This window comes from Hibiscus syriacus, unplaced genomic scaffold, assembly GCF_006381635.1.
Source record: "Hibiscus syriacus cultivar Baekdansim isolate YM2019G1 unplaced genomic scaffold, ASM638163v2 tig00110576_pilon, whole genome shotgun sequence".
In the NCBI taxonomy this organism is placed as follows: domain Eukaryota; kingdom Viridiplantae; phylum Streptophyta; class Magnoliopsida; order Malvales; family Malvaceae; genus Hibiscus; species Hibiscus syriacus.
The window spans coordinates 214,843-286,624 of NW_024062787.1; the positions used below are offsets into that span (position 1 = coordinate 214,843).

Here is a 71,782-nt window from a genome sequence, read left to right on the forward strand (position 1 = left end):
TATGGTGAGGTTTCAATTTGAATATTGATCTTTTAATATTATCGATCATACCATTTAATTATTTAATTGATATCAGTCAAGACACTTTATGTTAACATTTGATGAAAGAATTGACGTGACAATTAATAAAATTAGTATAATTATTCTTTTGTCATCAATATTTATACATTATATCAATTTAATTTAATAAATTTAACCTTCTAAGCATATGATGACATGTGTCAACATCTCAACATCTGATTAGATTTTTTTATAACTTTAATTTGTAATTAAATAATGTGTTCTTCTTCCAATTAGATGGTGACACATGTAACCATTTGGTTAGAGAAAAATAAGATAAAAAATGTGTGTGGGAGAAAATCAAACCTAATTAGAGAATTTAGAAATACCCAAACCACTAAAACAAATATAATGATTGAATTATAGTTTGATATATATATATATATATATATATATATATATATATATATATATATATATATATAGGGCTAGGATCCACTTACACTGTGTAAAATTCTTTTAGTTCTACACCTCTTTAGGATCACTGGATTGATGAAAATAAAAAATTGAGATATTCCAATGAAATGTTATCGTTTTTTACTACTAATCTCAGTCTTTAATTTCGTTCATTCAATTATTCTAAAAAGATATAAAACTAAAAGAGTTTTATACAATATTATTGAATCATGCCCCATGCTAAAATTAAGTTTAATTTTTTATATTTTTATATTTTTACACCAAAGATGTTTAATGGATGAAGGGAAGTGTGATGTTGTATTTCCTGCTAACACAGGGAACAAAAATATGTTAAAACTCTAAAAATATAAATAAAAAGCTAAAACAAATGAGAATTACTACTAAGAATGAAAAAAAAAAATAGAAAGCTAAAAAGTACCCAAAATTGTAAAACGACTTAAAAGAAATTCTTTCGAGGTGTTTTTAATGTGTAAAAATCAAAAAGAAAAGTTATGAGATTTCTCCTCAAATATAGTAGGTATAGTCTAAAAAATGTAAGCTTCGAATTCATTCACCCCCTCTAAACTCGAACAATAAACAGATGTAAACTAAACTCATAAAATAAGAATTTAATAATTTTTAAGGTAAATTCACATTTAATATCTAAACTATCAATTTTGGTCCATTTTAGTACCTAAACTTTTAATTTTTTTTAAAATCATACTTAAAATTTAATTTTTATTTCATTTTAGTATCTCTGTTGAAAATTTAACGTTAATTTTGGGGGAGAATTGAAAGTTTAGGTACAGAAACAGACCAAAACTAATAGATTAAATACTAAATGCATTAAGTTTTTAATGGCGGGGTACTAAAATGAAACAAAAACTAAACGTCATGTATGATTTAAAAAAAATAAGTGTAGGTACTAGAATAAATAAAAACTGATAGTTTAAGTACTAAATGCTTAGTATACCCTAAATCCTATAATGAAAAGGTAAGTCCATCAGGCTTATGATCTTAAATTTAAACTTTCATACTTACATCGGTAACTGAATACAAATACCAGACTTTTCACGTTCATAAATTGGTTAATTAAATTAAAGCCGAATAATCAGAATGGATTAAGAAGCCGAGCTGCTTGCGTCTATGAAAACGCCTGCGTATACGTTCGGTAGACGGTGACGTGCCGTTTCAAATCTGCTACTAGTTCATTGTACAGTCCACCACGCATTGTAAGACAGTCCAAGAAAGAGACATAAGAAAAATATACTTGGTTGAAATACAATTGATGAACTAAAATGTAGCTGATAAAAAATAAACACGTTCTAAACCGCGTTGATGAAAAGAAAACAACGGATTAAAAAGCAAGCCGATTTTACTAGCATCTTTGTGTTTACCCCTACCGAAGAGACCTGGCACATTTTATACTCCATATGGCACAAAAATATGTATGCATGCATGTAGGGATGGATATGACACAGAAATATGTACGCATGCATGTAGGGATGGACTAGAGGAAACCGGATGGGAGCAATCACCTTCTAAAATTGTCAAATTTTCTTATATTTAATTTTTTTTTTTGCAATTTTTATTCAAATATGTTTTTGTCTTTCAAATTTTATGAATTTGTCTCCTTAAAATTTTATAAATATCTGACATAAAATCGTGTGTATGTACATCAGGCATATGTCGGGAAACAGCCATGTGCCAATGTTCTTTGAAAGCTACTGCTAGATCAAGCATTGTTCCAATACAGAGAAAAAAACCATTAAAGCAATGGATACAGCATTTTACTTTTAGCAAAAGGTATCCATGCAACGGGTAAAGAAAAAACCATAAAATGCATATCAGTGATACATACAAACAAAATTTTCAAGACAATTAGGAAAAAATAGAGAAGAAAACCAATTGCTGTGCTTTCTATGAAGCAAATGAACTAGCAATATACTAGAAATATCTGCAATTGAAATCAACACAGGTAAAAGGTGAAAGAACATAGACATACATACAGATCCTTGCCAAATCAGCTCATATCCCGGAGTCTTTTTATCAATGCATCCAACGATTTTTTCTTTGAACTCTGCTTGACACCCCTGCTCCCAAAGGTTCCGAATAGCCGATCCGAAGGATCCCTTAACTTCTCTGAGATTGTCACAACTTTCCTGTAGTCCAGGGCATTATAATTCCTCTCTCTAATTACTAGATTCAGAAAATTCTCTGGATGACTGCTCAAAAGCAAATTGATCAACTGCCTCAACTCAACAAGTGCATTTTTCAACTGATTTGCATCGCCCTCGGAAAAAAAAGGAGCCAGGTTATCTGCAAATGATTCTAACAAGCGAATATCTACATCAATCCCTATAATAGCATTTACATTAAACCTTTTAACGAAATCTCCAAGTAAAGTATCAACAATCTTCTCCGATATGTGAGAAAGAACATCTTGCAAAACTCTTTTAAGAACTTGAGGTGGTAATATCTGTTGTGCAGTAGAAACTAGAGTTTCCAAATATATTAGGACCTCATTCACATATTCATTACCACCTTGTGAAGGTTCATCTGTCATCCAGTTCACATTCTCGATCAATGTCATGAAACCATCAACCTTTGTCTTGAGCATCCCAGACAGCATTTCTTCTGCAGCATCGCGGGCTTTGTTAAGAGGAAACTGCCTCCTACCCCTTTCTGCCATTCTCAAAGGAATGCCTGAAAGTTGTGCAGCATGACGAAAGAAGAAATCACAAGCGCGCTCCAATACAGCCATATTTGCTGCAACCTGCATTGCCTGAGCAACCCCATGGACAGATGAACTAATAAGCTTCAAAAGTGCCTCATCCAAACCTCACTCAAAGCCTGTCTAAATACTTCTTAACAACATCGTAGAAATCCAAATGCCCACCATAAGACATAAAACTAACAGAATCTTCAATAAAAGATCTCACAATTCGACAACAATCAGGTGCAGTAGATGAAAATGGTGCGACATAAGGAAATGCAGGAATAATATCTGACGTTTGTATCTGGAAAGAAAGAACATTCATCGAATACTCATACTCCTTCTTCATCAACATCTGCTCAAATTTATCAGCAGCAAGTGCTTCTGCAATCTGCATCCGGCAGTCAGACAACAACAATTCATGGTACTTATCCCTATGCTTTCTTAAAACATCAAGCAATGCACCCACAGCGTAGCCATACCTTCGCAAAGTAACTACCAACAAACTCACATAATCCTTAATCAGTAACAAGTGATTAGCAGTCTGCATCCTTGAAAACTGATCCTCTAAAACAGCGCACATTTTACTAACTGCAGTTTCCCACAAATTCTCAACTTCCATTTTCGAAATTAAACCCCCTCCTGTCCTTAAGATTCGATCTTCTACAATAAAAAACCCCGCAATTTGGGCAAAAAATGTTTGATGGGATTCGAGAAAGGGAGTCATAGAAGATACTTGAAAATCTGACGTTAGTTGAAGCTTCCTGTTCTCGAAGTAATACTGCTTAAATCGATCTTCGAGTCCTAAAGTTTGATGAATATGATAAGCTCTATAAAGAGGAGTCAAATCAAAACCTAACAACCCGTTATTGCCGTAATTATAACCATCGTTTTCGTCTCCTCCAAGTCCACCTTCATCATCATAATCTTCTTCTAAAGCATAAACGCAATCTCTCAAGCTGAGTCGACTCTGTTCCTCGGCCTGCCTTTGCTTAATTCTCAGATCCTCTTCACGTTGCCTAGAAGCTGAGGCTTGTCCGATTGCTAATTGCCCTAAATTGCGACTAACCACGCGAATTTCCACGAGCCAATCGCCGAACTCTTTGCTGATTTTCCTCTCGATATGAGATCGAATTTCTGGAATCTTGCTCTCTAGCATCCTTTTTAAAGTAGTCGATGGTGTTTTATCTTGGAAATCGTTTTCAATCGAGTCTAAGCATTTCAAGGCCATGTAGAAACTGCCGTTTGAGAGGTGATGATTAGCTCTTGAGCAAAGTTCCATTAGCTTAATACACAAAGAAACCGATTGTAAAGCGGAGTCCACGTTGTTGGAAATATTTTGAGCTTCAACGAAGGAATCAAGGGAAGAAAGGAGAGGACCAGAAACGGATTGGAGTCTCGAGTTGGAATCGTAGAGAGAAGATTTGAGAGAATCCACGTCGGAGAGAAGAGATCGAAGATCATCTACGGCAAGAATGAAATCTTGGTAGTGAGCTTTGCAAACTTCTTCGATTTCCGATTCTTTCGAACGAGAAAAGTGACGGAGGTGGTGGACCAGTGTTTCAGGCCTACCAGAAGCGAACGCTTTGCGGACGAAAGGGCCGAGGTCATCGCCGTTACAGATGGCGGAAGAAAGGAGGAGCTGTTCCTGCTTTTCGCCGGAGTCTCCAGATTCGACGGAGCCCGGTGCCACTTTGCGGCGTGACCTCATTGACTGCATTTCTTTTAACGGTAACGGAGATGGCGCCGTGATGATAAAAAGAGAGAGGCGTCTGTTCGGCTGGAGTTGTGAATAGAGGGGGTTTCGGACACAGAAAAACGGTGATGTGTCTATTTGTTTAGTTATTTTTGACGGTATTGACACTAGGATGTCTGATGCTAATATATGGGCTTGTTTGTAATTTCCGATTTAAAAATCGGAAAGGATTGAGAATTATATAGACCGTGACATTTCCCATTCGACGGCTTGGCGGCTTCAAAGGAAGACATGGGCGTTTGATAGTAAGAATGTGAGATTCCGAATGAAATTTATAATTCCTTTGGTTAGTTAAGAATTTCATTTTCGGTAATGTAAGATTATTAATAGTGAATTTTTTAGGGTCTATTATCGAGAATTTTATTATCTCTCTTTTCTTAGGTATTATTGGATTACCGGTATTTTGGACTAAAATGCCCTTAAATTTTTTTCCCAAAAATATACTTCTTCTGTCATTGAATAATAAAAATTCTACGAAGGTTAAATTACAAAATTATCCTTAAACTATTTTAGATTTATAAAAAAATCTATAATTAAAATTTTATGCCACTCTACTTTCTTTCTTCTAGCCCTTATCTCACTCCAAAACCATCCAGTATCGACCAGTTTCCCCAGCAAACAGCCCCTGTGACTCACTCCACGGCTTCAAAATTTTGCTCAGAACCCAACTGAGATTGGTCACTTTCCCAACTTTTCAAGCATCACCCCTTAAGGCATACTCTCGAATCCAAGCCACCCATAAAGACCGTTCTCTAGCAAGTATCTTCCTTAATAAAGTCAACAAATAAGCCTTGTTCCAACACTTTAAACTCTTAATGCCCAGACCCCCTCAGACTTAGGGGTAGAGACAATATTCCAGCTCACCTTAGCCCCCTTCGCAAAGACATCCTTGCCCTTCCAAAGGAACATAGCACAAAGTTGCTCCACTTAATAATCACAACAGTAGGAAAAGCGAGTTGTCTACACCAAAAGTTTGTCACATTAAACAACACATCTCTAATAAGCTACAACCCGTCAGTATAACTAAGGAACCTATTTGACCCCAACCCCAACTTTGTTTTTACCTTCTCCACAAGGTTTTTACAGTCCTTAACAGACAACTTCCTATGGGTAAGAGGCGCCCCTAAATACCTCACATTTAATTTTCCCAACTTAAATCCAGTCACAACCTGAATAATTCTAAATTGATCATCAGGAACACTTGCAGTAAATAATTCAAACATGGAATCATTTAGCCTTAATCTTGAAAACTCATAAAATTTTTCAAGCACACAATGAACCCCCACAATAGACTCAAAGTTGCCCTTACATAATATTAAGATATTATCTGCAAAACAAAAATGAGTCAATCCTACTCTTTTGCACTTAGGGTGGTAGCTAAAAACCCCTTTACCGATAACTTCATTAAATAGACCGGTCAAAACTCCCATAACAAGCATAAACAAGTAGGGAGACAAGGGATCCCCCTACCTAACTCCCCTCTTACTTTTGAAGTACCCTACCAGGCTTCCATTTAGGGAAATGAAAAACTTAGAGTTAGTGATACAAGCCTTAATCCAGTCCCTAAACTATACATGTAACTTAAGAGCCTCAAGAGTAGCTAAAGCAAAGTCCCAAGTAATGAAGTAAAAGGTTTTTGGAAAATCCACCTTAATAGCACATTTTTGGAGAAATAACACTTATTCTATAACCTCTCACTACCTCCTAAGTAAGAAGAGTGTTATCCACTATACTCCTACCATTCACAAAAGTTGATTGGTTGAGAGAAACTAAACCAACAAAGTAATCAGCTAGCTTATTCACTAAAATTTTTGTAATAGTCTTATAAACTACAGAACAACATGAATTATGCTTGTAGTCCTTAGCCCTGTATGAATTAGGAAGTTTTGGAATCAAGGTAATAGTTGTTGCATTAAAGGCTGACAACAGTCTAGCAGTGGCAAAGAAATGCTCAATATCTATAACAAAATCAACTTCCACAATATCCCAAGTTATTTTAAAGAAACCATTGGTATACCCATTAGGCCTTGGTGCCTTGTCTTTGCTTTGACTAAATATGGCACTCTTAATTTCCTCCTCAACGACATTCTTAACAAGAGCCATTTTCCCCTCAATAGGTAGAACCACTATAACAACCCCTTAAACTATCAACACTACATCCTCTAATACTCTCATAATTGCTCCCAATCTATTCTGAAAAAAAACCTAATGAACTCAGCAGAAATAGAGTCAAAAGTTTCTAATCTCTTATCATTATCATCAAACAAAACTCTCATAGTATCTTTCTTCCTCTTCATAGCCACCTGAGAGTGAAAAAAACCTAGTACATTGATCACCTTCCTACAACCAATACACTCTAGATTTTTTCATATAGAACTAGTATTCAACCAACTCAAGGTCATCCAACTCTTTCTCTAATTGCTTCTCCATCTCCATTTTTCCATACTAGGTTTAGTCAAAGTCAAAATCTAATGCTTGGCCAACTATTCCCTTTTAACAGCAACCCTATTGGAAATCTTAGAAAAATACTCTTTATTTAACTCTTTCAACCTAAACTTAAGTCTAGTTTTCCAAATAATACATGCATAGGATCACCAACAACATGTTCACTCAAAGAATCCCTAACTATATTTCTAAACTCAGGATGAAGAGTCCAAAGGTTGAAAAACTTAAAAGGTTTTAGCCTAGACTCCAGACTACCCTTGTCACACTACACAACAGCCAGACAATGGTCAAAATCCCCAGGGGCTTTGAACTCCACACAATATTCAGAAAAATTATCACATCAACAATCATTCATAAGAACTCTATCCAGTTTCATGGCAAAGAAACTAGCCTCCTATTTGTTTGACCAGGTGAAGAGTGGACCAAAATAAGGGTGATCCACTAACCCTAACCTTCCTATGCAACTCTAAAAGTCTTCAATATCATTAGTAAAATGAACCCCAACCTTCCCATGATTAGAGTCTTCTTCAATATTAATAGTGATATTGAAGTCCCCACCAATCGCCCACGGAAAATCCCTAATTCTATCTATAATATCCTGCAACTGCTGCCAAAGATCATTTCTAACACATCAATCATTACTGCCATAAACAACAATGACCACAATATCTTTACCCCCTAAACTTCCCTTGATAGAAATAGTCTGATTGTGAAGAATATAAAAGTTTAAACCCTTCTTCCAACAGACCCAAATTCTACCATTCTCCACATAGTCATAGTTCCAACAGTACTCCCACACATCAGCAAATTTAGAAACAATATCAGTGGCATTACTAATTCTAACTCTAGTTTCAAGCAAACAAAAGACTTCTACATTAAGTTTTTCAGCTCTAGGCATTACTCTACTCTGATTTTGGGGTGATTAAAACCCCTTACATTCAAAAAATATTATAGTCATAAGGAACTGTGTATAGACATACCTCTTACTAAACTTGCAGCAACACCACTGACCCTTTTGCTCTTATACACCATGTCATTCTTCTTCGCCTTCATATCTTGCAAAATAGCAGCCACACCTTGTGAAGCCAATCGAGGCTTACGCCCCCCAACTTTACCCTCTTCCAAAGTAAAGTTAAGAATCTCAAATCTATTAAAGGAACCAACAAATACAACCTTGTTCTTTTCCCCTTTATTTCCTCTACCAGCCTTCTTCAACAAATGTTCAACATATCTCTCAACACTCCCAGAGACCTCACTACTCACCACACACCCTTGTGCAACCACCCCTCTTACCTCATCTTGAGAAATAATATCTTTATGTGGAATACCCTTAGTAGACTCATCAACCTTAGCCAAATCCACAGAGTCGTCTTTAGTAGATTCTTCAACCCCAACCATCTTCTTCTCCTTAACTCTCAACTCCTGTTGTCCAGGCTTAGCCTCAACACATGATTTATCAGAATGCCCAAAAACTTTACAGTGAGGGAAGGACGGAGGAAATTATGGCACTACCATCTTCACCTCCCCTACAGAATCATCCCTCAATTTAATAAAGATCAATCCTAGAACCCTATATCCAACACCCACATCTAGACAGACCTTGGCATACTCTAAATGTTCCTTAGATGTTGTAATGGAATCCATATACAATGGGATCCTCAACGCACTTGCAACGTAACTGATCCCCTTTTATGAGTACAATTCCAATGAAAATGTTAAAAAATTGCATCCATATGGTCATTTTTGCCAAATCCAAACTATGTTTCGTCAAGTTCGACTCTCACTTCCTCAAAATCAGTGGCTTGTGTTGAATGTGCCAGTGACCGTTCTCCAAAACCTAGTCCCTCGTGGTAGCATTCGCAAAAGAAAACACATACAAGTTAGTTTCTGCAAGACTAACCTTCATCGTCGAGTGCTTGCCCCACATCAGCTCTACGATTTTCTGCATAACACCAAAGTTCGGAGCAAAATCGATGAACTGCCCAACCATAGTGAGTTTCCACTCCGAGATTCCCTCATCGAAAATACCAGAAGGAGGACTCACAATCAGAGAACCATCGCGAAGCTCAAGGCGGAAGAAATCCAATGAATATTCCTCCGCCCCCGAGAACAACTTCTTTCACTCCATGAAAACGCCAATCAAAACCCAAAACCTAGCCAAAAATCAATCAAACCCACCCATTAATGGCCAAACCCTAAAACCCCCACCAAAATCCCCAAAACAATAGGTCGATCATCGGAGAGAGAAAATGATTTAAGTGTAGAACTGCCTTAAGGAATGAGTATATAAAGTGTCTTGGTATCCTTCGAAACTGCAGCTGTAGAATGCCGATAAATCAGTCCCGTTTCGAACTGCGACGGCCTGCCCTTGATCATGCTAAGGAATTGTTATTTTTCAAGTTTCGAGTTCGGAAAAATTCATTTACAGATTGTATGTGTTATTAATAGCCTAAGAAAACATTTGAATAAATATTATCTTTTAATTATCTAAAACCATTCAAAAGAGAGAAATTTATAAAATATTATTAGTCAAAAACTATTGTTCATGTTCATAAATTTGAAATATCGTATTAAATATTATCTAGGATCTTAATTTTATCCTTTTTTTAATAACATGCTTTTAATTCTATCGAGAGCTCTGACTAATTCATAAAATGAAAATCATAAGCAAATTATGAGATAAAACTCCGACCAAAATTAATATCTTAACCCTATAATCTACGAAATAACTTTCAACAGATTATACGTTACATGGCTTTTTTTTTATCAATATCCTTGAACTCTTAATTTAGAATCACACACGTATAATTAAGGAATAAGTTGCAATATGCAAATGAGAGGTCAATATATAAACATGGCTTTCTCTGTCACGATCCAATGAAACATCAACCACTTACGACCAAAAGTCAAATCCTACTTTTATACTTAACCCTATTTAGGGTTTTGTTATTTTTTTCCATGACTTCTTCATTCATTTGATTTCCTTCCCATTTTCAGTGGACTTCAGAATGGGGTTTTACACTTGAGTTAGATTTATTCTCCATTTTTAACTTTTCCCCAAGTTGAATCTTTCGGTTTCAAATTTTACACTTGAGGATGCAAAATCCTTACGAATGCCCCTTCTTTGGTGTCTCACAAATAATTTATTGGCACATGGATTAGTCATTAATTCTCCTAAAAATATTTTCTTACGGATAATTCACCCACTCACGTTACTTGACAATTAAAAGGATTTAGTGAAAAAATCCTTCTACTAATAAACTCGTCTCTAACCCCAAAAATATAGAAAGAACAAGAAGTCTTCTTATCAAGAATTCCACATCTTAATTTGATCCAAAATAAAGTATAATGAACAAGAAAAGAAAATGTCATTAACAACCTCCAAATCTAGTATTGTTGTCCAGTAATGATGTTATTTAAGTTTTTTTTAAATATATTTATTTTAACATTACATGTTCTATTTAAAATTATACAATATTAATATGGAAAACATGAGATGATTAAACCTATGAAAATGAAGAAGACAAGTTTAAGTTTTGTTTAGCACCAAATTTACTGGAAAAATAAACAACCGATAAAAATTTATAATGTCAGAGTCTACTTTTAATTGAATATGTTTTTTTCCTTTATTTTGATGTTAGAGATGAATTAATTAGAAGATAGAATCTTGTTATTTGCAAGCCCGATTCATAATTTTTATAGAAGATGGGGGAGAAGAAGGTATGAGAACTGTGGAGTGCTAAAGAAGAAGACTTCTTGTTCTTTCCTTATTTTGGAGTTAGGGATGAGTTTATTAGCAGCAAGAATCTTTTCACTAAATCCTTTTAATTGATGTTTAACGTGAGTGAGTGAATTATAAGTAAAAATATATCAAGGGAATAAATAGACTAATACATGTGTCAATAAATTATTTGTGGGACACCAAAAGGTGCACCAAGGAGGGATAGAAAATTTTTATTCAAATCCTTACACCCTCTTAATTGATTCCTAGACACTACCATTAATGGATTAGGGTCCGGGGCCAATTCCCCGAGGAACAAGCAAATTTCAAGTTCTTCAACTAGCCCCAACTTGCCTTTCTAGCAACTATCTACAATCAATATTACATGGTTTATGTACTCTGGAAGAAGTTTGGGAGTGGTCAAAAGAACGACAAAATAATGATTCAAGATACAAACAGAAATGCAATAACTTTGTTAGGGGGGAAAAAGCATAATATAATCATCTACCAACCCTTTACGAATGCATTTAATTAACTCTCCATGTATCAATTTCGTCATTATCGTAGTCAGTAAACCACACCTTACCTTCCTCAGGAAGCTTTGATCTTGCAGTAGTTGGACGAGGAGATGATGTTTGAATGAATATTGGTAAAAATGTTTCCACAAGAATACAACCAGTGAAAATGTATTCACTCTGCCCGGTTAAATGCCAAGAGAGATGGTGGGTATATCCTAGTTTGAGAACAATGCACCCTCACAATGCATGAGGCTGTGGATCATGGGGGAAAAGATCGACAAGAAATCGATGAATCATCTCGAAACTGGTGAATGTGATAACAGCTGCAGGTGTGGTCCGGATAAGATTTATCGCGCACCCGCGGTAGAATCCGGGAACACCTTCTTGCTGAAATATTTTCTTAATGCAATCAACGACACCGGAATAACGTTTCACGGAGTGATTTCCCTCTTCCTGAAGCCTTGAGCGTACCACCTGTATTGTAAGAGAATAAATGCAAGCGTGCTAGACTAATCAGCTTACAATGTTAAACTGCCGCTATGTATAAAGAAACGTGTATAAATGCATCTCTTAGAGACATAGGCTATGGCAAATTAAAGAATGAACACATACATCATACCTCATGTGGGTAAGTCAATGTGGATGCAAATATTTTGGAAACTGACGTTGCAACAGCAACATCGCGTGCACTGAGTTTATCCGTTGTGGTTTTCTCTGCTAAGGCCTCATAAAGTTAAAAACTTTTCACCGAGTATAAGCAACTTAAATTGTGTAGATAGATTATTAACCTTGATCAGCCAAATAGAATTTTATTTTCTCAAATAACGGGAAAAAAATGGCAACGTTACTGATACCAGCTAATGCAGGGATAAGACCACTGTTCATCATGCAAAAATTAGACACCGATGGATCATTTCTCAAATCAAAACATGCAAAAAAACAACTTAAGAGCACAGAAAACAGAAAAATTTATCAATTCCTTATGAATGGTGACACAAGACCTGTATAGACCCCGAACACCCTCTTCATGAGCTATTCTTCTCAAAGCAGAAAGCGTACTCTTATATGGAACCACTTCCGTTCTCATTCCTTGAGTCTATTGGGGAAAAAAGGAACATCAATGCACAAAATGAAATAGTTCAAAGCTATTATCTATAATAGCAACATAATACAGTTGAAATAATAATAATAATAATAGTAGTAGTAGTACAAAGAACCAAGCATACTTGATTTTTTATGTATAGATAGATATAGATAATAAAAAGGAATTACTCCGAAATAACATGCAACCTATAAAGCCAAGTCAAGTAGCCTAAATAACACAAACCGGTCATTGAGCCCTCGATGAAGGCAGTCACTTTCTTTAGTGTGCTTAAACCATATATGGTCTCTCTTCTATTATTATTTTTATTCAAAGATTCTTGTGTTCATCCTAAAGGATCATTATTTCACTTTGGAACGGGCCTCCTGATTCCTCCACACTTTCAGGGTTTTTACTTTGTAGGCAGTGGGGAGACATACTTATAAAGAGCAACAAAAGGATTAGAGGTTAAAGTTTCCATATCCTATAGCAAACAATAGTTGGAAACTTGGAATGAAATAAAAGGCAAGATAACTTAGAAATCCAATATAAGTGAAGATTGCTGCATAGAGCATGGCACGAGTTAGTATTTTCATTTCATCATATGCCATTACATAGTGTGTGTATAACTTCATCATAAGCCATTATGTAATGCGTGTGTGTGTGTGCATAAAGTTGAGACACGCACTTGAAGTCTTATCTTCACTACCCAAAGTGGATTTGTGGAAATGGTTGTAGCAGCTCCAGCACCAGCTGCAGCTAGCATGTTAGCACCTACTGTAAGATGGTGATTCTCATCTAAACATGCACACAGAAGAAGTCGATCAGAAATTGATAAGAAAAATTGCAAGATAAGCATAGAGAAAAATAAGGTAAAAAGGAAGAAATAAATGGTCTATGATAAGACTGAATTGTGAATCCATAGGCTAGCGACTAACCATCAGAACAAAGAAAGTATTTGAGTTGCTCATACATTGGAAAATATACCTGCAAAAAGAACGGAATCCCTCAATTCAAGCAAGCAGTGCAGAAATAGATAGAAGATGTGAATCCCAATAACTGAGGCATGTTAAACACTTCTGCATCTAGGCTAATAATTTGATCTGGAATAAAGAAAAGAACCACAGAAATCTAAAGAAATAGGTGGTTTTCATATTTGAATTACTTCAACAATAAAATCCTCAAAAAGTAAACCTAAACTTCTCCAGAATAGTGTTATGCATGATTGGGACAGGAAACAGCAAGTATAATTACTATCATGTTGCATGATCAAAATAACATATTTAGAAGGCATAATTTTATCATTTCAATACTTAACAGATTTACATCTACGATGGATATTTCAATCTCAAAACTCTTTCTCTATTAGGCTATCTTTGTGTATTTTGTGAAATTAAGCAATGCTTTGCTAAAAAGCATTGGAACGGATAAAAAAATAGAAACAGAGAATAAAAAGCTTACTGCCCAATTAGGAATTAAAGCGAGTACAGTAGGAGCAAGCCCACGGTACATACCACGAAGACCTTCCTTCTGAACTATTTGTTCCAAGCTATCAACTATAAGACTACCTGATTAAATAATTAAAAAAACACACAAAAAGAAGTCAGACATCAGAAGCCTTAAACATTATTGTATTCTTTTCTCTGTTTCTCCCACTCTCTGAAACTGAATGAAAGCAATTCAGTATTACATACGTTTAACGGTTGAGTTGCCGAGATTTGGAAGCCCATGAACCTGGAATCTAGTCTTTATAATATCTAAAGGACACACGAATGTCGCAGCAATAGCACCTACACGTGAGCAAAAGAAAACTCCAAAACTCAGATACAGAGTATCGTCTTGGAGGAAAATATATAGAAGTATTTTACATACCGGCGGCGGCACCAGCGGCGGCATTGCAAAGGAGATCCCTACGATTCGGGGCATGTGAATCATTGGTCATTTGTAGAACTTTTTATATGAATCTGTAAACAAGCGAAGGTTTTAGCCAAAAAAGAAAAGGAGTCCTCTCTCGGGAGGGATATCGCCGAGAACCAGAGTCGCATTGCCAGAGGATATAGATCTTTTGGAAACGAGTCGGCGTCGGCTTGCGAATGACCGAGTCAAATCGTCAAAGTTATGTTAAGTCGTTCAAAAATTCGTTAGGTTTTTGTTTGGCTATTATCGTCCTCTCGTCTCTCACCCAGAGATCAGCCATACATGGGTCCCCACTCCCAAGTGAAGTAGAAAGTCCAATCCAGAGAAAATTAATAATCTTTACTGCAAAGCAAAGTTTGCACGAAGCCGCCTGCGTGGTTGTTGCGATTTGACAATAATTTTGACCGTGTAAATTGCTTTAATTTGCCAAATAATTGTTGCATTTTGGAAAACTATCAATATTCTTGTTATGTGTTTTCTCTTCATTTTCCTACCTGGAAGACTGCTTTGGAAGAAAAATGTTTAAGGATCAATATTGAAAAGACAGAATATTTATGTTCAAACTTCAATGGGAACCAAAACGATGAAGATGTAGAAGTATGCATAGAAGGACACGTTCTTCCCTCAAAGGATTGTTTCAAGTACTTAGGGTCTATGATACATAAAGTTGGGGTGTAGATGATGACGTTACACACCGTATAAAGGCGGGATGGCTAAAGTGGAGAGCCGCTACTGGAGTTTTGTGTGACAAGAAGGTGCCTCTAAAACTTAAGGGAAAATTTTATAGAATGACAATAAGACCAGCGCTGTTGTATGGATCAGAATGTTGGGCAACCAAGAAGGATCACGTAAGGAGGATAGAGGCCGCAGAAATGAGAATGCTTCGATGGACATGTGGTAGGACTCTGTGGGATATGACGAGAAACTCTGCTATTAGGATGTCCTTAGGGGTGGTGTCTGTTTCCGAAAATTGAGGGAGGGAAGACTACGGTGGTTTGGGCATGTCCTTAGGCGACTACCGTCGGATGCGGTCAGGAGGGTAGAGTCGATTACAGTCGACGGTGCCAGAAGGAAAGGACGACCAAGGCGGAAGTGGGAAGACTGCTTGAGATCTGATTTGATGGATTTAGGCCTTACCGAAGACATGACCTATGATAGGAAATTATGGAGGCTTAAGACTAGGGTAGTCGAGTAGTGTGGGTCACATCTATAGGGTGTATCATCTTTGTCTTCTTTTAAATGCATTTGTAGTAATTTCCATGACTTTTACTTTTTATACTTTTCTGTTATTGGTATTTATGAAAGATTAGAACTGGGCTTGCTATAATTGTATTCTGTGTATCATTCTCGTCATGTTTCCTCTGTTAAATTTAGCCGGTCTTATGTTTCTGTCTATATGCAGAGATTCTTTCGCAGGGATTATTTTGCAGGGATTACTCCCCATTACAGAAGCACATATGATATTAATGACTGCATATGAATACTGTTTAGCTATGTATTTATGTAATTATTTATACATGCATTGCATTTTATCTATATTTTTAATTTTCTGACTGCCGGAGGTCTTTCACGGAAGCTATTCTCAACCTGGCGTTGGGGGCAGCCTACTACCCTACCTCCCCCTTACCCCATACATATGGGAATTGGGTTTTGTTGTTGTTGTTGTTGTCTTCATTTTCCTACCATCCTTTGCGTATTCTAAATTGAATGTTTTTGACGCAAAAGCATTTTTATAAGCAGTCCTAACGAGACCGAAACATGACTCGTTCCACGAATAAATAAAATTCGTGATGAATGTAGGACTTCTTGAACTAAAGCTTTTGTAATACAAATTTGAGTCTGTTTGTTTTTTGTAATTGGTTTTCTGAAAATTGAAATATGAAAAATGAATTACATTTTTTAAAACGTTTTTTGAAAAATATTTTTCATAAAATAAATTACATTTTTCTGAAAAACATTTTCTAGAAATTATTTTACGATTGAAGACACTGAATTTCAACCGATTGTTATTATATAATAAATATATTTGTTTATTAATTTGGGGTTATATTTGTTACATTTACAGCCCAACAAATATTCACAAACCCTATTGGTCCACTTGTGTCTGACCTAATAAGAAGGCAAATTAGGGTTTTGGGTGTTCCAGTACCGTTTTTGTGGTCAACCGAACATCTCCATCAGCGCAACAAGTTGACCGAGGACTCCTCATGCTACACTCCTCACCAACTGCTCAACGACGCCCGATTCTCTCGGCCACAAGCATCGGTCGTGGGTTCCAAGCAACCAACAAGCATTCAAACAACAAATTTCAGTTTGAGTAGGATTCTATGACTAAAAATAGGATATGTGTAGGCTATAAATACAATGTAATCCATACTGTGTGGGACACGATCGATATACGAAAATCACACGAGATTACCAGAGAGCTTTACGCACAAAATACTCAAAATACGAGGTAAATTGGAGCTGTTGTAATCGATTCAAAAGGAAATAAAAAGGTAGTTTTTGCTCACCTTGTTGTTCGTTTTCACTTTTGCATGTATTTCTTTTGAGATTTGGCTCGGAAAAACCCCAAATACGCTAAAAAACCGATGAACAGAGGTGGGGTTTCGAAGTTTTCAAACCCAGATCTACACCTCGAGGTTTGTTTTTTGAAGAAAATAATTTGGTTTTCGAAACGAGGGAGTCTAGAGCTTTTTAAAAACTATGCCTTTTTCGTGTTTCGCCGCCGATGAACGGCGGCGGCGAGGCGACGCAGGGTGGCCGGGATCTGGATTTTTGGGCCTGTTCTTCAGAAATGAAGAACAGGCGAGAGCTTTTTTCTGAAATGGGGGGCCTCGCGCAAGAAAAGAAAGAAATGAAGCATTTTTTTTTAAAAAATTAAGTTTTATACAACCCATCATGCAACCAGTTAAGGCCGACCAGACCCGAGCGGATCCTTAGGGGATCCGCGTGTTTTTAAAACAAGAATGGAGCAATTCTATTCTTGGTCCCTCGTGGCTTTAATCCTTTTACTTTGACCCTAAATCCTAATTTAGGCCCTAATTCTCTCTTAATTTGGTCATTTAATTCGTTTTTCCTTTCAATTCGGTCCCCCCACGTTTGACTGTAAATCCCGAACTCTCTTTAAATTAGCCCACAAATTTCTTTCTTTTTGCATTTTAGTCCTTGTTATATGTATTTAACTATACTGCTTATTATTTATTATTGTTTTTTATTTCTTTTTATCCTTTCCGTTTTTTTATTATACTTTTTAGTATCTTATTATACTTTTTTATATAAATATATTGTTTATTTATTTATTATTATTATTTATTATCATTAACATGTATATATATTTTATTTAGTTTCGTCTTTATTATTATTGTCTATGTACATATTTAGTTATATTTTTTATTTTGTATATATATATTTTAGTTTTTCAATTTATTACCATTATATCATATACTTATTTCTTTTTTTTCTCTTGCTGTATTGTTACTCATTTTGTGTTTATTGTTTATTTATGTTTTATTATTATTATTATCAGTATATATTTTATTTCATTTTATTTTGTGATCTTTTTATTGTATTGATTTATTGATTTATTCATTTTTATCCTTCTTTATCTCATTTTCTTTATCTTCACTTTTTCATTTCTAACACTTTTCTTGATGCTTTAAGGGTACGTTTTCAAAAACGGTTAAAGGTAAGTAATTCGGATCGTCATTTTACCTTTTCATTTAAGATTACAATTTTCTTAACTAAAGACAACTGAAAATTATATAGTACCGAAAGGGCAGTTCAAGGGTGCTAACCCTTCCTTGACTGTAATCGACTCCCGAATCCGACACATCTTTGGAAAGACGCGGACCAGGTAAGAAATAAGGTATCCGGTCAACCCATTTTTTATAAAATAAATTATCGATGGCGACTCCTAACCCATTTTCCTAAGTCGAAGCCCAATTCCGGGGCCCAACCGAAAGGCGGTTCCGACAGCTTGGCGACCCTGCTGGGGACACAGGTAAGTGAGTCAAGCTAAGGTAATTTCCAGTTGTCTTTTTAACGAAAAGGCTAAGTTTAAATTTTTAGGTAATATTTCGATCCTTTTTTACTTACTTTTGATTATATTTTCGAGTAAATAGTTGTACTAATCATTTTCTCATGATTTCAGCCTTCAAAGGTTTGTTCACTTAAGGCTCTAAACCCGAGCTCCAAACCCATTTTAAGTGGGGGTGAAAGCGACGCCTTCGTATGAATTTATTCATCGTATGGGCCTAGCAAGTAGCCTTCGGGATTCATATACCTTATGCCTTCGTGTGAATTTATTCTCCGTATGGGCATAAGGGAATGTGTCCTCTCGAGTTTAACTTAGTCCACACAAGCATGTGATGGGTTTAGGACTAAGGGTCTGGTAAGCCCAAGGGGCACCGGCAAGGAGAACTCGGGTACCGTTTTTTAGAACCTAAACTGGGAAGCTATGGAGAAATAGAGCCTACCCCGAAACCACATTTCAAACCCTAGGACATTTTTACCCTAACCATGTTTTTGTTCCTTCTTACTCTTCTTATTTTTCTTTCGTCATTTCATATTTATTTATATGTTTTCATTTTACTAACGTTTTTACCTTTGTGTTTGTTTTCTAGCATTTGCATCATTACAAGAGACTATTGATCCCTAAAAAGTATTTGTTATACACAAAATAATTCGAATTAATGGACAAAGGTGTTGTAATGCAAGAGATTAAAAACCCTGATATACGACTATGGTCCGAGAAGACCCAAAAAGAAAAGGGAGACAATCTTCAAGGAATCTATGTGTTAGAGCTGGTTAATTATGCCTCTATCAGCCTAAAACAAAACAATGTTCAAGAGCTTCGAGACATCTGGGACAGTTGGAAGAATGATCGGAAACGGAAGTTCAGCCAACGGTACGGTGACATTGCACTTTTGCTTCATGTTAAGACTGATGAGCCATTGATCAGAGCCATGGTTCAATTCTGGAACCTGGGATATAGTTGCTTCACTTTTAACCGGGAGAACATGGTACCCACCATCGATGATACACTACACTGCTGCACTGTGAAAACATCAAACTAAAGCGAGTCTACATTAAACACATCAAAAGTCAACCTTTCAAGAACGCACTGGCCAAAGTTGCAGGAGTAGACGAGAAATGGGTAATTGATCGGACTCAGCGCAGAGGCAATGGGGAAGGAATTGAATGAATCCACATAAAGCAACTAATGAAGAACCACCATGATGAGTGGAAGACTATAGACCTTTTTGCACTAGGTCTGTACGGTTTGGTTATTTTTCCAAAGGTTTAGGGGTACATTGACGCATCCGTGGTGGAACTATTTGGACAGCTTCCGAGACAAGTCAACCTAGCGCCAACCATCTTAGCCGAGACCTTTCGTTCTCTTAATCATTGCAGAAGAGCTGGTGGAGGAAGATTCATTGGGTGTGTTCAACTCCTTCAGGTATGGATTCACATATATTTCTGGAAGACCAACGGGGTTGCCTACCGCCGATTTAGCATTACCTATTCACTTTTGGGAGAGTTCATCACCATGAAATGGCATGAAGGCGCTTCAAAAGAGAAATGGATGAAAGCCTTCATTCATCTTCAGGACCGAGATATTGCCTGGAGAGCCCCCTGGTTGTTCCTCAGTGATGTTCTTTTCCGATGTGGTGACTCTGACACTATGACCTTACTTGGACTTTGGGGTGCAGTTGGGTATGCTCCATTGTTAGCACTTAGACAGTATGGGGCACGTTAGTTTATCCCAGCAACATGCGGACTGGCTAGATCAGAGTTTGAGTATCATGGTGACAGTTATAAGAAGATGATAAAGGAAGCATCTGATTCATGAAAGAAAGTATTACGGATGAATGTTATAGCAGCCAAGAACATGCTTACTCCGGACTATGTGGAGTGGCGAAGATTGAGGAAAAATGACAACATTCTGGTGCCAGATTATGAGGACACCCGGACCATGGAAGAACATCTCAAGCCCATCTCTTCTGGATTCGAGATAGCCAAGAAAGAGTTTGAAGCTGTGAATAATGAGCTGAGGCAGATGATAAAGGAACTTGAAGCTAAGCGCTATTAGTGGAAGCTAGATGCCGACTCTCAGAAAGATCGAGCAGACAAACTGGAAAGAGAACATAAAAGAGTCTGTTTTGAGCTCGAAGACTTGAGAAAGGGGTATAAAGATACAGTCAAGGATAACTCCAAGTTGAAAGTGTCCTCTGATTACTGGAAAGATGAAGCTCACAGCCTAAAAATGAAGTTCAAGGGGCCTGATGAAAGAGCTTGGAAGGAATAGCTGAAAACTGCTCAAAGGCGCTTGGTAGACAGTCAATATCAGAACCAACGCTTGAGAATCCGAATGGATGATTTAGAGAAACAACATGAAAAGGATGGCAAGACAATAGCTGAATTAGAAGCTATTGTAGATGGGTTCAAGAGGCAAGCGAACGAGCTTCAGATAGTGTCTTTCGATGGAGGATTACAGTGGCGTTTCCGTTGGGAGAAGCACAACAAAGGGTAAGGGCCAGGGACGCAACCATTTGAGATTTCCTGGAACAAGTACAGAAGGCGGCTCGTCATCTTCACGGCCTGACAAGAGAAGCAGGAGTGGTTCGACAAGGCATTCAACCAGTGACAGATGAAGGCACAAGACTTGTCAACCTATTAGAAGCTGTTAGGGGTCTAGAGGATTTAGTTCGGATGTACCTTTAATTTGTTTTTATGCCTCTTAAAAGATAAAACATTTTTGTTTGAATAATGATTATTTATAATAATGGACACTTTTCTGGATCAATGCCTCCAAATTGCATACATCATACATTGCATATTTTGCATTTTATATTCCATGTAGTTTTTTATTTTATATTTTCCATGTTTTTACATTCGTATTAACTAACAGAACATGTCTCAGACACAAAGCTTACCACCGCAAGCACTAGATTCGCATCACCCGCACAATACCCGAGCAAAAAAGAGACAAATGGAGGCCAGAATGGAGAAGATCGAAGAGAACATGACAAAACTGCAGAAGGAATTGAAAGACAAAATGGCTCAGAACAGTCAAAATACCATAGAGTCCATCAAGAAAAGCCAGGAATCATTAGTTGACCAAATCGTGGCTAAGTTGTCGGGTTTACAACCACAAGCAAGTACACCCGGAGCAGGTGCTTCTAAGGGGGTAACCATTTCTCCGACCCCATAAGTGGTTATCTCATCCGGGATCTTACCCGGACTGCAAGGTGACTCATCTGCCACCAAAAGAAAAGCTGTTGCAAATTTACAGACTTCTGCAACAAATCCTGACAATCATCCAGACGACTGCCCTATCCCAGATTTTGACGAGGATGATAAAGCAAAAAAGATGGAAGAAAAGATCAGGATGTTAGAAGACCAAATAAAGATAGTCCAAGGGGACCATGATTATTATGTGGTGGATGCAATGGAACTGAGATTGGTTCCCGATTTATTGCTCCCACCAAAATTCAAAGTCCCGAAGTTTGAGAAGTTTGATGGGAACAGCTGCCCTTCAGCCCATATCACTATGTTTTGTCGGAAGATGACATGATATGGGGGAAATGACCAACTCCTGATCCATTGCTTTCAAGAGAGCATGTCCGGTTCAGCTATCTGGTGATACAACCAGCTTAGCCGAACTCATATCAAGACGTGAAAAGACCTAGTCAAGTCTTTCTTAGAACAGTACAAATATATCAATGATATGAGACCAGACCGAGTTATGTTGCAGAGCCTGGAAAAGAAGCATAACGAGAGTTTCCGACAGTACGCACAGAGATGGAGGGATTTATCTGTGCAAGTTCATCCACCCTTGGATGAAAATGAAACTAGAAAGTTGTTTGTACAGACCCTGAAGACACCTTACTTCGGGCATTTGGTAGCAATCACGTCGGGAAGTTTCTCAGATTTAGTTATGGCCGGTGAAATGATCAAACTGGCCATAAAGCAAGGAAAGATTGAGGGAGGTGACTTCAGTAAAAAGCCTCCCGTGAAGAACAAGGACCGCTAGATCAACAATGTCAACACCTACAACGCTAGCAAAGGTGTTACGATCTCAGGTTCAAAAACAATTGCAGCTGTACCATCCGGTGCTTCTAACCAAACTTAGAGAGAATCAATGAGAGAAAGGGAAAGGGAGCAATTCGATCCCCTTCCCATGACCTATAAAGAGTTATATCAACAACTCTTCGACACTCACGCAGTATCGCCCTACCCAATGGATCCGATAAAGCCCCCATATCTGAAGTGGTATGACGAAAACACCCATTGTGAATATCATGGAGGTGTGCAAGGGCATTCAATCGAAAAATGTCTCGCATTCAAGAGGCTTGTACAACGAATGCGGAACAAGAATTGGATCCATTTCAACTCCGGAGCACCGAACGTCGCCTAGAATCCCTTGCCTAATCATCCGGAGGCAGGAATCAATGCAATCACCGAACAGTAGGAGAGTTAAAACCTATGTTTCAGAAGTTAAAGCTCCTTTGGCTTAGATATGGAGCCAAATAGTAAAGTTGGGGCTTCTTACACCCCATTCACGGGTAACAAGGATAAGAGATGGTAACTATTGTTGTTACCACAAGGAAGAGGGGTATAATGTGCAAGAATGCCCAGAGTTCATATAATTAGCCCACCTCATGATGGACCGGAAAGAGCTGGAATTTTACAAGGAAATTCAAGATTCTTCGGAACAAGATGTTTGCGCTACCGAAGAATCATCTGACAAGAGGTATGTCAGGGGTGATCCTTTGATAATTACCCCTAGAGCGAAGATGACAACAACAACACAAGCCAGGGTGGTGATCACAGCACCTCGACATTTTCAATACAAGGACAATCGACAAGTGTCATGGAAGTACGAATGCCAAGTGAGTACTTCTAAAGGATGTGATGGCAAAGTGGGAAAAAGACCACTTGAGCCATTCAAAGAAGATGTGTTAGTTGTCAACGAACCCATAAAGGAGGAAGAAGCTAAAGAGTTCCTTAAGATCTTGAAGCACAGCGAGTACAACATTGTAGAACAGCTCCACAACTTACCAACGCGTACTTCAATGCTAGCACTATTTTTAAACTCGAAGGCACACCGAGAAACATTATTGAAAGTCCTTAATCAAACGTTCGTGCCATAAGACATACCAGTCAGTAAGATGGATCGACTGGTGAACAATATTCAAGCCGATAATCTCATCTCGTTTTCAGATGATGAGATTACATCCGGAGGAAGAGGTCGAACTAAGGCATTACACATTACTACCTACTACAAGGGGCATGCCTTACCGAGTGTGTTGATCGACAACGGCTCGGCCCTGAACGTAATGCCTTTGGTGACATTGAAGAGACTGCCAATAGATACCTCTCATATGATAGCCTGTCAGAACGTGGTCCGAGAATTTGACGGGACCAAAAGAGAGGTTATTGGCAAGATCGAGGTCCATTGACCATTGGATCTGCCGCCTATGATGTCGAGTTCCTTGTGATGGATATCATGTCATCCTATATCTGTCTTTTAGGAAGGCCATGGATTCATCAAGCAGGTGTAGTACCCTCCACGCTGCACCAAAAAGTTAAATTTGTTATAGACGGGACCCTAGTAATTATCAATACTGAAGAAGATATCGTGGCAAGTGTGACCACGGAGGCCCCATACATCGAAGTAGATGAGGAAGCGGTGGAGTGCTCATTTCGCTTCTTAGAATTCGTGAATGCCACATTCGTGGAAGAGGGAAGAAGGATTCCTAAACCCCGACTCTCCCAGTACACCAAGATGAAAATCAAGCAAACCTTGGGATGAGGTGCCAAGATCGAAAGAGGGTTTAGAAAATTGCTACAAGAAAAGATCAACCCAATCCTTCCTGTTTTGAAGTTAGGTCAGTTTGGGCTCGGTTTTCAGCCCAGTTACCACAAAAAGAGGAAGGAAGTCCAGAAGAACCAAGAAAGAAGACTAGCCAGGTTAACTGGAGGTGAACTTCAACGGGAACCTATGGCATTCCCGCCTCTTTACCGCACATTCAAGTCGGGTGACTATGTGTTCGAGACCACCTCATCCTATTCAGAAACGGCTCTGGAAGATCTGAACATTAATGCCGTGACCACAGAAGATGTTGACAACGAAGATAGATCTGGGATATGCCCCCTGCCATCTGGGTTCGTGCCTAGCAGTTGGTCGGTGGAAGAACTACATGTGTTTTACAAGAACCTTTCAGAGTAATATTCGAACTATCCCTATTTGCCTATACCTGGGGCAATAGGTGATCTTTTGTAAGGGTGAATAAACATTTGGCTAAATTTAATAAAAGATGCATTTTTTTATTATGTCCATGGCAAACAAATTTTCTTTCACTTCTTTCTGAATTCATTGTCTATTTTCTTCATTTCAGCACTTCATTTCCATTTTTCTTTCGAATTTGATTCTTGACTGTTTCGTGTGGGATATTTCCTCTCTCACACACATATTTTCTTTGTTCCTTCAGGACCCCAGATAACGATAATGTGGGCATTGATGATTTTGATCCGAAAGTAGATTTTGAATCAGCCATTTATCTCGGGGAATTTAATGAGTGCGACACTGAAGAGGAGTGCAACTTGCCTACCGAATTGTTGATAATAGTAGCAAGAGAAGAGAAGCAAATGCTACCACATGAGGAGGTGATCGAAATCTTGAATCTGGGAACTGAAGATGACAGAAAGGAGGTTAAAATCGGCACAACTCTCTCGGCTGAAGCAAGACAAAACCTTATAGTCTTACTTCAGAAGTATAAAGATGTGTTCGCCTGGTCATATCAAGACATGCCGGGACTAGACACAGATATGGTAGTTCATAAACTGCCAATTAAACCATAATGCAAACCCGTGCAACAGAAACTGAGAAGGATGTGACCTGAGATGCTCCTTAAAATTAAAGAAGAAGTCAAGAAGCAATTCGATGCTGGTTTCCTTCAAGTGGCCAAGTATCCAGAGTGGGTGGCCAACATAGTGCCAGTTTCGAAGAAAGACGGGAAAGTTCGTATGTGCGTCGATTACCGGGACCTTAACAAGGCGAGCCCTAAAGATAAAATTTCTCTACCTCACATTGACACGTTGGTAGACAATACAGCCGGGAACGCTTTCTTTTCATTCATGGATGGATTCTCGGGATATAACCAGATCAAGATGCATCTTGAAGACATGGAGAAAACCACGTTCGTCACAATGTGGGGAACCTTCTGCTACAAGGTGATGCCATTCGGACTGAAGAATATTGGGCAACATATCAGAGAGCTATGGTGACCCTGTTCCATGACATGATGCACAAAGAAATTGAAGTTTATGTCGATGACATGATTGCCAAGGCGCAAACCGAGAATGAACATGTCAAGAATTTGAGGAAGCTCTTCCAGAGATTGAGAAAGTTCCAACTAAGATTGAACCCTAGTAAGTGCACATTCGGGGTAACATCTTGGAAACTATTAGGCTTCGTGGTCAGCAGAAAAGGCATCGAAGTTGATCCCGATAAAGTTAAAGCTATCCAAAATCTGCCTCCCCCACGAACACAGAAAGAGGTTTGAGGTTTTCTAGGTAGATTGAATTACATAGCACGGTTCATATCCCAGTTAACCGACAAGTGTGATCCAATCTTCCGTCTTCTCCGAAATAACAACGCTGGAGCGTGAGATGAAAAATGTCAGATTGCATTCGAGAAAGTAAAAGAGTATTTGTCTCACACTCCTGTCCTGATGTCACCTATCCTGGGCAAACCTCTGTTCTTGTATCTCTCCATATTCGAGAACTCAATGGGGTGTGTTTTAGGTCAACATGATGAATCCGGGAAGAAGGAAAGAGCCATTTACTATTTAAGCAAGAAGTTTACCGATTGCGAGGTCAGATATTCTCCTATCGAGAAGGTTTGATGTGCTTTAGTCTGGGCTACAAAAAGACTCCGAAAATACATGTTGTATCATACCACTTGGCTGATTTCCAAGTTAGATCCCCTTAAGTACATGATAGGTGTACATGCTCTATCTGGAAGGTTAGCCCGATGGCAGATGTTCTTGTCTGAATTTGACATCGAGTACGTGAGCCAGAAAGAAGTCAAAGGGAGTGCCATATCGAAGTTCTTGGCAAGTTGAACCGATGAGAGTTACGAGCCTTTGGACTTTGACTTCATAGACGAAGAATTGATGGCTATATCCTTAGAAGAAGCAAGTACTTCAACGAACAGTTCCTGGAGAATGCATTTCGATGGTGCATCAAATTCATTAGGACATGGCGTCGGGGCAATCCTGATCTCTCCAGAAGGAAATCACTACCCATTTACCAGTAGACTGAGCTTCGATTGCACCAATAACATGGAAGAGTATGAAGCCTGTGTCTTGGGAATCCGAGCAGCACTGGGGCAAAACATAAAGACCTTGCGGATATACGGAGATTCAACGTTAGTAATCTATCAGCTTCGCGGAGAATGAGAAACCAAGGATACAAAGCTGATGGAATATCGGAAGATAATACTGGATCTGCTTGAAGAATTTGATGAAGTCACCTTCCACTACGTGCCTAGAGAAGAAAATCAAATGGTTGACGCTTTAGCTACCTTGGCAGCCACATTCAAGGCTGGCGGGGAGTCTGAAATGATGTCAATTAACATGCAGTCGTATGAGTACCCGGCTCATTGTTACCAAATTGAAGAATTGAAAGACACCGAACCTTGGTACTACGATATTCTGCAGTATATTAAGCATCGAAATTATCCAGAAGAAGCCACCGAAACCGATAAGAGAACCCTTAGAAGGATGACAGTTGGATACGTCCTTGACGGAGAGGTCTTATACAAGAAGAGCCATAATCAAGTCCTGTTAAGATGCGTCGATGCTAAAGAGGCAAAAATGATAGTGGAAGAAGTACATGATGGAGTTTGTGGAGCACATGCAAATGGACATATGATGTCAAGACAAATAATAAGATGCGGATACTTTTGGTCCACACTCGAAAGTGATTGCATCAACTATGCCAGAAGATGTCATAAATGTCAAATTTACGGAGATAAAATTAATGTTCCACCTCATCCACTTCATGTAATGACGTCGCCCTGGCCTTTCTCAGTATGTACATATTTAGTTATATTTTTTATTTTGTATATATATATTTTAGTTTTTCAATTTATTACCATTATATCATATACTTATTTCCTTTTTTTTCTCTTTCTGTATTATTACTCATTTTGTGTTTATTGTCTATCTATGTTTTATTATTATTATTATAAGTATATATTTTATATATTTTATTTCATTTTATTCTGTGATCTTTTTATTGTATTGATTTATTGATTTTTATCATTCTTTATCTCATTTTCTTTATCTTCACTTTTTCATTTCTAACACTTTTCTTGATGCTTTAAGGGTACGTTTTCAAAAACGGTTAAAGGTAAGTAATTCAGATCGTCATTTTACCTTTTCATTTAAGATTATAATTTTCTTAACTAAAGACAACTGGAAATTATATAGTAACGAAAGGGCAATTCAGGGGTGCTAACCATTCCTTGACTGTAATCGACTCCCGAATCCGACACATCTTTGGAAAGACGCGGACCAGGTAAGAAATAAGGTATCCGATCAACCCATTTTTTATAAAATAAATGATCGGTGGCGACTCCTAACCCATTTTCCTAAGTCGAAGCCCAATTCCGGGGCTCAACTGAAAGACGGTTCCGATAGTGATCATCTCCGGTATGAGAGTATTCGAAAATATAATTTTATAATTTATAAAAACAACTATCAACTGATCAAAAACGAGTGAAATTTGGGGCATTAATCAAACCAAAAGACATGGTCATGAACTCATAATGATCATAGCAGGTTTTGAATGTAATCTTTAGAACATATTTCACCTTAAACCGATAACATCTTGATCTTAAATCTATCTTTGAGGACAATGTCGTACCTAATTAGTAAAAGAAATCATCAATTCGCAATAAAAGATATTGTTTTTATTCAATTGACAATAATCAATACACAATTCTAAAAGTTTAGAATACTAAAAAGAACCAAAATTGATAGTTTAAGTATTAAACACATAATTTATTCAAATATAAAAGGAAATAGAGAATTCTAAACGAGTTTATTCATAGACAAACAAACCCAATACAAGTCTATTCATGTTCATTTATTCATGAAATGAACATAATTTTTTTATTCATAATCGTTTATTAATTATATGAACAATTCACCGAATGCTTTGTTCATTTACACCTTAATTACTTTGCTAGTAGCCCAATAGGGGGTTAAAAAAACATAATAGAAGAACAATTATAATTAGGGATGGGCATGGTCGAGTTTTGACCAACCCGATCCGACCCGAAATTTTTTACATCTTTCACCTAACTTGATCAGAAAAATATATAACCTCCACCCTCCCTGAACCCGACCCAATTTTTTGAGATAAAATCCGAACCTAATCCGACTCGACCCGAAATAATAATAAAATATTATTTTTATTCAATAAAAACAATAATTTAATTGAAAAAAATAATAAATAGAGATATTATTATAATTATTCTCAAGTATATAAGATAAAATTATATATTCTTTCAGGGTCGGATTTTTTTCACCTAAACCCGAATCTGACCCGACCTAAACTTTTTTTTAAAAACACCCAACCCGATCGGGACGGGTCGGAACCTATCGGGTTCGAGTCCCATGCCCATCCCTAATTATAATAAACTCCTTGGAGAAATATGCATATCCTTTTTATAACATCTAATAGACCAATACATCAACTTAATGTTTTTACTTCTAGCACCCAAAACTTCACTGAAAAACAGAGTAAGGATCGGAGAAAACAATAAAAACAAGGATGATAAACGAGGTTCTTCATAACAAACATATCAAACAGGTGATTAGAGGAAAAGCTGAACCGATCTTCACTCTTCTTCCTCACCCTCGTTCTCAGCAATATTGAAGTACCGTAGTTCGTAGACATTACGATCCTTGTTAGAAGCAATCACTCGAAGCCAATCACGGACATTGTGCTTCTTCAAGTACTTCTTTGTCAAGTACTTAAGATACCTAAAGTTGAAGAAACCGTCAGCTAAAATGCATGAATATTCAATATCAAGACAAAAACAACAAAAGAAGGCAAAAACTAGAATGAATTTTAAGGTCTCAGACATCCAAGGAAGGATTAAAGCAGCATAAGCTCTCAAGCCTGGCGAAGGCGAAAGCTCTCAGGCGGCCACTGCGAATGTTTTGAGAAACAAGCCTTAAGAATTGTCATCACTGACCTTAAAATTAGAAGTTGCAAATGTTCTACCATAACATGAAGCAGATAAACCTAACAAAATTCAATTCAGGATATATGGCAAACAAAAAAAAATACTATTTCTCAAAATATTCAGTTCAATTGGGCTTAATGTTCAAGACAATGCAACCTTAAACAAAAGACAAATGAATGAACAGTACCGCTTGGAGAAGTTGGAGTCGGAGGAAACAGTGATTTTGCTCTTCTCGCGGGTGACAGTGACGGAGTCGCCAAGAGCACCTGCTTTGCCGCCGACCTTGATCCTTTCCTGGAGGAACTTTTCCAGTGAGGAGATATCCATGATCTTATCTTCGACCGGCTTAGAGCAGTCGATGGTGAAGGACGCTCCTTTCTTCTTCCCCTTGGGTCCCGCTGCTGCTCCTCGACTCATCTTCGCACCAACTCACTGCGTTTTCACTGAGTCAATTCAACAAGAAGAGAAATGAAGGGAAGCAATGCGGAAAGCAGATATAGATAACAGTACCTAAGCTGCCTCTGTGTTCTCGACTATTACAAATACCTTGGATGAGCAGTCTTTACAAATATATTGATTCCTAGGGTTTTCTGAGATATTCTTAGGAGTGGATTTTGGGCTTTGACTGTGTGGGTTTTGGGGGAAAACAGAAAAAACAATTGAGATGGATTATCATCATTATTCAACCTATACAAAGAACTCATCTGGAACTGGATTTAAAAGTCTTGTGACCCAACATCAAATCCAAGCTCCGAGTCCAAAATTTTAGCAGGAAAAAGGGGGGGGACCCTTCAATGTTTGTCACTTTTTTAATTATATCCTTAAAGTTTTTTTATTTGGAAATCTAAATCTAAAAGTTTTTATTTTTTTCAAATAAACCCTTTTTGTATGGACAACCCATGATCAATTCAAAATCAACATTTTTTTCTAAACAATATTAAGGTACAATTGAAAACAAGCAAACATTGATGGTTTTTTGTAAATATGAGTGTTTAATCAAGTTGAATCGAGTCCATTATTTTTGATTCATTTGTCATATTTTATAACTAAAACTTTATTTGAATTTTTTAGTCGAATCGAGTTTATAAAATGTGAATTGAGTCGAGTTGTTCGAGTTTCTATTTAAATTTAATTGTAAATATTTATAATATTATGATACGCTATTTAATTCCAGTTTAAACGGTTTTCTATAACCATATACAATAAATATATATTTTTCAAATGTGATATACATATATCATACAAGATTGAAGAACTCGACTCAAACTTGAAAACCAATCCTATAATTACTAAAAAAAATCGAGATATTCGAGTTCTATTTTATAATTTGATTCGAATTTGGAATTTTTTTAAGTTAAGTCGAGTTTATAATATAACAAGTCAAGTTTTTTCGAGTGGAGGGTTTTTTTCACCCTTAATTTTTGGCACCAATCATACTTTTCTACTTGGCATTTGGCAACAATTATATATAGTCACGACCTTTGTGCAGATTTTAAATATAATTAAGCAGCTTGAATTAAAAAGGAAAATGGGATCAAATGTTAAAAGTTAAAACCTTTTAAGATCAGGAAAGCTCACTTTATTAAAGGGAGAAGCAACATGAAACTACAAAGATAGCAGAGACAAACAAATGTAAAAAAAATAACTCCATCTCAATTCCTGCTGTTTCCTCATAACTATAATATCAATATTTTCAATGGGGAAAAGGAGCAATTTCTTTCCCATTAATTATATTTTGCCGATCAGTGTTTCTGTGAGAGAATATATCTGCCATCTTAAGCCGAGGAGGCATTGTTGGTGGTGCTGCCCTCCTTGTGATCACCAAAGATACGTTGCCGGAAGTCCGAAACCATTAGAGGGAGACCCTTTCGGAGCGATACCTTAGGTTCCCAACCAAGCAACTCTTTGGCTCTTTCGATATCAGGCTTCCTCTTGTGCGGGTCATCTTCTGTGTTTTGTCTGAACTCAATCTTTGCATTCGGGTCAATTGTTTCTTGTACAACCTGTAACGTAAATACGCATTGAGAATCCAAGTTTCCATATAATGTACTAGTAAATATTAAATTTCAGTTCATAAACAAGATAAGAAGTTTAGGCAAGAGGAAGAAATTATGCTCACCTCAGCAAGCTCAAGCATGGTGAATTCACCTGGATTTCCAAGATTAAAAGGTCCGACGTGTTCTCCTTCCATCAGACGCATGAGACCCTCCACCTGTTTCAACCCAGATTCTTAGTTTTATCCAGGTAATGCCCAACTCTATCGGTTCAGATCTAGCATATATCCAAGAGAGGATGGGACTGTGTTGACATCAGACAAACATAGAACAACATATACCCCACAAATCCAGCTACAGAACACCATAATAATACATGGAGGAAAAGCCTACCCCAAATAAGATTACGTAGTACAACCAAGCAGCAAGTTCCAACTTCTAAGCTGCTGGTCAATCATATAAAATAATGCAGCAAAGAAAAAAAATCTCAAGATAGGATTTGTTCAATACTGGTCCGGAAGAGCTGTAAGTTCCATTGACAATGTATGCCACGTACAAAACTATAGGGAAATTAAATTCGCCGGTCCACGCGGGTCATTCATTTGGTACTAGTCACATGGTGTATGTTTCCTCAAATAGTTTCTACACTCCCTAAATGAAAATTTCAGAATTAGTAAATTGCAAAACTATTTGAACATTTCCCCTTTTTACCATGTAATGCCAAGATGTACTTTTGAAATCAAGTGCGGTGCCTAGTTTTCCACTTTTGAAATAAGTGTCATCATGAATTCCTACTGGAACCATACTATAATATCATTTACCAGATCAGATACATATTGGAAACTCCTCGTCTGCTTCCCATCACCATACACTGTCAATGGCTCCTTCCTTAAAGCCTGTAAACGTTATTTAATTACTCGAATAAGCAACACGATCGAACCATTTTATTTTGAGAAAATGGCTAAAGGGAATAGAAAGAGTACCTGAGCAACAAAGTTGCTAACAACACGACCGTCATCAATGCACATACGGGGTCCATAAGTATTGAAAATCCGGGCAATCCTGACCTCAACTCCGACTCCTCTGTGATAGTCCATTGTCAACGTTTCGGCAGTACGCTTTCCCTCATCGTAACAGCTCCGGACACCTGTCATTGAATATTGAAACCAATTTATTTGGTTGGTTCCAGAAAGGAAGAATAAAAATGTAAATAATTCAAAAGCTTTTCCATAATTTAAGCAGAAACGAACGCCTAAACAACAACAAACACAACCAAAATGACACTAAACACCAAATTTACAGTCACAAGCACAGCACCACCCGCATATTGTCAGTTTTCAATTCTCACAGATCCAGCAGAAAAAAAAAAGGAAAAAATATTTCTTTTCCCCCCTTCTTTTAGTTTACAATGCTTTGCAAAGTGAGAATAGATATGCAAAACGTGTCATTGTGTTGTAGGATAAAGAGAAAGGCCACTGATCACGGGTTTCGAGTGAAATGCTCGACAAGATCTAAAAATTTCTAAATCGCCGATGCCAGCAATACTCCTACAACTTCAAAACCAAGACAACGCGTACATCCATGACCGCAGATTTTAAGGAAATAAAAAATTCCCGAAAACTAACCGATGGGATTAACGTTGCCCCAGTAAGTTTCCTTCTGAGGATGTTGCAGAGGATCTCCGTAGACTTCACTGGTACTAGTTAAAAGGAACCTGGCACCAACTCTTTTTGCCAGCCCCAACATGTTCAGTGTTCCAACCACATTTGTCTTGTAAATACGACATTTAAATTAAGGGGGGAAACAAATATAAAGGTTGAACAAATAATTTAAAAACATGTAGGAATTTATAGAGAGTAAATGATTAAAAAAGGATATGATCGTTTTGACGGGATTGAATTTGTAATGAACTGGAGAAGCAGGGCAAGCGAGATGGTAGATTTGATCAACTTCCAAGAGTAGAGGTTCAACGACGTCGTGTCGGATGAGCTCGAAGTTGGGGTTCCCGAAATGGTGCATGACGTTCTCTTTCCTCCCGGTGAAGAAATTATCAACCACCATCACGCTGTCTCCTCTCGCTATCAAACGGTCCACGAGGTGTGACCCCACGAACCCGGCTCCACCCGTTACGACAATTCTCAGACCCTTCCGTTTCAGCCCCAACGGAATCTTACCGGTTGGATTGCCCGACCCGAACCCGAGACGGTGTTGGTAAGAGAGCTTGTTCTGGGTCTCGATGGGGAAGTAGGTCATGGAATCGAGGATCGGGCTGGTAGAGTGGGGAGCGAGCGGAGCACGTGAGGTTGGGGAGATGGTGAAGATCAGAGTGGCTATGGCAATGCCGACGAGCACGAAGAGGAGGCGCTGCTCAAGGAGCATGTAACGGGCGGCACGTGTGACGGAGGCCCATGGTTTGTCCGGTTTAGGTGAGTATGAATCCGAAGCAGGCTGGGTCTCGTGGCCTCGGTATATCAGCTCCGACGCCATCGCTCTTTGACTTGCAAAACAAAAACTAAAAATCGAATTATAAGATCAAAATGAATATATTTAAAAGAATTCTTGAAAGTAAATCGCCGGGAGCATAAGTCCCCGACGAGTTTGAAGCTGAGAGGTGATGGGGTGGAACCAGAATGAAGGAAGGGGGATTTGATGTAAGAAAAAAGAAGAAGAGGAGATTAAATATTTATATAAAGGGCTCCGGGGAAGGAATGATATTACGGAAATACCCTTTCGGTGGCTCCTCCTTCTAATTGAGGAAAAGCTTTTTAATTTTCCCCTTTTCACTCCTTACAAGTTACCTTTTTTTTCCTGCTATTTATTATTGTGATTTTAATTAGTAAAAATATTTATTACATTTATAAAATGTATTAAAAATTCACATTTGAGTCATACATTAAAAAGATTAATATTATGATTAATTTAATAAAATGATACATTTAACATTTTAAATCATAAATTTTATTTTTAATAGTATAAATAAAATACATTGAATAAAAAAAATTATAATATCATATTTAAATGTAAGGGTGCATTTGTAACATTGACAAACATTGAGGGCTTCTTTTATCATAATATCAAAATAAAAACACACGGACTAATAATTTTTTCAAGGATCCCATCGGATTGCAGCATCGCTTTTTTTTTTTTTTTACCATTTCTGTAACTAATTATTATGGTGTCACGTGGGTTTAGCTAAAAATACTACGAATCACGTGACCTTATGGTTGACTTGGAAGCCTTTCAATGGTTGAATCACACGTTTTTGTTTAATATTTCTTTGAATTTCAATCACAAGAAAAAACTTTATCTCTAAGTAACTCTTTATCATTTAACTAAACTATTCGTCGTAACCAAGTCGTTAACGGTAAAATGCACATGGCGCATCTTCTATTTATACTAGTACGTACGATACGAACTCAGAAATTAAGATTCGGGTAAACTACCAAACTGGTCATTTATGTTTATTTTGTTCACTTTTGATCATTAACTTTATAAAAGTAATATTTTGGTCATTTATATTATAGATTTATAATGTTTTGATCTTTAAGATGGTAAATAACGTTAGTGATGATGTAGCGTGTCAGTGAAAGAGGTTAATTTTTAATTTGAGCCATGAAAGTTAGATAAAATATTAATTTTACCCTTTAGATTATATCAATTTTATCCTAAAACTTTAGATAAAAATTTAAGTTAACCTCCGAATTCAATCAAAATGTTTGTTATGAACATCGCTCAGCACCACCGACCTCCATTGATCATTGTTGATGACCATTGAACCCTAAAATTTTCAATTCACTTGTTTATGATAACCTAAACACGAATCCAATATCATTTTTCTCTGAAAATGCCTAAACTCTATAAATAGAACTTAAAATCCTTTGAATTCCTTTAAAATCAAACTATAATGATAAATTTATCATTAATATTCTTTTTTATTAGGGATTAAATTGTTTGAAAATAATAAATATTTTAAAATTTCGAGACTTATTATTTATAGCTAAAGTTGGAGTTTCGACTAATAAAATTATGGTTTTTATTACGCTACACGAGACCTCTAAAATAACGTATAATATGCACAAAATAGTTTAGTGATAAGTTTAAAATTGATGTCGAAAGTAAATTATATATAAATATTAGTAAAGAAAATGTGATATCTTAAAATAGGTTCACCTAACATAGGAAGAGTATGAGGTTTAAAAAATATTTCTATCATAAGTAACACGCAACTGTTAGATTATGCTCCGTGGAATTTCGTATGGCTATTGATCTTGTTTTTAGCTGCAATAATAAGTTATCTGGCTTTTGTATCTTTTATGTTCAACAATACAAATAAAATGCATCCATCCATCTTGCTAGATATGTATTTCAAATGCAATATCTGTTGTTATACAAGCATGGACTGAAATGGTTTTCATCTATTGTTTATAAATATGAAAAACCAACGACTAGGCATTATAATGAGAGAGAGAGAAGAATCACTTGGTCATCTGCACCTATCTTTCTTCATTGTTCATCTGCAGTCCATCTTAAGCAACGTGTTGGGCGATGGTCGGCTCTCAAGGATTTCCCACGTTTAATCCACTCGGCTTTTTTATTCTCACCGTGAAATGAAATCGAAAAAGTGACGGTTTACATCTTCTTAAAAGGACACATACTACATTCCATGGACCATCCGAAAACGACTTCCACAACAAAACCCTTGACTAAGACCGTCAAGAAAAATAACGACATCCTTCCTAGAGTTGAGGTAATCGGCTAAACTCAGCCACACTTGTCTTCCCCGACTTTTCTTGATTGAAAACTGGACTACTCAAGTTCATGGATTGGATCAAAACTTGAAAACAATGTTTACCGTCTTTAATTATCGGAGACCATTATGGTAAACATTTTTGTCCGTCTTGGACGATTCTGACCCGTGTGGGACACATTTCTTATTTTGATTCTTGCTAACCCTCGATATTTTACGAGTTATTCTGCTAAAAATAAAAAGTTTTTATAAACTCTAATAAATCAACCATATAGAGCTATAGTTGTTGACACTTCATGGTCGGTGGAATTTGGTATCGTTTCTGTATTGAATAAAATTTTAGACTTTATTTGTTGTGCAAGTGGTTCCATTTTTATACTATAATTTTGGCCATTATAACATTTATTTTTGAGTACTTTACAGTGTAAAATGACTGAGCAGGTAATGGGCATAGCAGGTTCCCCACAATTATACATATATAGAGTCTGGTATACCATTCATCTTCCTTTAAATACTAGGAACCAGAGAATTTAGTATTGTAGACACTTGTTTTTGTCCCGGTTCTACGTTCATTATTTGATGATTAGATTATGTGATTTGTCATTAAATTATGTGATTGATTTTATTCAATAACATATTTAGTTTTCATATTTATATATTTAATCAGGTTAGTCCTAATTTAAAATATGATTTAATAAATTTATTTGTTTAATATTTATAAATTATATCAATTTAATATTATTTTAATTCTAAATAACTTAGTAAATGTAACCATCTAATAAAATAGCGCTGAATATCTTCGTATTAAAAATTTGCAGAATTTAGTGATCAAAATAAAAGAGAAGAAAATAGTTGAGTGATGAAAGGTGTAACTTACCCTTTTAATAACAGCAAGAATTAAAAAAAACTATTGAAAAGCCAATATTAAATTATAGGCAAACTTTGTATATTATATTTAATCATTTATTCAACTTTCTTTTATAATTTAAGAAAGTGAATTGAAAAAAATACAAATCCACTCATTTCGCTCTTCCCCCCCCCCCCCCTTTTCATCCTACAGAATGAAAAAGTACAAAATTTTACAAGCAGACGGTATAATGACATGGAAACACAAAAATAGGCATGGATTGATGTGGGAACATGGATTTTAATAAAGTTATTCTATTTGAAAAATATATAAATATATTGTAAAATTACTAACAGAAGAAAAGATTGTGAAAATTTAGAAAACCTATATAAATATATATACTATAATACAAAGCGAGTAGGAGGAACCTGCAATGAAATTCCATGAACAAGACCCTCTCTCTCTCTCTCTCTCTCAACTTAGCCACCCTTTTATGGGCGACAATGAAGAATGAAATGAAAAAGGAATGATGATGCCTATGCCTATTCACAAAGATACCTCTCTCTACATGAAGTAGCTTAGAGGTTTTTTCTTTCTTGATCCGCCTTCCCCATATAAATCATTCCATTGGAGCAGCTCATTCATATTTGTAGTCTCTGATGACACACTTGCACATACCTGCATTCCCAATCCCACTAAATTCAGATATATATATTTCAAACTACATTTCTATCAGACATACTACCAACTGCTGCCTACCGGATCATCGATATATAGCAATCCATAATTAGGCTCTACAAGTAGTATAGTGATCAAGAATAAGCATGGTACCTGCTCATGTGCATATTTAAAATCATCCTTCTTCAAAGGACGAACATCAGAGCTGTTATACAATGACGGTGCAGGTCTATTCTCAGCCACTGCCGAAGCTCTCTCCTGCAATCGCCTTATATGTTAGTCTGTGGTCTAATACATAGTGTACTCTTCCATGTAAAATGAAGGCAGAAGGTCATAGATTGTGCACAATTATCAGTAAAAAAAACCCCCACCCAAGTATCATTATCATGGGCATATACGCAACAGAAGAATTCCTTACTTCAAATTACATTTTTGAATTATAAAATGAAAAGTCTTGAACAAACTAATAAGAGATTGTTGCTTTCCTTTGCCATCCAACCCTAGATGTTAAAAAAATATAATTTCATCATCCGCTTGGCCTGCAGGACATGTAATGCCCATGTCCAAGACAGATGCACCACTTCATACCACCATTTACTAAAACTGGCATAATATTTACATGCAAGTAGGCTGCAAACTTCATATATAACAAATAAGCTAAAATATCAAGCTGACCTTCTTTTCCTTCTTCAAAATTTCTCTTATGGGACAATGTGCAGCAGTCACACAAAGGTTCTGCAATGTGAAAATTACACAAGGGAAATAAATCATTTATAAACCAGAAGGCCAAATTAACCTAATAAAAATCTTCAATTTGTCTCTGAATAAAATTTACAAGAGTCTGTTAACAAGAATAGTGAAAAATTAAGTTTAAAATATAATTTATATGCCAGAATCATTATGAACTGATATATATAGCTAAAAGAGACGTCAACCAAACTTGCTTGAGTCAGTATAAGAATGTTAATTTGCAGTTGACCTACTCCTATCCTTCTCTAGTTCACAACACTCATGTACAGTTCCAAAGACAATAGAATCAAGTAAAAAGGTGAAAAGATCAACCTTCAGGTCACTTCCAGAATAACCATCAGTCATGTTTGAAATAGCTTCCAAATCAACATTGGGTGACAATTCCTCTTTGGCTAATATAACTCTTAGAATCTTTTCTCTGTTTGGAGCGTCTGGCAAATTAACCATCAATCTGCACAAAATTCCACAGGGAAGTCGCTGCTGCTTAGCATGAGGTCAGACTAAAAAATGAAACAATACAAGAAAGTTACCTTCGAGGAAGCCTCCGGATGACTGCCTCATCAAGGTCAAATGGCCGGTTTGTAGCAGCAAGAACTAAGACTCTTTCTTTGTCCTTGGTACGAAGACCATCCCAATTTACCATAAATTCATTCTTCATTTTACGCATAGCCTCATGTTCACCCGGATTCTCCCTTCTTCCTAACATGCTATCAACCTAGAATAACCACCTAAGTTAATAAAACGACATTAACCTATTTGAGCAAATGGAGGTAATTGCTGCAACAAGGGAAAGACACAAAATACCAAAATGAAAAGGAGAATTATATCCAAGTTCACCAAACCTCATCAACAAAAATAACACTAGGTGCGATTTTACTGGCCAGAGAGAAAACGGCTTTAACATACTTCTCTCCTTCACCAAACCACTGCAAGTCATATAAATAGTCACATATGTATATCAAAAGGAAAAGCTATCCAATGGAAAAGGTACATGCCACAGTTCTATAAACTTGAAATACCTTTGAAGTAATGGTGGACATTGATATGTTTATAAAGTTTGCACCAGCTTCAGTTGCAACAGCCTTTGCAAGCATTGTTTTGCCAGTACCAGGAGGCCCAAACAGCAATATTCCTTTGCAGGCCTGCAAAAGCAATAATATAGGAAATAATATATCATCCAGAGTTGCTTCGACAATGCAAAATTCCAAATAACATACGATAAGCAAAATCATATATTGAAAGAACCTTTGTCAACTGCCCCTTGCAAAACAATTCAGGCCTTTGAAGGGGAAGCATCACCAATTCTTTCAAGGAGTCTTTGACATTCTCAAGAGCTCCAATGTCATCAAAACTAACCCCAATGTCACTTGGGGGAATAACATCCGCAAGAAGTTTCTTTTCAAATTCATTCTCAGTGACCACATCCTGGAAATAAGAAAAAATGAACTCTTCAATAGCATGCTAACCTGCAACTAGAAACATTACAGACAATTGTACAGTGGGAAATGGCTACACACAGAATCTAGGAGAAAGAAGAAAATCATACCTTAAGTGATTTCTTCAAGCTTTTGCTTTCGTTTTGAATGCCTTGCAAAATGTTCAGCCCATATTTGATGCTGCAACAGAAAATTCAGATAGAAGTTAACATAAAAAATAAAAAATGGAGACATTTCAGTTCCTTTAATATTTCAGAGATCTAAACTGCTATAAATGAACAGAAAATAGGACCTTTCAGTTGAAACTATTAGCTTAGCATCTTTGGTCAAAGCTTCAGAAGAATTCATCAAGTGGTGACTCAGTGCCCAGCCTATCACTTTCTCCACGTCTACAATATTAGAAGGTAAAAAATTAATAAGTTGAAGTAAAAAACATAGTACAAGATTTTAGTATTGCCTCCTTCCGGAGTTATAGTTCAATTTTTTGAATTTCAGAGAGAAGTTAAATTGATAACCTTTAAAAAGTGATCAATTAAATATATTCTGTTTAAAAGGACTCTCAAAATTTTATATATTAATGAAAGTCAAATATTAAAAACTAAGATAAAGGAATATACACTTCAACGAGTTCGTATATAGTAAGAAGTTTAAGGATACTAACTCTCATTTGTAAGCGTTTGATCTTTAATGCAAAGTGTTTCAAGATCAGGGCAATCCAATCCATTTCGACTCAGAATCTGATACCATAAAACTGTTATGAAAATCTCCAACTAGAGACTAGTACCTCAAATGTTCAAATAATTCAACTTTCATTAATTTCTAAATATAACAGGGCACAGAAGTCAGCTTTCTATTGGTTTGGGATAGGGAGGAGGGGTTGGGAATGGAATAGATGCATTTTATATTTTAACCAGCTTCATTTAGTATCTCGTCACAGCACAAGGCTGTCAAAGGCTCTAGGTGCACTGCACAAAGACTTATATAGCCTGAGGCACAAGGCGTAAACAAACACTTGCCCGAGTAAAATAAGGTGCATATATATAAATAAAGCTATATATGTAAAATTTATATAAAATACTTATTAATTTATGTAAATAATAATAATTCATTTTGTAAATAATTAGTAAATTAAATTTTAATGTAATTCATTTTATAAACTCCACTCTAATGATTCATTCACTAATATATTGCAAAACAAAACGCGTTATGTAACTAAAAATTGACACTAAATTTATTTCACTTCCATAATCTCTTTAATAGTTTATCCTAATTCCATGTTTTTTTTCTGGTAAAAAGGCTAGTTCCATTGTATATGCTTATCTCAGTTTTTTTATCTATTTAATTTACAAATCTGTGCCAGGTCCAGGTGTCTAAAATTTGAGCTCCTGTCTTCTTCAAGTGTCTAATTACACAGTTTTCAAATATGCAAAGTGGCCACAGACAACCATGACGGACACATATTAAAAAAGTAATGAAAATATTACTAGAAAAGTTTTAAAAGGGGTCAGACATTGCTCTGTTTTTTAAAACTAAAACAGAGTAACATCTCTAATTTCAAACAATGAAAACAAGCTTTTGAAGAGGGAGAAAATAATTAAAAAAAGGGAAAAAGAGAGATTTGGTGGTAAGTTTATAATAGTGAAAATCAAGAGTAAATATGGTATTTTAATTTTCAAAATCAGAAAAAAAGGAAGTTGCAAAATTAACTGAAGCTAGCTTTTCTGTTGCCTTGAGTGGAGCAGAAGATGCAAAAAAGTGGCAATAAGCGCTCGTCTGTTTCAAGTTACCTCACCCAGGAGGCTTTGAAGCAGTTTTAGGTTTTATGGCTGCACATGAGTGCCTAGGCTTGCGTCTTGACAACATTGGTTAATTATCCTACACTTATGGGTTCTACCAAGTGGAAAAAGAGGATAACCGATGTATTATATGAACAGAAGCACCTACCAGCATGCAGAAAGAGGAAGTGAAAAAACTGGAATAACAAATCAAGAGTTAGTTATACGCACTGAACGAATGCAAACAATGTTTGACTGTGCTTTGAGGGTTTCAATGTCACGTTCCAACTGCTGTTTCCAGTCCAAAAGTAAAGCTTCATCCTGACATGATCCAGAAATATTAAGTTAAATACTTCAGTACTCTTAACAGGGGAAAAATTCAGAAACGGACATAAACATACCTGAGGCAATTGGATTGTCACTTTGTTAGGGAAAAGCTGAGAAACTTGTTTCATGGTTTTAGGTGTTTCCTTGCTCCTATCATGAAGTCTACCAAAATTATCCTGCAGAAAGAATGATATTTGCATTAGGTGTGTTATATAGAAGAGAAAAAGAGGAGGCAAATACTAGATCAGAATGCACAAAGGATGTCATGGTAACACGTTTGAGGACACTCATCAGGAACAGAATAACTTAAACCAGAAACACTGTCCAATATAATGGCATGGGCATTAAGTCATGTTAAATTCACGTGAGGATCATACCCAAAAATCTTAACAATGATAATCCTGCTACAATTTGAGAAAAGTTAAGAGCTTTAAGATTCAAAGTATAAAAATCGAGATATTAGCAAACAGTCAGGCATGGTCCTTCCAGAAGTTAACACAACTACAGTTAGAAACCACCAAGACAGTAAGGTTACAAAGAAATTTAGACAGCACTATAAAACTTAACACAATCTGTAAAAATAATCCAACATCTTTCAAGAAATATAAAGCAAAAGAGGGGACTGTTGCTTGACATACTGGAAATGCAAGATCAAGTAAGGCAGTCTGATTGGATCCAAATTTTGTGAACAAGAGACCGCCGGTATGAGACTGAAGAAAAACAAAGAGGCAGATATTAAAAAGTTAAAAGTACTTCATACAGCATCAAAGAAAGATGGAGCTGAACAAAAAGTAGGATGCTTACTTTCTCCTTGCGATTATCCATCTGTGTATGAGAACCAATAACGACAACATTAGCTGGCAAATTCTCAACCTTACTCTTCAGGGAAGAGTATGCATCTGTATTTCCAGCCATGGACTTCTCTATTTCTTTCACAAACAATATCAGGGGACTATTCTTGCTTTCATTCACTGCAACCTAATAAAAATGAGACAATTGAGAACTTAATGCTTATAAATGTGAACAACATAAAGAAATAGCTCTGATGCCTTAATCAAAATGACATGTACCTCAAAAAGTTCATTAACAGCTAGCTTGTCAACATCATCACCTCCAGAACTATCCAAACAAAGTGAGCTAGCTATAGATTGAAAACATGGGTAAGATTAGAAAAGAGTCCACAATGTATCATAAAGATGTTTAAAATCAATGCAAGAAATGGGCTAAAGTGATCACCAGCACAGAAGAAACCATGATCTTCTTCACAGAGCCCACCAAGGTCATTTCACTCCGGAATTGATCGGTCAAATCTGACCCCAATTTTTGAGGAACCATTTTCTTCAAAAGCAAGGAGAACTTTGCCCCGGAAACCAATTGATGGTCCCCTACAAAGAATACCAATATTACACTACTTGACCTTTTTGCAAAACATAATCGAAAAAACTAATAAAATCCGTCGCTTGAAAAAATGGCATTCTATCTACTATGCCTACGATAGCAGCAAATCTTCAAAACAAATATGAAACGAACATGCAAGTTCATTGGCAATGGTATAAAGGACTGTAGTCAGATTGGGTCTCTAATATAAGCTAGCATGGACAACTCCAAAATAAGATCAATCTCCAGATTTCATTTCGAACTATATATAAAAAAGGTACTAGGTACTTGCTATGAAAGAGAAAATGCCCATATGGCTAGCTAAATTGAGTAGAAGATACCTTAAAGCAGGAAGTAGAGAGGAAAGTCCAGATGGTGATGTGGCACCTACAAACTTAACTCTATCACCTGAAAGTTTCAAATAAAGCAATTTTATATCACCAAATTAACTGTTGAGAAAGTTATGGAACTACACAATAACAAAGCTGAATCTTCTATCTCGAGGAAGTGAATTACCTTTCTTAAATGTATAGTTTTTGGATGTTGCAGTAGATACTTCCTGCTTTGGAAAAGCCTGGGAGCTTAGTGAAGAACCACCTGTTATATCAGCTTCGACACTAGAAGTTGGTCTCTTCTGCTGCAAAGCAGCAGCCTGTGCAGCTCTTTTGGCATATACATAAGGTCTCTCCACCCTTGAAGGTTCTTTCACAGGATCAGCTTCTTTTGATGTTGATCCCTGGGTATATTGGGGAGATAATTGAAGATAGATGCCACACAAAAAAGTTCAGACATTTAGAAATTCAAAACAATAAAGAAATTTGTGAAACCAGAACACAAGACTCAGAAGTCAGAACAAACATCTTGCTTTCAATACATGATATTAGCAAAGAATCAAAACAAGCTGAGGGGTGGAAGAACTCAAGAAGCATACTCCAGGTAACAGAAGATAATCAACAATCAGCAATCTAGCACCAAAATGTTTAGCAAGTGCCTTTGCCAAAGTCTCCTGATATATGTCTGAACCTATACATAAAGACAATTAGAAACTCGAACCAGCACTTATAAGAGCAAATTGGAAGAACTAAACATTGTTTACAGAGCCAAATTACAGAAAAAAGCAGCCATACCTGAAGGACCAGATAACAGTATTCGAGGGCTCATGGTAGGAAGATCTGAAGCATACTTTGCAAATTTATTACACTTCAAATGCACATAAGTTGATGCTATCAAAACTTTCTTTGTGGTATCACTGTTACAATGGAAATTTTCAAGTAAAATTAATCAAATTTCCCCAACACTCCAAAATCTGATAAATAGGCGGTGAATTAGGTAATAACATAAACAGTGACATGTATAACGCCAAGTAGCACAAAAAATTCTATGCTCTGCAACATGCAACGTTGGGTGGTTAACATTCACCACATACAGACTTGCAAAATTGTAAAACTAGATTGGCAAAACAAGTAAAAGCAATAATACAAACTAGGTTTCCCAAGATAAAAACACAAGGAATGAAAATAATAAACTTCAAATAAGACGAAAGTGCAAAACCAAATTCAGAGCAAAAGCACAAAATTTACCTCAAATAATATGGAAAATTTTCAAATGAGACATCTATATTGTCCGTATCGAGAATGCCTTCCAGTAAACTATCTTTAAACGCTTGCCGTTTAGTTGTTATCAAAGCGGAAGGAGGTTCAAATTCCTTGAGCATCTCTCTAATTTCTCTTCGCTCATCAAAAATTTTAGCTATGCTCCCACTAAAATTGAAGTCAGTAGATGTACCAGCAAGAATACGCAATAACGACCTTAAAGAGTAGCTTGCCCCAGGGATCTTTGAATTGTCAGCATCCATGCTATCTTCCAATCCAATTCTATCAAGATTAGAGTTTTCATTGGCTGCATCAGGTGTGGGAGGAACAGTTTTCTCCCTTGAAGGTGCAGTTGCTGGATCAGTATTACTAGCACTATCCTTCATATCCACTAGTGGTACACTGTCATCTGAAACCTCACACCCAGAAGGTAAAGTAGACATCTCTGGATTTTCTTTTGTTGACAAAGAAGCCAATATTGTTGCCGCCCCAGCAACAGCCAATGGGTCGTCTGATCTTGCTTCAATAATCCCTTTTATAGGAGCAGTCTGAGCTTCTAAAACACTTAAAGAAGAAGGTATGGCTGGGGCAGCTAAGTTATCATTGGTGAGCTGCTGAAAAATCTATGTTCCCATTAAAGAATTAAAAGGTTGCTAAGATGGATCAAAAATCAAAACCAATGTTGAATAATGAAACATGCTGGAAGACAGTACCACAAAGATACTCAATTGGGAGCGAAAAGTATCCAAATTTGTAAAAACAATTAAAAGGATACATAAGCATGATTCCCTGTACTAGTGAAAATCAATTCATCGCCAGCATTTATGATTAAACTAGCATTTTTCCGATAAGTCTTCCCATTAACCTGGACAGAGCCTTTTCCACCTGTAATTTCTAGTAATGCAATTGAACTTCCATCACTCTGCATTGGAAGAAAAAAAGTGAAGAAAATCATCACCCTCATAAACACAAGAAAATTGAACAATTATGAGAAAATTATTTCCAAAGATTCATACCTCTATGTGTTTCACTTTGCACAAAACAGTGCTAATATTGGGATCTTTAAGACATAAATTACACTGACGGCTTTGGCCAACAGTGAACACAGTGCCACACATGACCACATGAGGGTTCTGGGGATGAAATGAACGTTAATAGGAATCAGAAGCATATGATTTTAGCATGAAATTACCATAAAGAATTGGAATCCATATAAAGAGGCAAAACAGCTAGCTACTTAGCGGTACACCAAGTATAAGATTGGCACCTAGGCATTCAAGCAGAATGAGTAAAAATCACATCTCCATGACTACATAGCCAATGGATCAAACAATACAGTGACAATAAACACCTTTGGCAGAAACCCAAAAGGGGAAAAAAGACGATTGTTTACCAGGAAAAAGAAAATTTTACTTCTTTTTTGGTTAGAAAAGAGTGTAAACAAATTGCACGTTCATGCATTCCAATTTTTTAGAAGAAAATGACAAATCAAAATGGAACTCACTACAAAAGCAGGCAAACTTACTGAGACATGCTAAAAGTGGTTTTCCTGCCAATTTCCCAAGTGCAACATAACATCTTGCACAGAGGGATTCTTCCAAGTTCCTACAACTGAATATGTACAAATAAGAAATTTTCCTCTAAAAAAATTAATCTAACAAGAGGACCAGCTCTCTCATATTCCTATTTTTTCTCTTAAGGAAAACTTTCATTGAACTAGCAAACTAAATCAATAGAGTTCCCAATGAATCTAATGAACCTAAAGGGAAATGAACTGCAAGGTTGGAGCACTTTCCTCGGAATCCAAGCATAATTGCCAAATTAATAGCTTGTTTGATAAAGTTTCAGGACATCAAGTAAACATCCAATTCACCTAAATGATTTGAGATCTTCCGCCTAATGAATAAATCCAATGCATTTGAGTTTAAGTCTCTTAAAATAGGATTTCACCTTGACCAGTACTATTATGAACACCAAGATTCCACTCCATGATTGGAACCGAAATACTCATAAATTATGTAGTAAGATTACATTGACATAGTGGCTGAAAGACCAAGAACTACAGTATGTATTCCTAATCTTACCCTATTTAACTCAGATAATGAACCAGAAGGTCTGCTCATACCAATAATAATGCAATTTAGGATAGCATACCTGAGAATACTGAGAAAGAAGCTTTCCCCACGGAACTTTAGAACCTGATTTAGCAGGTTTTATTAGCTTCTTCTTAACCCGAGCGGTAAACCCTACAGCAACCACCTTCGCGTTTTGCGCATCCATAGCGGGTACACCTATGCAACCAAACGTAAAGAATCAAATCCCCATTAAAAATCTCAAACATAAACCCAATTGAGAAATCGATCGAGGATCGCACCTAAAGACTGCGGAGACACCAAAGCACCGTTCTCCACATCGACACCAACAGGCTTATCAGGGACAGACACATCAACGGCCTTATCCGCATCAGATACCGGCAGATTAGAAGGTCGAAGCTCCGTTACCCGTGAGTCCGAACGGGGCGGACCTAGAGCTTCGTTCAGCGGCCCAGACACCGCCGGCTCAGATGCCTAAAGAGAAAAATAAAATCAGTCCCAGATTCAAATCTAAAGAGGAAAAAGAAAAGAATTTCAACACGCATGCAAGTTCAAAACCCTACAGAATTAAAAGAAGGGGTTATCAAAAAGGGGAAAACAAAGATAAGACCTTGGATCTTTTACTAGAGGTAGGAAGCGATGTAGCGGGAGAGGAAAGGGGTCGTTTGGAAGAGGAAGAGCTCCGTCGCGTTTCAACCATCGCGTGGCTGAAAGAAGGAAAAGAAGGGAGCTTTGAGGGTTAATTCACTCTGGCTTTTCTCTGATCCGAAAAAAGGAACGACTTTGAGTCTATGGAGGTATAAAAAGGGAAGAGAGAAAGAAACAGAAAGGAAAAGAAAAGGGGTGAATGGTTGCGGAGAGATCAGTTACCAGCGTCCCCGTGCTGTGCACCTTTAATTATTTTATTTTTTCAGAAAACGGTGAAATTCTGGTAGTGGTTGTGACGATACCAAGTTTCGATTATTTTTTTATCTGTTTTGTTAAAAAAAATAATAACAAAATTGGTATATTAAGATTACGTAGAATTTCCCGAATAGACCCTAATATTAAATATTAGAAAAAAATTGATTTCATAATATTAAAAACATTTGAGCTCTATTACTGATACAAAATTATTCTTTTATAAGTATAAAATATAATAAAAAAATTGGACCTTTGTAGTTGTGGGATGGGTATGAGACCCGAACCCGACGGGTTCCGACCTCATCAGGTTAGGTTTTTTTTTAATTTGGGTTTGAATCGGGTCGGGTATTTTAAAGGTGATGTTCAGGTCGGGTCGAATTTGAGTTTAAGGTGAAAAATACTCGATCCGGGAAAAAACTTACATTATATATTTAGAAATAATTACAATAATACCCTTTTATATATTATTTTTTTCAATTAAATCACTGTTTTTATTGAATAAAAATATTTTATTATTATTTCGGGTCGAGTCTGATCGTATTTGAATTTTATTTCAAATAATCGGGTCGGGGTCGGATCGGGTGGATAGTATACATTTTTTGTCAACTTACGTAATGGGTAATCACATGGACCATAGATCCTGAAGAAAACAAATTATCAGACGATGTTGTTAATGCATGGATTCACTGCGTTTTAATCATTGCCATGTTTAATATGTAAGCCACAGCCGAAATTATTTTATTTTAGGTTTGCAGAACTAAGACGACAGAGGTTAATTTTTTTCTTAGTTGGTAAAATAGTAGTTAATGAATCTTTTGGTAAAAGATTTAGATTCATGTAAAATTAAGATTTGAACAAGGAAATTGTAAGCGTTCGTGAATTGAGTAAATTAGGTTTGGGGATCGTTCTCGCATCTGTAATATTCGATTTGAATTAGTCGATCTATAGATGAGATATAGATTGGTTATGAAAAAAAAAGGCTGGACGGATTGTCGGATTCAAATCGTTGTAGAGATGTACAATGAAAGATTAGCACTTTTTCATAATTCCTAATTGGTTCCAAACTTTTTGATATTTCCAAGTCGGTTCATAGTTTCTATCGGATGCAATCAAGCAGTTATTTCTTGTGGTTGTTTTACATGACTTTCTTTGAATAATTTTTGCATGTGGCAAATCTTCTTCAACAAATGGTGAGTTTATAATTGGACTTTGTTGGATTCTTCCCCGTTATTGACAAAGATTTTTTTTTTGCAGCAATCCAGGTTTCAAACAATGTCGGATTCCATTATCACAAAGAAAATCATTTCCACGCGTTCTTAAATTTCATTGAAGGGCTTTCACTGTGAATTTTCATTGAGCTGCTTCACTGATGAAATGTTAGTAAAAGATAGCTTCACACAAAATGCATCATTTTCCTTTTCATTCTTGAGCCTAAAGCAATACGTGCTTTTAGTTTCTTCTGTCTACTGTTGTGCTAGCCAGATTTGAACATGTTCGAAAGGGTGTTCGGTTTTTGCTCTATTATAGCAATACTTTAAATAGAAATAGATCGTTTCTTAGTATGGAAATAGTTTTTTTTACCTCTTATTGCAAGATGTGGGACATCTACCGTTTACTTAACTCTGAAGCATTTGATGAAATGGGAAACCGTATAAACGCGCTGGAGCAGAGCCACGAGGACCTAAACGCTGAGATGGGAGTGGAGGGCTTTAGTTCTACATCCCCATTACACCGACCAAAACATATTTCGGATGAAGCGAAGCACGAGGAAGGCTCAGCATAAAACTTGGCTATGTTTATGATTGTAATTTGGTAATGTATTGTTCTGTTTGAGATTACTATTGGTGAGAGATCAGGGATATTACTGAGTGTGTCCTTTTCCCCCCTTTTATATTTGTCGATTTATAGAGGGTGTTGATGAAATGAGGCGGCTTGTTGTTAACATTCTTCTCTACAATCCCAGATTTTAATATACTTGAAATGCTTTTCGTCTGGCAATCTGTCATGGAAAGTACTTCAGAACCAGGAATAATCATATGTTGTCGTGATGAATAGTGAGTTCTCGCATTTCGGATAGCATAATATTCGAAGATGGTTATGATATGAATTTTAATCTTGTTAGAAGAGTACATGTTCCTCCTTTTTATTTAAATTTGAAGGTAAAATTCCAAACTGCAAACTAAAGGACAAATGATGTCATGGGAGCTTCTTCACCGACATAAATAGAGAAACCAATGAAACAGAAAGAAAAAACCTTAACCCCGGCAACGAGTAATGGCACTGCAGCCTCGACTGTAAGGATTAGCTTGCGCTCCTGGTTGACAGTTATAGTAGGATGCACCCCGTTGCGAGCATGGCACCGTGTTCCTCTGCAGAGCTCCATAGCTTATGTACAGCGTGGTCTGCAATACGCGCCTGAAAATCCCGGAGTCCATCTCAAACTCATCCTCAGCCATGCACTCAGCCATCGACCCTTTGCAGCCAGACTCGGGCGGAATCCAGCTCAAATGGTGCTCACCACTTGCGACAACGGTCGACAAGGCAACGATAAGAGTAATTAATACCAATCGAACGGCAAGGAGAAAACCAGAAGGATTATCCATGATGGTAGTTGATGTTTTTATTTTGTTTTGGCTATGGTTTATTGTTCTATGATGCAGTTTTTGAAGTCGGGACAAGAAGAGGAGAGGGTGAGGCAACTTGTTTTAAAGCTACTTATAGAAGAGTTAGAAGATTGAAATTGGCTAATCACTAATGCATTGGCCCAGCGATTAGGTTTCTTTTTTATATTTACAGACAAAGAGCAAACCACTAAACTAAATAAATAAATAAACAAAAGAAAAAGACCAGAAGGCAACATCCGAAGAAAGCTTAAAAATATGGTTACTTCATAATTAGTAATACGAATCTGATAAGATAACAAGCTGAAATCGAAGATTATATGTTTGTTCATTTCCTTGTTATGGTTTAGACAGATTTCATGGAGCCATTGTAGTTTTTCACATGTCGAGATAATGATAGTTTAACATCTAAACACACCCAACATTACAAGGAGAAAAAAATTAACATTCAAACTTTAAAGATGATATTATGGGAATAAACAGCTATAACGTCGAACATGAACCGTAAGACAAACCGAGGCAAATGGTTGACCACCCAGAGATACATGTAATCTAATTGGTTGAAACTTAACAATCCAGTCCGTCCACCAATCTGCAAATAGTTTGGCTGTCCTAATCCATTGACTAATAAAAGAACAAGTAGAATAATAATAAAACCACAACCTAACTCAACAATCGAAGAAAAAGAAATATTTTTTCAGTGATATCTTCAAAGGCTCTTGTACAATTTCGAACTCGACTCGATAGGTATTTGGAAACTTCATCGAAATCTTTGCGTTTAGCTGTAAATGGATGACCTCTTCTAAACCTAATACAAGAAAAGGACAACATAAATGGTAATGTGAAAACTCGGAAACAAGATTTTTAAAGGAAAATAAAACACAACCAGTTGAACATCCTGGCCTTTTCTTGTCAATTTTGATGAGTTTATTATAAGTTCCAGGTAAGCAGTGAGAGTTATAAACAGCTTGGGGCCAGCCATTTTGAAACACCAATTTCTTCTGCAACCTTGTTTTTATTTATTCATTTGCAAAAGCTAACTGATGTTTTTTATTCATGGTGTTGGGTCTGCAATTTTCAAAGGCTGTAACAGTGTTTCACACTTTCGATCATCGGTGGATGAAATATCTAAATTATATGAGAATTTAAAATTTTCAAGGGGTTGACCTCCTCCACCAATCCCCCTCGGTCCATCCAGGACTAAAGGATACTTGGAAACAACTACAAAGAATAAGATGTGTGCTTCTTTATCCCAATCTCTAATTTACAAAGCAATAAACACACATTGCTTAAAGTATGGATGTAGAATATCCTGTTGTGTAAAAGAACCATGGAAAGACAACAGGTTGTCTAATGCAGGAATAGTCTTATTAACAAGAAAGACTTGCATCCACCGTAGAACTCTGTCCTGTCCGGTATCGGTTTGAAGCAGACTAAAACAGGGTTGGTAACATGAGATTCCATCTTTTAAGTTTGCTTAGCAATGCTTCCATTGGTGGCAGCTCCTGCACTATTTGTGAACAATCGGCATTCCCTGTAAACAAGAAAAGAGGTTTACAAGATTGATTCATTTAACATAGAAAGCACCAGCTTATGGTAGCAATCCAACACTTTTCTTACTTTCCCTGATCTTCAAACTCGGCTATCTAGGTGCAGAATTATGTACACATCCTCACCAGGAGTAACTCCTTCAGCCTCTTGTTGATCCCTGATCCACCTGAGCAAGTAAAAATCTTCAGAGAAAGTATATATAGAAAAGGGCTTACAGAAGAAAAGATGCCAAAGGAAGCTTTGAGCATATCACTGGTAATTGGAAATGTAATCAATGTTTGGGAACAGTCGAACTTTTGTGAGCTGAAGAGATGCATTATAGAAAAACCTTTCTTACATTACAAATGAATACGAATAAACAATAATAAATATAGAGTAGCAGGTGACCTCTCCCATTCTTCTGGCGATACAACCTCAGCTCTAAATCGAATTTGCGCTTTCAACTTTGATTTTGCAGTTATAGACTGAGCTCGTTTCTGAAAGTCGTCCTACCATGGCAGCAAGAGATTAAAAGTTGGAGAAAGGAATTTAATCAAAAACCAAACTTAGTGCATGCATTAATCATTCCAAATATAAAAATTTCATGTAAATTGATTAATAATACAAGACAGCAACCAAATGTGTATGTGGCATACCAGCACAAGTACACCGGAGCATAAAGACAATCACATGCATAGTACATCACATATAAGCCACAAAGTTAACTTCTAAGAAGTCGTAATAACTAATTTACAATAGGTTAAAAACTTGTAGTTTACCCCAATAGAAGGAAGAGCAGCAGCAGCTGCCTTTGTAGAAACACCAAAACCTTTTTTCTCCACTTGCGGTGCTCTACCTTCACCCCAAATAACAGGAACTAGAAGAACACCTCGTCTGAGAAGCTCAGTTCAAAATCTCTCAGCCTTTTGTATAGCCGAAGAAACAGATTCCTTTTTCCCTGCTAATATAACCTGAATTCAACCTTCAATTAGAATGTAATGAGAAAAACCAAATAGATAGGAGAAAGCATGAAACCACATCAATATGCAAGATAGCAATATACAAGTTAAAGTTGCACTTTAAATACATTTTGATGATCGAATGACACATGACAGTGCACTAAGATGTATAAATACTCGGGTAATCAGAACTAATGTAGCCTTCTATGGTAAATGTAAAAGACTTTTGATCTAAAGGTATAGGTCTCAGTTTTTCTTTTTGAAGGTTCATAGGTCTCAGTTTTGCCTTCCGATTTCTCTTCTTTGTCTCAATCACCTGTCCAAGCAGTAGCAATCACTAAACAATGTGGTAATGGAAACAGAACTGATAATAGTTATGGTTGTTCTCATCACAGGAGTATCCACAACACAACTAACCAACGTTAGAGAAACACATATAACTATAACAGGTAGGTGTGCCATTTCATTTATAAACTATAAGCTTAAATTTTAATACTTTGATTACTTTGGAAATGTGCCAAGTATGTTTAGGAGATCCAGTACAAGGGATATATTTTTATCTTTAGATGAAATGAGATAAAGGTTTTCAATTCTTAATTTGCTTATTTCCATGGACAAAAAAATTGTTTATGGTCAGCAACATTATTTTTTAATATGAAAGTTTTCGAGTGACAATGCAAGCATATCATTTGTAACGATCTATCTAAAATTTGCAAGCATGAAGCAGTAATATCTTGGAATAAATATTCAAATGAAAAGGGAAAAGTATAGCACTAACCGGCCTAACAGTGTCTCGTAGTTGCACAAGTTCAACAATCCGATTAGTTGAAAGGCATAAAGGCAACCTAGAGAGAGTTTCATTTCGGGATATTTGTTCAAGTTGCTCCTCCTCCTTGTAGTCCCAGAAAAATAATGCCACAAGAACAATGATACCTGTAGATAGCTGGTTCAAGAACTTAGTCGTTTTAAAAAGCCAGTTACAAACTATTAGCATGCTGGTCATACCAACAAAGTCAAACAAGGAAAAGAAAGAAAAAGAAAAAAAGAGATTAACTCCTAAAATGACGTGTGTTTTTGTATGTAGATATGCTAACATACTCATCTCTCAATTTACATCCAATATTTATGCTGGCATTGCCAATAGTTTCCCAAACATCAGGAGCACCATCACCACCTTTAATAGCACGAATTAGCCTGGGTACAGTGAAGAACAGCGAAATTCCAGCAACTGCAGAGAATGCCACATAAAAGAATCTCCTAATGCCTCGAAACGGGGCCTGGACTTCACTGATAAGTTTGAGATCTCTTCGAAAGCTGTAGCCTATATATTCTCCACACAACCTGGCCTGGAAAGATAACAAATAATTATGAGTAATACAATGTTTTATTAATTTGATCCGCATGTGGGCGATTTACTTTCATGTGATTCCATATCTGCACAGTTGGTATATCTTGGTGGGGATTGGAAAAGAGGAGTGTCTGTAAAGAAAACTTAAGCAACAGACCTCTGCTTGCAATTCCTTGAACTCAGGCGACGCTATAAGGGAGGCCAGATCAGGATCGTTGAGAATTGTACCAAACTTGAGGTTGTAGTCTCTCAAAGCAGTACGGAGACAATCAGCGGCTTTCTTTGCTTCCCCTCTTCCTCAATAGAAAAGAAAAGATTGATACAAAGAACAGCCCAATTTAGTATTTATCTGAGGTTAATGCAGAAGAGTATATAACAAAGCCATATATGTGCCTCAAACTAGATTCCCAGAACCTTCAGATTTCATATAACAAGAATCCAGGGACTTTGGCTGAGAGTTAAAGTGTGGTTTTGAATACTATACATAAGCTATACTTTACAGAAGGTGATGGAAGTTAAGGTAGCATCTGGGTTGGTCCGAATTGAATGGTGGTCTTTTAGTTGAATCCACATTGTTTCTTGATCCCATTTTGATAAGGCTCGAATTAGTAGCCATGCTGAACCCTTTTATCAGGCATGACTGGCAAATCCTTAACTTGGGACCATAACAATTATGTTTGTTAATCCTCCTCTCCCCTAAAGTAAATATGCATTTCTAGAATCATGCATGGTAATTTGAAACTGTAATTACTAAAAGCATCAGAAATCTTTACATGTAGGCGTGACAACAGGCTTTGTTATATAGAGCAGCTTGGGCTTCCACAACTGGACTAAAGCGTCTTTAACCTGAAATATTCATTTGACACAAGAGGTACTTTTACAAAGATTTGGTTTTAATTTACAAATAAAAAGTTAAGGTTTGTAAAGATAAGTATTTAGAGCAGTGCAGAACAATGAGCCAAGAATATGGAACTTCTGAAAAATCTGATCATATTTATGATTCATAAAAGCACTTCAAAGGGTCATTGTACGGAGATCAGTTAATCCAGAATCCAATTTCAATTATCCTAGATAAAATTTACTGTTCCTTAAGCTAGAACGAATTTGCGTAAGTGTCATAATACCAGCATAATTTTGATCTTCAAATTCTGCGCTATAATGTGAGTCAAGCTACTGTAGCAATGGCAAAATGATGAAAGATTCTGAAAACTAATACTTTGACAATAAAAAGATAAGCCTTTAACAAAACAAATAGCCAAAAAAATGCAGAACTTAGACAGGATATCATGCCATAAGAGGCACATGCAACCCAAATCACTATCTAGGGTACCGTCCAAGGGGTTAAGAACAAAAAGAAAAGAGAACCCATTCTGCAAGAAGGAAAAAGACAACTCTGGTTCTAATTGTATCAAAATCACCCAGTCTGAAGACATCAACATCAGAAAATCCTAAAGTACTTACGCGTCATTTGGAGAAGAGGGACAGCCCCAGGTTGACACAAGACTCTGCAGTCTGGACATCGGCCTCTTGGGGATTCGAAGTTTGAGAGGAAGAGCAAGAAACTATGAAGATACGAGCTTTCTTTCGAGAATTCAAAAGGGATGATCTTTGGGGAAACCATGGGCTTGATTTTGCTCTTATCTTTGGGTCTGAGAAGCAAAGGAGTTGCTGGCTTCGTGCCAGAGCAGCCACAGCCATTCAGATTTCGCGTGTCAAACTAAACAGTTTTATCTAAAACTGTATTTTGTTTTCAAGTATCACAAACGCTCGTGCCTCGATGGCACTTGGCGCTGCTGCTGATGGATGCTTGAGACGTCGTCGTCTTACGTATAGTTGTTTGTTGAAACCTTGAAAGCCCCCCTAGGGCAGGGATGAAAATTGGAAGGAACCCGGAAGCTCTTTCGTTTTCAAGGTACAAATTTTCCTTCTTACAAGCTACAACTACCACACTAGAATTCTACCTACATTTTTGGCCGTAACTTCTTTTTCTGGGTTATTGTGTTTATAGATGATATTTTGCTCCTGTTTCAGTTTCCCCATGGATTTTTTGTCACCGTTTAATCATTTGCTGCATGTATATCTCCTATTCTATCAAAAAATATGTGATAAGTTCTATGTGAAACAACGGAGTTCTTTGTACAATGCTTTGAACCTTTGGTGGTGATGTTAGTGGAACTGAGGCGACCTTTCTTGTTAGGTGGCTTCGGGATTAATGACCTACGTGTGTGTTTGATTGGGGGAATATGAGATTTTTATGAAAATAAAATTTATATTCTTTGTTTGGTTGGTCAGGAATGTCATTCTCGGTAATCTTGTATTACCAATAATGAATTTTTTTTTGGTATATTACTGGGAATGTCATTATCTCCCTTTCCTGAGGTATTGTTGGATTATCGACATTTTGGACTAAAATACCCTTAAAAATTTTTTCTTTAAAAAATATTCTTATTCTGTCATTGAATAAAAAAATTCTACGAATGTTAAATTATAAATTTATCCTTAAATTATTTTAGATTTACAAAAAAAAAAATTCATAAATAAAATTTTATATGAAGTTCAGGGGTTAAAATTTTATATGAAGTTCAGGGGTTAAAATAAATTTTACCCTTTCATTAACCTTTTTATATTTTTAATTTTGTAAAACAAATATAAAAATTTTATGAATTTAAATTTTTAAAGAAAATATATAAATATTTTCTAACTTGTTAAAAAAACAAATGTATAATAAGGACAATTTGGTCAAATATAAATTTCAATAATCTTTTATTCCTTTAACCAAACACGGTAATCTTACATTCATGCTAAACCAACCAACCATAAAATAAAACATTCCCAATAATCATATTCCCTAATAATCTTTTATTCCCACTGGTGATCTTATATTCCGTGAACCAAACGCACCCTTAAAGTCTTCCACGATACCGGATTTAAAATTTTATGTTAGGAAATAAAATTTTAAAAATTTTAAAATTTTAAAATTTTAAGTTATGACATATTTATAAAATTTTAGATGACAAAAATAGATTATTAATAGATGTTACAAAAAAGTGTTAAAATATATAATAATTTAAAATTTTCAAGGCTAGTGAAGTGTCAAAACTGGGTACCCGTATGTTCAAGTACCCGAAGTATCAGGTACCCGGTTCTCCTAGTAGTTTATTTATCGGCCCATGACCGACTTGTTAAGGCTGAGTACCCGACTATTAGGTATTCGTAAAATTCGAGTACCCTCATTTTTGGGTCACGAATATATGGTTTATATATTTTTATTTTTTAATTTTAAATTTAAATAAAAAAATCACCTAAAAAATTAAAAGTTTATAATACACAATCCGCACACAAAAATTATTGTTTTAAAGTTAGTTTTTAGAATAAATATTTGGATATATATATAATTAAAGTTTATTTTCAAAATAAAATATTAAAAATATTGATTTTGATTTTGATTTTCTTTTCGAATCTTATTTTGACAAACTAATAAAAACTTTTTTTTAAAGATTTAAAATTTAAAAGAACATAATACAAATCTAAAAAAAGTTAAGGATTTAAATTTAATTTTAAGTAAAAATATTAAGGAAATTAAAATTAAAATATGATTTAAACTATATATATATATATTAAAACTATCAGGTCAGGTCGAATACCCAGTTATAAAAAAAATTCCAACCCAGATCTGGTCTAACTACCTGGAAAAAATCACGAGTCAGGTAATTTATTTTAAAAAATATTTAGTTTTTTTAGGTCCGGGTCGATGGTTGACGGACCAGATCAATCGAATTAGATATTTTTTAATATCCCTAACCCTGATCGCACTGTAACATCCTAATAACTGGGTCAATGATTAAAATATAAATTTTGGAAATCGATACTCAATTTCGGAATAAGTTAAAAGTTAAGGGACTTAATGGAAAAAATTATGATGTAGGATTGATTAACAAAGTTGGAAAGTAGAAAGGGTAAAATGGTATTTTCAAAGGAAAGATTTTTATTTTCCCTTTATATAAGTAGTAGACACGTGGAGATGGAGAGAAAAATAAGAAAACTCTGGAGCTTGATTGACTTTCTTCTTCCTCTCTTCCTGTGGCTCCATTGGTAAGGTAAGTTGGTCTCAAGCTGGTTAATTCTTTCGTTTTACAGTTGATTTTGATTCTTGGAACGAATGAAAAGATTAAGGAAAGCTTAAGATGGCTTAAAACTTAAAAAGTTGTAAGTTATGGATGATTAAATGTAAGAAGTGGATAAGTGAAATTTTGAATAAGAGTTTATAAAGGAATTTAGAAGTTGGAATTGACTTGTCATAGGTGTGAATAAGAAATAACAAATGTTAAAACTGAGTTTGGATTACATGAAAAACTTAGTAAATTTCTTAGTTTCAAGAATTTGAATGAGATATGGGAGATAATAAGATGTTGGAATGATAGTAGTTAAAATGGTTGTAGTTGAGTTTGGAGGTATGAAAGAAGCTTTATATGATGAAATTTAATGAAGAGTTGTTGAATTTTCGGGTGAAAAGTATGTTATGGGCAGGATGTATCGGTACACTATGAATAGGTACCGATATACTAAGACCAATTTTGAAGAACATCTTCATGGTGTATCGATACATTAAGAGGTATACCGATACCTGTGTATTGATACACACAGGCAGGTAACAATACCTGTGAATTTCGAAATTAATTTGGGTACCGATACACTCCTAAAGGAAAAAAAAATGAATTTTGGCTCATTAAATTAGCATCAAATTATAAGGTTTAAGCTTCTGATAATCATCTTGAAAATTATATTTATGAAGATATTGAGCTTAAACAAGTTCCGAAACATTGGGCAAATAAGATTGATCGAGGAAAGATAAGAAATCAGTATTGACTAGTGAGGCCAGGTGAGTGCATCTAATTGAGTATAGGATTATATGGAAATTTGACTTGCGATAAGTCTATTTCCTCTAAGTCTAGTGCATGAAGTCATAAACATAAGTATTTGAATGACATGAAATGTATGTATGCTTGATTATTTAAGTTGATATGTTCTTGTATGTGCTATGTGGTTTATGTGAGTATGAATGATAAGTCATGTGATAAGATCTATGCGATATATGGAAATGAAAATATATGACTATGAAGAGTTATAAGAGAACAAATATAGGTTATATAATAATGAAATATAAGACTATGTGAATATATGGTTATAAGATAAAATATGTAATAATAGGAGAATATGATGAAAGTGAATTCATAAGAACAATAGGAACTAGGAAAATGTGTGTAAAGGTTATATGAATAATAGAAACATGAGTTGGACAAGTACCTAGTGGTATGATCAATTATGAGAATTAGTGTAATAGAGTTGTATGATTTATGGAGAATTGAAGAAAACTAGATAAGATTGGATTATAGAATGAAATGGGAATAATATATCAATTATGAAACTTGAATATAAAGTGATGATATTGTCATAATCGAAGTTAGGAGAGAAACGTAAATGGGAACAAATCAAAGGTTAGGGATTTATGGACATAAATTAGAAAAAATAGGAATTGTGAAAATGGAGTTAATATTACCAAACAATAGTTCATGATTAGGTCATTGCACTAGCAGACAATTTAGGACAGCTTTGTAAAAATAATAGGCTTTGTCCCATTAGCATATTATATAGGCTAAGAATTGTAATGCACAAATCATGGAAAATTTATGAATGAAATATTCTCTCTTTTTCTTCAATATTTCCTCTACATTGTTAATCCTTTCTATTCTATTTTTCTTCGATCTCAACTTCTCTATTTCTCAAGGGTCATAACAAATTGGTATCAAGAGCCATTATTCTTGGCATTATAAAGCTTGGGTATATTCAAAGAATAACCAAACGATGGGTGATTCCACTGATTTGTCTGCAATACAAAACAGATTGAGTACTTGACAAAGCTAGTCAAGCAAACAACCGATGAGTCCACCCGTCCTAAATGGTGGCAGAAGCAGGACAGTCAGTTGAGTATGTTGGAATCCAAAATGGCGTTGCAGCAGAGAGATGTGGAGCACATTTTACAGTTGCTGACTGGTAAAAAGTGTGAGGAAAAACATGATGATTCTCAGGTGTTCGATAAATTGCTAACACCAAAGGTAAAGAATATTGGAGACCAAATAGATCAAAGTTATGAGGGACTTGATTTTCGAAGTGATGAAACAGTAAATGTAGGTTCTTTCAATGTTATTGAGAGTATAAAGAACCATGTTGAAGATGACACATATCTCGTATTTGGTAAAAGGCTTGTACACTTGGAAGAAGTGATAGATGGTGAAAATAGAAGTGATGATGGTGCGGTGAGCGTAGATGTCCAGCTGCAAACTCGGTTTGTAGGGGACCAAAATGCGACAACCTTTAATTTCTTTAAAATACCATGTTCGTTACCTATGTCAAAACCGTAATGGGAGTTCGCACAACCAAGTTTCTTTGAAAATCACAAAGCTTCATTCCAACATCAAGGACATGAAGGTGCAGGTATGATGACGATGCATAAATATAATTATCAACTAATTACTAGTGTTTTGGTCGATGGGTGTAAATTTGGCTCGATCAAGATTATGTATGTTGATGGGTGTAAGTTCGATCCTGTCAAGATTGGGAGGGATAAACTTATAGAAGATGATGACCCTTACAAGTTTAGATTATTGCTAATGTGAATCAATCTTAAAGATGCGAGAGTAGAGGTCAATAAGATAATTGGAAGGCGCAGAGTTTTATTGCTATGGAGATTCCATTTACTCATCATGCCAATTATGTTTTGGAAATCTCGTTGGAAGAAGCTCGCCAACTTGGCCATGACTACATTGGATCCGAGCATATTCTTCTTGGGTTGTTACGTGAAGGTGTAGCAGCTCGTGTTCTTAAAAATCCAGTGGATGTCGAGGAACATGGGGTTGATAGCTCGGCCATAGCTTACACTCAAATTCAGTCAACAATTTCATACAGTGCATTGGATGACGGATGGATGATGGACCACTATAAAGCTCGAACGGCAGCAAAACAATTAGACATATCTCCTTCAATGACAAATGTGAATCAATTTCTACAGTGCCAAAAATCTATTCCAAACATCGAAAGCTGCTCAATCAAACATCTTATAGTTGAAGTAAATGAAGGTTTAGTGTATGTCAGAAACATAGAGGACATGCAAGGAAATATGGTAAACAACAGGAAGGCTGCGAGTGTTGTGTGGCTAAGAGTCGAGTTGTATTATAGATGGCTAAATGTCGACCTTTGGAAATGTCTCTCCAAGAAAAAAACACAAATGAAATACTGGAAATACTTTCTGATTCAACAAAGAACATATTCATGGAATTCAAGAAGTACAATGCTGCTAATTTGTGCCTACTGGATGACCATTCAAAGTGGCCTATAAAGGTATTTGCTGCTAATTCTATGTCTAGAATATGTCAATCCATTCTGCTAGATTATAAAGCCAAACATTACAAGATGACTGAAAGATTATTCAAAGTCATAAAGGTGATGGTTTCCGATATATTGGCTACTTGCAATGAGCTATGCATGTGAAGGCAGACCATAGCAGCAATTATAATTCAGAGCCAATGTTGCAAGTTCTTGTCTCATTTGAATTATATGAGGTTGAAGAAAGCGGTAATTGCTACACAATATGCATGGAGAGTAAGAGTTGCTAAAAATGAATTGCGGAGGCTTAAGATGACTGCTAGGGAAGTTGGAACTCTACAAGCTACCAAGAACAAACTGGAAAAACGAGTTGAGGAACTGACATGGAGATTACAGCTGGAGAAATGAATGAGGGTTGACATGGAAGAGGCCAAAACAAAAGAAAACACAAAATTACAGTCTGCTTTGCAAGACATGCAACTTCATTTAAAGAAACCAAAGAATTGCTAGCCAAGGAACGTGAGGATGCTAGAAGGACAGCTGAGATGGTCCCTGTAATTCAGGAGGTTCCAGTGGATGGCCACATAATGTTGGAGAAGCTTAATAGTGAGAATAAAAAACTAAAGGCAATGGTGAGTTCGTTGAAAAAGAAAATTAGTGAAACGGAGGAAAAGTTCAAAGAGACAAACAAGATCAGTGAAGAAAGGTTGAAGAAACTACTAGAGGAAATCAAGCAAAGTAGGATGAGGTTTTATGTAGATAAAGAGAGGAGAAACAAAGATCTGAAGGTCGGGGATAGAGTTTACCTTAAGTTTCAGCCCTATCACCAAACGTCACTTGCTCTTCGAAAGAAATTAAAACTTGCAGCAAGGTCCTATGGTCCTTACACCATTTTACAACGCATGAGGGTGGAGAATAACGACCAGGCTATCTCTCCATTAATAGTCTCACGGGCGAACTAGAAGCCTGAGAACGTCACTTGGAAATACAACACTGGCCTCAGGGAAAAAATTATGGTGTTTGATCCTTGGGGACAATGATCGTCTAAAGAGGGATGAATTGTCATGATCGAAGTTAAGAGAGAAACAAAAATGGGAACAAATCAAGGGTTAGGGATTTATGGACAGAAATTGGAAAAATAGGAATTGGGAAAGTGGAGTTAATATTACCAAGCAATAGTTCATGATTAGGTCGTTGCACTAGCAGACAATTTAGGACAACTGTGTAAAAATAATAGGCTTTGTCCCATTAGCAGATTATATAGGCTAAGAATTATAATGCACAAATCATGGAAAATTTATGAATAAAATCTTCTATCTTTTTCTTCAATATTTCCTCTGCATCGTTAATCCTTTCTATTCTACTTTTCTTCGATCTCAACTTCTCTATTTCTCAAGGGTCATAACATATATGCACATATAATATAAGTTATATGCTAATGATCTATGAAGTTATATGAAAATGTTATAAGGAATTTATGAAATTGAATTAAGTAAATACTTAAAGTTAGAGTAAAAATAAAATACTATTAAGTGATATATGTTTATAAATATGACATAGATTATGTAATATAAGTGCATACCAAGAAATGAAGAATAAGATAGATGATACGACATAACTTATGTGAAAATGATATAGATGTATATATGTGATATGTAAATTATGTGACAATAAGTTATATGAAAATAAGTGTAGTGGTTACATGATCACAAGAGATAAGTCAGAGAATATGAATGATATGATAAAAAACTATGAGCCTATGTGATATGAATAAGTAACTATGTGAAAATGAACAATGTGAAGGAAGTTATGAAATTATGTGCTTATTTAATGTGAATATGTGACAAATCTAATAATAATGCCCATGTTATGTTTTATGAGAGCTACATGTATAGTTGGCATGCCAAGAGTCGAGGGTTCTACGTGATCCTTCGGGACATATATGTAATTATGTGGAACATATATGTGGTACTTCGGTACACTTATTTTGTCCATTGTATTATGTATATGGTTCTTAAGGAGTGGTCATTCGGGATATAGTGGTCCTTCAGGACAAATATTCAGTGCCCTATAGTGGGAATTTATTCGAGCTGTGGTGACAACATATGTGCACAATCTCAATATACTCACATACCTTAAGTTCTCATATGTGTACATGAATTTTAAAGAGAATAAATAAATCAATTGATACGGTATTATGTGTGCTCTTTTGAGAAATGATATATGTGTTGATGATGTGTATATGAATGTTAATTATATGCTAATATGATACAATAAATTAGTGATAATAATATAAGTAATGATAGGCATGTTAATGATGATATGATGATATGTGTGCATGTAGATAATTGATTATATGAACTGATATATCATGTTTATATTAGATTATGATATTAATTGTGAAACATTCATGCATTACTGAACATTTAGAGAGTTCATATTATATTTTTTTTATTCCTCACTAAGTCATAGACTTAGCGTGTGAGTGTTTCACACGTAGGTTCCAAAAAGCGAGAAGAGAAGCGAAGAGGAGCAAGACAAGTCAGATTCTTCTTTTCACAAATTAGATCAGAAATGTAATTGAGTATATGTATTTTGTTATATAGAGTGTTGTTGGCATGTAGTCTAAAGATTTATATTGTATTAGCTTTGATATAATTTTGTAAAACAAATTGATTTTTAATAAATGAAAAGTAATCATTTTCTTAAATTGTGCATTTAACTTTTAGTCATTTTGTAAAGGAAAATGCTGAAAAGTTAATGTGACATCTTGAACTCTGATCCGAGTTGGATACGGGTTGGGGGTATTACACGCACCCGGTTCATCCATTATCTTGGAGATTGATCTAAAGTATGTTTATTAGGTTGCCTTTTGATGACCGCCGGTAGAGTGTACTTTTTTACTTCTGCACCATGAGAGTCGACTATTTGGTGGATTAGGAAGCATGATTAGTGATGTGATGGAAGAATTAAGCTGTATCACTCCTATTGGCTATATTGGGATTTCCCCACAATGGTACTCTTAGCAAATAGCAAGTTTTTTCCATTCTGAAAGTGAAAAGTATCCAAATATGAATTCATGGTTTTCATTTTAAAAGTTTTACTTTTGCTAGTAGGTAGCTGTGCAGCTGGCATTATGAGAGAAATTTTGATCACCAAGCTATCTTCTTCATCGAGATGGTATAGAGAACTTCAACCAAAAAGGATTGATCCAAACAGATGTGATGTCGATAAAGTGGAAGGTGAAAATATAGTTGGTACTATTTGTTTGCCATAATGTCACATGCAACAAAATTTGTCTCTAAATTTGATATTCATACTTAAAAATCACTGTTCTTACGATGAGGCTAGCATCCATGGGGAAATGATATGGGGATTTCAACCTTTTCATATCTAAGTTAATACCAACTTTTGATTGCTCAAAAAAAGAAGAAAGGCCATCTTTTAAGTTCATGATGTTTATTATAGTTGGACCATTTGAAGTTCAGCAAGAGGCAAGCTAGTAGGTTACTTTTTCGTTTCCCGTATGATTCTTTATTGTTTTGCGTAAACTAACTAAATACCTGCTAGCAGTTCATTGATTAGCAATGAAACTGGAATTATTTTAGCTCCATCATATACATTCTCAATATTTCCCAGAATTGTTCTTGACCATGTTTTTGAGCTGTAAAAGAGTTATGATAATGTCTCAGACCAAGAAGAAATAAAAAGAAAGAAAGAAAGGTCTATGTGAAATAGTTAATAAGTGAACCGAAAAAAATTAACAGTCCTAGTAAAAGAAAGATGCTGACTATCAAGATTGATATTGCATCAGATGCTGATGAGTCCTTTGTCCTTGGTAGAATAGAGAAGGTGTTAAGAAAAGCAGTATCGAAACTTTTAGTGATTTGTTATTCTTGCTTTGGTTAATTAAAGAATTGGATTGATCCTGATCAGAAACATGGGTGATTGTCTTCATGAGATTTTCTACTATATATAAAATTGTAAAAGTAAAAATTAAAAAGGTAAATTTCATTTTCAAGGACAAAACTTGGTGTTTGAGATTCAATCACTTGCAGGATTCTGTCTATTGCGAGGCAAAGAAGTGTTCTTAACATATGGTTTCTGAAAGTGAATGGTGATCTCGTACAACCTGAGAATTCTGGTTTTGAGATTGCCTTAACAACTTAAGCAAAGAATAACTTCCCTATCAGTTTGGATTTGTGCTTCATGATAGTACTTCCACTGAGTTCCACTTGAGATGATCCTTATCGTTCTACTTGAACACTGCAAAACTAATTTTTTTAAAGGCCATTTAAATTGGACACCAACACTGTCTGTCTCACATCACACAGAAAAGTTAAAGTTGCATGAATCACCTTGAGCAATCAGCTAGAAGTTTATTGGGGGACACTTTTCATTCTCACATGATTCTCAAGGAAAGAAAACTACTTTTTTTCTCAAAGCTGTCTGTACATCTTATTTAGTACATTTCTTTTACATTGCCCCCTGTTCAAAGCCAGGCTCAATTGGTCGCAGTAAAAATAATCATTCATTCATCCTCCATGGCTGCACCTTATCCTTTTCATTTTTTTTCTGTGTGTGATAAAGCTCTTCAAGTTGATTCATGCAGATTTGATATTAGTTCAGAATGAGGTGGAGCCATTTAAAACTTTTCTACAAAAAATGCTAAAATTCCCTCTGGCAAATTATTTACATCTGCTTTAGAATAATAAGTAGCGTGCATTATTTATTCGTGTTCCTCCAATTATTCTAATTCATTAAAAGTTGTAATACTACTAGTTTGTTCTCTTCTTCCTTAATTACTTTATAAGCATTTAGTTCAAGATTCTTTTCGACATCTTTAATTTTATTTGGTGCACTCTTCTCGAAGTAAAGGCGGTGGACCATAAAATAAATTATATGCTTGTATTCAAAGATCTGGATATCCAAACTATGTTAGGAATGTGAAAAGAAAATTGTCTCAGAATCAGAAAAAACTGATAGTGATGCCCTACAAGTTACCATGATGAGTCTCTGGGAGAAAAGTTTATATTGCATCGGCACCAGTGTTTTGCAAATTTTTCATGTGGGAAGGAAATTGGATCTGTTGGCACTTCTTCATCTTGTGTCTCTAACCATTTTGAAAACGTATGCTGCAGACAACATTTCTAAATGGCATAAAGTCTTGGGGTATTGATTAATGCATGCTACAGCCTTATTTGGATTAGGATATTTCCTTGTGGCAATCCCCTCAAGCATCTCAAATATGATTGAATGGTCCATATTGTTATTTTCTAGGGAAGCTTTTATTCAAATTCTATCAATGAGGACAAGGCAGGCATTTTCTTGCAGTTTATTTCCATGTGATTTATATGGTATTGAAGAATAATTTTTTCGTTAATGGGAGTTGTGAGTGACCCTTTTATACCTGCAACTTGACTTGCTTTAAATTATCTTCCTTGGCAGATTTTTAACCTCTAGACTTGCTATTGGGATGGGGGTGAGGAGTATGGGGAAAATATATAGGAGAAAGAGAACATATACTAAATTGAAGGAGCTTGGGTTTTCACTTGCCTTCTTGGGGGAAAGAAATGTGAAAAAGGCTCCATTTTACGGCCAATAACTGATGTTAGTACCGGAATCCGATACTAACAACCTTGCCACTTTCCATGGTATTTAGAATATACGATCTGTGTATGATTATGGAATATCGCACTGCTCTGCAGTCAAACTGAAGAATCAGCATGATAAACTGTTAAGCAGTGCACATGAAAATATCATGACCAGTTTGTAGCTTGATACAACTTTTCAAGGTACACACACACCCCTCTTACAGTTTCATCTTCGATGAGATGATCTTTTACTCTTCTTTCCACTTACCCTTCAACATTTTGCTTAAATGCTGATGTAGAAACTAGAATCTGCTATCTTGAATTATTACATTAATTAATGGGCTATCAACTTAACAATTTGTATACTTTATGAATAGAGAAAAAAACATTTCCGTTGGATGAAGTCATTGTTTCTAATCAAGAAAAACATGTGAGGCTCCACAGTACTATACGGATCAAATCAGAAGGATATAGATTTATCTAAAAAGAACAAACGAAATCAGCACAATATGCTTCTGATGACCGGCTTGTAAGTGCGGGGAAAATACGCCCATTATTCAACAGGTACATGACAAAATCAAACATTATATATAGAACCTCTAGCTTGTTAGTTGTGATCAAGAAGTATTATCTTCTTATTTCTTTTGTGAACTCTCTACTTGTTCATTTTTAACCATAACATGGATGGGAAGAAACTGGAATATAAGGGCGAGGATGCGTTGAAGGAGATTGAGAATTTAACAGCAACTGCTGCTGAAGTTCAGTGTGGCATCTTGAAAGAAATTTTAAAGCAAAATGCAGAAAGTGAGTATTTGAATAAGTATATGAAAGGATCTAAAGATGTTTCTCAGTTTAAAAGTTGTGTCCCAGTTATTACCTACGAGAATATCTATCCTTATATCCAGAGAATTGCTAATGGTGAAGGCTCTTCCCTCATTACTGGTCAGCCCATAACTGAAATTCTGTGCAGGTTTCCTCCTGCTGTCTCTACTCTTTATACCATTGTCTCTTGTTCTTTTGCTTCTTTCAAATAATTTTTCATGTTCTATATTGCAATTTGAATGAAACTTGTTTCTCAATTTGCAGCTCAGGGACTTCTGCCGGAGAGCCTAAATTAACGCCATCAATAGCTGAAGATCTTGACCGTCGCACGTTTCTTTATAATCTCATCATGCCAATTATGAACCAGTTACCTTACATCTTCTTCCTTTTTTCTATATTGTTTTCCATTAATTCCGTCACGCCATATTTGACTGTGTATGCATTTGTGCATGCATGTTTGTTCATTTGTTGGACTTGGTAACCGCCTCATACGCTCTTTGAAGTTTTTCTACCCTATATTCTTTCTTGAAGTGGTTTCTATCACTTTCAATTGAGAAGATGTTATTCCATATTTTTGCTTTAAAAAATTCTTTGGATCTTCATGATCCACCACAAATTTTGGATTCTCCATTCTGAGCTTAAATTTGATGCACGATTAAAGCCGTACTGTATAGTGTTTCAAGGGTACACCTTACTATCCATTAACAAGATTGTAAGAAGAATTTGCTGCAAACTCAGCACTTTCAGAAAGTAATCCCTACTTGAGTTGAAGCAGCCAGAACTTTTATCCACTCACAAGTTGCTTAGTAATCTTTAGAATTTAGATCATGTTATTAATGGAAGTTAGCGTGTAATTCATGAAAAGAACTTTTCTCTCATCCGCATCAAAACTTTTTGCACAGTAACATTCAGATTAATGAAAGCACTATTATAGTGTCTCAAATGTAATAATCGAATCGTAAAAGATATTCGGAACTCGATAATGAATTTCTCAGTAAGCACACACTAAGTATGAATTCTCCAATGATAAGTAGTAGATGTTTTGGTTAAAATGATGCTTTTATTGACATTTTGATTTTTAGGTACATTTCTGGTCTTGATGATGGGAAGGCCATGTATCTCTACTTTGTCAAGGCCGAATTATCTACACCTTGTGGTCTGCCAATTCGCACCGTGCTCACCAGCTACTACAAGAGCAAGCACTTCAAGTGCCGAACACGAGATCCATTTAACGATTTTTCAAGCACAGATAAGGCAATCTTGTGCAATGATAGCCACCAAAGCATGTACTGCCAGTTGCTAGCTGGTCTAGTACATCGTCACCAGGTTACGAGACTGGGGGCTGTATTTGCGTCGGCTTTCCTCCTAGCCATTTCTTTTCTTGAGCGTAAATGGGTTCAATTATGCAATGATATCCGCACTGGCCATCTTGACCTATTGATCATAGACCCTACGTGCCGGTCATCGATGATGGATATACTATCATCACCTAATCCCCATCTAGCTGATGAGATAGAGGGCATTTGTAGCCGTCCATCTTGGAAAGGAATCCTGTGTGACCTTTGGCCCAGGGCCAAGTACATAGAGGCTGTAGTCACTGGCTCCATGGCACAGTATATACCAGCTCTCAAGTATTACAGTGCAGGAAAGTTGCCTTTGGTTTGTACTATGTATGCTTCCTCTGAGTGTTACTTTGGTGTCAACTTGAAACCTATATGTGACCCTGCAGAAGTATCATTTACCCTCTTGCCTAACATGTGCTATTTTGAATTTTTACCATTGGGTGAAAATGGAACGCTTGCCATGGACATAGATGAAGACGAGGCAGTGCCGAATGACAGGCTTGTTGGTTTGGTGAATGTTAAAGTTGGCTGCTATTACGAATTGGTGGTTACTACTTTCTCTGGTAAGAAAACAATTATTTAAAAGCTTTTTGTTGAAAGAAAACTCATGTTTCCTTTAGTTCGCTGCCCGCCGTAAAAGATTTGGTGCATGTTGCTATTGTCGTTGTCACCGTCCATCAACATTAGTCGATGTTTGGTTAATGATTCAGGTCTGTATCGATACCGTATTGGGGATGTGCTTCAGGTGACTGGATTTTACAATCAAGCCCCACAGTTCAGATTCATTTGCAGGAGAAATGTTGTGCTCAGTGTTGACAATGACAAAACCAGTGAGGAAGATCTTCACAGAAGCGTCACCACAGCAAAGAAATTGTTAGAACCCTTCAACGCTTTGCTTGTGGAATACACTAGCTATGCTGATACATCCTCTGTCCCTGGACATTACGTACTCTTCTGGGAAATTCAAATGGTAGATTCCGCCATCTCAATCGATGCAAAGCTGCTAGAAGAATGTTGCGTTACTGTCGAAGAAGAGCTCGATTATGTCTACAGGCAATGCCGTACCCGGGAAAAGACCATAGGGCCACTCGAGATACGGGTGATTGAGCCTGGAACATTCGAGGCGTTGATGGATTTCTTCATCAACCAAGGGGGCTCTATCAATCAATATAAAACACCAAGGTGCATCAAGTCTAGCAGTGCTCTTAAGCTGCTGAATTCTCATGTCTTGGCATCATTCTCTAGTCCTAGGGATCCCAGATGGATTCCGTTGAATGGCAAATAAACGAATCCTAACTTTGTTTTGTAAGTTTGGCTTGGTTTGTCTTCTTAGTCTAGCTAGCTAAACAATTGCTATAGTTTCGAATGGCTTGAATCACAAGCAATCGGATAGCCCGATTTATCAGACTATAGCTATGAGCCACATCGCTCAACCTGTAATCTTCATCTTATTTGCAAGTGAATATTTCTATTTCTAACTTAGTGAGCACTTAACTACAAAATTTTAACACATAAATACATGCATATATATATATATATATATATATATATATAAGTGTTCTGAACTCTAAGTGCTTAATGGTTGTCTGAGTAGTACCATACGAGTAAGTTTCTGTCGACACGTCTCTGCAAAGTAGTACGTATGGTACTAGATGACTAAGAAAGCTGCTGTCTACCTTTATTCAAGGAAGCATTGTCTCGTTGACAGGACAAAGCAAAAGAACACTATGATAATGGCCATTTTCCTTTTCTTTCACTGGCGCTTAGGCTAGTTAACAGTTCGAT

The 71,782-nt window shown here is 36.2% G+C and overlaps 5 protein-coding genes, 1 non-coding gene and 3 pseudogenes across 9 annotated transcripts; 1 reads left to right on the forward strand and 8 right to left on the reverse strand.

Moving 5' to 3' along the window:
* Positions 1–1,575: 1,575 nt before the first annotated feature.
* Positions 1,576–5,009, reverse strand: LOC120133057 (annotated as a pseudogene).
* A 6,343-nt stretch (positions 5,010–11,352) lies between these two features.
* Positions 11,353–14,801, reverse strand: LOC120133061 (nicotinamide adenine dinucleotide transporter 1, chloroplastic-like). The gene is made up of 9 exons (XM_039149719.1): positions 14,566–14,801; positions 14,388–14,483; positions 14,155–14,261; positions 13,632–13,680; positions 13,382–13,491; positions 12,614–12,708; positions 12,401–12,489; positions 12,232–12,326; positions 11,353–12,086 (listed from the first exon to the last, which is right to left on the reverse strand). Exons 1-9 carry the CDS (start codon positions 14,633–14,635, stop codon positions 11,850–11,852), a joined length of 948 nt encoding a protein of 315 aa, XP_039005650.1. The 5' UTR covers positions 14,636–14,801; the 3' UTR covers positions 11,353–11,849.
* A 2,007-nt stretch (positions 14,802–16,808) lies between these two features.
* Positions 16,809–44,768, reverse strand: LOC120133067 (60S ribosomal protein L22-2-like). Of its 4 annotated transcripts, XM_039149727.1 has the most exons (7): positions 44,754–44,768; positions 43,240–43,242; positions 30,392–30,409; positions 30,069–30,313; positions 29,488–29,675; positions 29,225–29,230; positions 16,809–16,820 (listed from the first exon to the last, which is right to left on the reverse strand). In XM_039149727.1, the coding sequence occupies exons 4-5, from the start codon at positions 30,296–30,298 to the stop codon at positions 29,531–29,533; spliced, it is 375 nt and encodes a 124-aa protein (XP_039005658.1). In that variant the 5' UTR covers positions 30,299–30,313; positions 30,392–30,409; positions 43,240–43,242; positions 44,754–44,768; the 3' UTR covers positions 16,809–16,820; positions 29,225–29,230; positions 29,488–29,530. The 4 variants fall into 4 exon arrangements, with proteins under 4 accessions (XP_039005658.1, XP_039005659.1, XP_039005656.1 ...); XM_039149728.1 differs by lacking the exons at positions 30,392–30,409; positions 43,240–43,242; positions 44,754–44,768 and having other exon boundaries at positions 30,069–30,371; XM_039149725.1 differs by lacking the exons at positions 16,809–16,820; positions 43,240–43,242; positions 44,754–44,768 and having other exon boundaries at positions 30,392–30,490.
* LOC120133083 lies at positions 29,768–29,891 on the reverse strand. The gene has a single exon (XR_005517069.1). It is a non-coding gene; the product is annotated as a small nucleolar RNA SNORD14 (small nucleolar RNA).
* LOC120133065 (UDP-glucuronic acid decarboxylase 2-like) lies at positions 31,639–34,362 on the reverse strand. Its single transcript, XM_039149723.1, has 6 exons — positions 33,754–34,362; positions 33,501–33,648; positions 32,859–33,022; positions 32,697–32,771; positions 32,001–32,093; positions 31,639–31,884 (listed from the first exon to the last, which is right to left on the reverse strand). Exons 1-6 carry the CDS (start codon positions 34,360–34,362, stop codon positions 31,657–31,659), a joined length of 1,317 nt encoding a protein of 438 aa, XP_039005654.1. The 3' UTR covers positions 31,639–31,656.
* LOC120133062 lies at positions 37,963–48,409 on the reverse strand (annotated as a pseudogene).
* Positions 48,410–50,515: 2,106 nt separating this feature from the next.
* Positions 50,516–51,159, reverse strand: LOC120133068 (protein RALF-like 33). The gene has a single exon (XM_039149729.1). The coding sequence runs from the start codon at positions 51,001–51,003 to the stop codon at positions 50,656–50,658; it is 348 nt and encodes a 115-aa protein (XP_039005660.1). The 5' UTR covers positions 51,004–51,159; the 3' UTR covers positions 50,516–50,655.
* A 1,125-nt stretch (positions 51,160–52,284) lies between these two features.
* On the reverse strand, positions 52,285–56,604 carry LOC120133069 (annotated as a pseudogene).
* Positions 56,605–68,458: 11,854 nt separating this feature from the next.
* LOC120133063 (putative indole-3-acetic acid-amido synthetase GH3.9) lies at positions 68,459–71,491 on the forward strand. The gene is made up of 4 exons (XM_039149720.1): positions 68,459–68,802; positions 68,919–69,020; positions 69,737–70,560; positions 70,708–71,491. The coding sequence occupies exons 1-4, from the start codon at positions 68,513–68,515 to the stop codon at positions 71,280–71,282; spliced, it is 1,791 nt and encodes a 596-aa protein (XP_039005651.1). The 5' UTR covers positions 68,459–68,512; the 3' UTR covers positions 71,283–71,491.
* Positions 71,492–71,782: the final 291 nt, after the last annotated feature.

Bases quoted from the DNA above. Each gene is read 5' to 3' on its own strand.
- LOC120133061 (XM_039149719.1), bottom strand. From the start codon at position 14,635: ATGACCAATGATTCACATGCCCCGAATCGTAGGGATCTCCTTTGCAAT. The intron at 12,709-13,381 runs GTGCGTGTCTCA...TTTCCCCAATAG, and splicing joins TAGTGAAGATAAGACTTCAA to ACTCAAGGAATGAGAACGGA. The intron at 12,327-12,400 runs GTTAATAATCTA...AGGCCTTAGCAG, and splicing joins ATTCTATTTGGCTGATCAAG to AGAAAACCACAACGGATAAA.
- LOC120133067 (XM_039149727.1), bottom strand. From the start codon at position 30,298: ATGAGTCGAGGAGCAGCAGCGGGACCCAAGGGGAAGAAGAAAGGAGCG. The intron at 29,676-30,068 runs GTACTGTTCATT...CTTCAACTTTAG, and splicing joins GACTCCAACTTCTCCAAGCG to GTATCTTAAGTACTTGACAA.
- LOC120133065 (XM_039149723.1), bottom strand. From the start codon at position 34,362: ATGGCGTCGGAGCTGATATACCGAGGCCACGAGACCCAGCCTGCTTCG. The intron at 33,023-33,500 runs GTTAGTTTTCGG...ATTCAATGACAG, and splicing joins GGGCAACGTTAATCCCATCG to GTGTCCGGAGCTGTTACGAT. The intron at 31,885-32,000 runs GTGAGCATAATT...TTTACGTTACAG, and splicing joins CCATGCTTGAGCTTGCTGAG to GTTGTACAAGAAACAATTGA.
- LOC120133068 (XM_039149729.1), bottom strand. From the start codon at position 51,003: ATGGATAATCCTTCTGGTTTTCTCCTTGCCGTTCGATTGGTATTAATT.
- LOC120133063 (XM_039149720.1), top strand. From the start codon at position 68,513: ATGGATGGGAAGAAACTGGAATATAAGGGCGAGGATGCGTTGAAGGAG. The intron at 68,803-68,918 runs GTTTCCTCCTGC...CTCAATTTGCAG, and splicing joins ATAACTGAAATTCTGTGCAG to CTCAGGGACTTCTGCCGGAG. The intron at 70,561-70,707 runs GTAAGAAAACAA...TTAATGATTCAG, and splicing joins GGTGGTTACTACTTTCTCTG to GTCTGTATCGATACCGTATT.